Source organism: Bufo bufo, chromosome 2, assembly GCF_905171765.1.
Source record: "Bufo bufo chromosome 2, aBufBuf1.1, whole genome shotgun sequence".
Classification (NCBI taxonomy): Eukaryota; Metazoa; Chordata; class Amphibia; order Anura; family Bufonidae; genus Bufo; species Bufo bufo.
Window position 1 is genome coordinate 629594454 of NC_053390.1, and position 72089 is coordinate 629666542.

Sequence of the window (72089 nt, forward strand, 5' to 3'; positions counted from 1 at the left end):
AAAACCAATAGAGGGCGCTGTTCATAAGTCAATAGCACCATCTATTGGTTTTCATAGTTTTCATATCTTTCCCATAAGCCCATGTCTATGCAAATTAGTTTTTCCATGACAAAACTGTATAGAAAGGTTATTGAATATTATGTTAGGACAATCGGAAAACTTTTTGTTGCCCTAATGATATTGATCTAGGTGTGCAGGTCCACCCAAGCCATCCAACAGATGCAAAATAACTTTGAGGTTTACTGGTTCTCTGTCAGATGACAGCTGGTTTGGAATATTTCATAGTGCACAAAACTGCCATTGTAAGGTATGCTGGCTGTTATCTCTCTCATGGATGGATAGATGGATGGCTTGTACATACCTGGCTTTTGGCATATAGCCTTTGTGTGGTTGTCTATTGTATATCGTACATAATAGGAGTCTAAAATGCATCCAGCTATCCTCTGAATGCTGTTTCCAAACCATTTTGATGGGGTTTCCATCAATTTCTAACCTTTATGAACCAGACACCCTCTACTCTTCTGAGCAGGGGGTGCTTGGTTGTCTCCCACTGACTTACATTATACTCGGGTGCTCGGCTGAGCACACAAATATAGCAATAGTAGTGGGTTGTAGTGGCTCACTCCTTAGTAGTTACAGGGTGGTGCTGCAAGCTCATATAGAGGGAATCACCCCACCCTTTGTTAAAAGGTAAATGTAACAATGGAAAAATGGGCGAGCACTCATACACTTGGCAACTAAATTGACATATGCAGAAAATATTTATTATTAAATCCCCATAAAATTCAAGTAATAAAAATAATAAAAACAGTGTATTATAGCAATGACATACAAAAACTACAATCACATAAACTATAGTAGATATAATAGTATAGTCGATATTGTATTGAATGCTAAAATATATGATAATAAAATATTCGATACTAGTCTATAGTCGATAAATTCACTGATATAAATCACACACCAAAAACTTCAAGTATTGTCCAGGTCTTATATATGCTATTATTGTGAAGGGAGAGGTAATTCCTCTGTGAATCTATCTCAGATTGGGAAAATGAGTGTCACTTTAAATATTGTAGGTGTATTTCCCCTGGGAACGTAATGTATTCATAAAATGTCCACAGGAATCCTGATAATGTTGGAATAAGAAGTCTCTTATGGTATTTCCTTTTAAAGTCGAGGTAAACTTTAAATCGGTATTTGGCTTACCGTCTGGTGTCTGCTGTCTCCCTGTTGCTTGAGTGGAGCTTTAAATGTCTGCCGGCTTATTTGATCGCTCCTTCCAGCAAGCTGGTTCAAATTTCGCGGGAGTTCCAAAGATCGCGGAAGTTGACACTCTGTTCCACAATTTCCTTCTGTACAGCTTTTCGATGATAAAAGTAGTTGTTCCTTTACTGTAAAAAAAATGTCTTTCTCTGTATGGCCATACAGTTTTATCAGAGGCTTCTCAATACAGGTACATCACTTGTTTCACCATACGCGTTTCGGGTAGATTCGCTCTCCCTTCCTCAGTGATCCCATAAGCCCATGTTTATGCAAATGAGTTTTTACATGACAAAACTGTATAGAAAGGTTATTGAATATCATGTTAGGACAATCGGAAAACTTTTTGTTGCCCTAATGATATTGATCTAGGTGTGCAGGTCCACCCAAGCCACCCAACAGATGCAAAATAACTTTGAGGTTTACTGGTTCTCAGTCAGATGAGAGCTGGTTTGGAATATCTCATAGTGCACAAGACTGACATTGTAAGGTATGCTGGCTGTTATCTGTCTCATGGATGGATGGATAGATGGATGGCTTGTACATACCTGGCTTTTGGCATATAGCCTTTGTGTGGTTGTCTATTGTATATCGTACATAATGGGAGTCTAAAATGCATCCAGCTATCCTCAGAATGCTGTTTCCAAACCATTTTGATGGAGTTTCCATCAATTTCTAACCTTTATGAACCAGACACCCTCTTCTCTTCTGAGCAGGGGGTGCTTGGTTGTCTCCCACTGACTTCCATTATACTCGGGTGCTCGGCCGAGCACACAAATATAGCAATGTGTTTGGGCCAAACACCCGAATACTTTGGTGCTCGCTCATCACTACTGATGACCCATCCAGAGGACAGATCATCAGTTAAAAAGTGTCAGAAAGCCCCTTTAAGAACTAGAGATGAGCAAATTGATTCTAAAATTTAGAAAGTCGACATGAATTTTTCAAAACGTTTAGTAATAAATCCGATTATTGTGTGATTTGATTCGGAATGATCAAGAAGAGAGTGAAATAGAAAGGAGGGGAGAGGGAGAGAGACTTTTCCAGGCAATTTGGGTATTTTCAGTTCTGGTCAAATTTACTTCAACCCTAATAAAGTGGCCGATTTGGCTCCAAATGAACTTTTTATGAAAGGACCTTACAGTTTTCACTTTTTTTTTTTTTTTACAGTTTTCTACTAATATGACTTTCTTTTATTAAATTCTATTATGCGCAAAACATTAATAGCCATCAAACATAGTCAAATGTTAATGTGTGTGTTCTCCTTTAAGAAAAAGATCCAGCTCCGTATCCCTCAGTTTTATTCTGTCTTGATCCCTGTGAGCAATATGTATGATGGCAGACTGTGATTAAATCTGGTTCCTACAATTAATGTTTAAATATATATCTTCCAGCAGGTGCATGTTAAACTATTTTGCTTATTGCAGCTCCATACCTTTATAAGAATTACAATGTATTTGCATTGCAAATGTTTTAAATACAATTTAACCTACTTAAAATGCTTTCCATAATATCTGACTTTCATAACGAGAACTTCAAGTACAATCAGAGCCGGAGCTGGATTTGTGCCAGTAAGAGGGAATGTGTTCTGCTGTCATTACCTGCCCCCTGGACACTTTACAACTGCTGGATCAGGATTTAATCAAGTAGTTGGGCAAGGTGAATAAAACTAGATAGTCTTTTTTTTAGTTCTCTTTCTAATTTTCATTTGTTGCTCTAGTGCTTGATCTGTCTTTTCAATTACTCTAGGTGCCATTTCGCTCGGAGGCTCCCTGCAACTAGCACACATCAGCAAGGTTAAAATGCCCGATGGAAGCCAAGAAAGCTTCGAATAATATGTGTCGTGTTTGGTAGCTACCCAGATATGAGTGAATAATTGATTTTAACAAAGAAACACAAGAAATAGATGCCCTCAAGAGCTATTAACATACTTGAAAAACTTTGAATAATAGAGCAAAGGGATTTTAAAAGTACCGTTCCCTATAAAGGCAATTCCTTTTGTATTGAAGATGGTAATGTATTATTTAGTTACTGCAACACATATTTATTGAACTCTTTATTCATTCTATAGATTTTAGGGATAAAGCTGTGCAGGTGGCTTTGGTGCAACTTTGATGAGGCTTAGTCACAGTGTAAAAGTGTACGTTCATCTTGTTGAACCGACCATAGTGTAGTGTGTACCTACAAACATTTTACAGTTTATGGACAGTCCTTATCTGCTATACAATAGGTACAATAAAAAGCAGACTGAGCAGGCAATTTTCGAGAATGAAATATTTGTCCCCGATAATTGCCTGCTCATCTGAGGTGAGAGCTTCATTTCCATGTAGTAATCATCTCATCTCTACGGGAACAAGCAATCACCATATAGAGAATCATTGTTTTTGGGCAGCAGACACACAGCACAATCTGCATCCCCATCAGTGAAGCTTTCCCCTGATAAATGAACGTTTTCTTGTTCATTGGGTGAGCATCCGCAGCACTTTTGATTGATTTTTATGAATGTTAGTTCCCTATAATCTGCATGAAAACCAACCCATATAAACTTTACTACCAAATCCTTGGGATGGTGAGTTGGTTAAAGCTGGCTGCAGTGTTAGGAGGATGTTGAGTGGTATGGGTGTAATGGGTGCTGTAGGAAGGCGCAAGGGACCGTCATTGATGGAAAGTATGTGTCACCGAGATTCCTCGGTGAGGTAAGAGCCAGTAGTTTAAAGTGTCAGCAGCAGCAGCAGCAGCTAGTGTGGACTGACACTGTTTGTTGTTTGTATAGCTGTAATGCCAATCCGGGCCACTCTTACTGGGAGAAGCCAAAGTGCCGGGTGGCTGCTCCCCACGCTCCAGGCCGGTTCTTTTTTGGCCTATATAAATCCAGCCAGCAGTCTCAGCTGGGTGTGGTTTATCCTCCATCTGACAGAGAAGCTGGGGAGTCTCTGTGTTTTGGGACCTGTGAATTTGTGCCTTGAGAGCCGCATGCCGGGAAACAGGCCCCTACAGCCTGCTGTGGACTGAGGGTGGAAAACTGCTAACCAGGTGAAGATTTAGTTCTATGGACATTGCATGGTGTGAACAAACACCAAGACTGCGTACGCTCATTTTAGTTTTTCCTTATGCGTGAATAAACAACAAACTGTTTAGGTTAAAGACTTTGTGGTTGCCTCTATACTGCGTCCGCTAGCCTGTCTACCAGAGCAAAACCCCACAGTGCAAAAATGTTTTACCAAGAGGTGTGTGCCCAATTTATTAGGACTTGCAAGTAATTTGATTTATCATAAATATATAGGGAGATATTTAGTAAGACTGGGGTTTTCCACGCTGGTCAAAGTTATGTAGAGCAGGCCTCTAGATAAGTTTGCTGCTTCCTTTGGTATGCCATGTGACAGACTTAACTCTTTGCCAGCCCCCTTACTGTCTTCATTTTAAACCTTTTTCCAAGGCAAAAAAACAATGTGGAAAATCATAAATTAGCGGGGCTTGCCGAGCCACCGAATTGTCACACCTCCCCCTTCTTTTCTCACCAAGTGATGTGAGCAGGGAAAAGTCACAAATTTTGCTTCATAAATGACGTGCAACAACATCTGCGACTTTACTATACACCCAAAAATTGGTGAATTTCACCCTAAAATGTAAATGACAATTTTTTTTATTATTTTTTTACCGGCCTACTAGGTATAGCAGTGGTACTATACACCCAAAAATTGGTTAATTTCACCCGAAAGTGTAAATGACAATTTTCTTTTTTTTGTTTAACCTGTCTACTAGGTATAGCAGTAGTACTATACACCCAAAAATTTGGTACTATACACCCAAAAATTTGTTAATTTCACCATAAAATGTAACTGACAATTATATATTTTTTTTTTACCGGTCCACTAGGTATAGAAGTGGTACTATACACATCAAAATTGGTGAATTTCCCCCTAAAATGTAAATGACATTTTTTTTTTTTAACCGGCCTACTAGGTATAGCAGTGGTACTATACATCCAAAAATTGGTTAATTTAACCCCAAAAAGTAAATGACAATTTTTCTTTCTTTGTTAAACCTGTCTACTAGGTATAGCAGTGGTACTATAAACCCAAAAATTGGTGAATTTCACCCGAAAATGTAAATGACAAAGTAGTGAAATGATATAAAATAAAACACGTACAAAAAAAAAAAAATGGATTTTTGAGGTGAGTTCCATATGGAGTAGGAGTTTGAGGAGGCGGTGGACATAGCGGAGTAGGTGGAAGCGGCAGTGGAGGAGGACGAAATAGCCAACACAGGTTTTTGATTTTAATTTAATTTAGTAAAATTAAGGTACACTCCAAAAGAGTGTGAAATATCCAAAATGCAAACATGAGCAATTGCACTGCAGTATAACAATGGCTGCTTAGTGCCGGTATACATGTCTATTCTGCACATGGTACGGACAAGTCCTGAGGGATCCATGCCTGGTTCATTTTAATGAACGTGAGCTTGTCCACATTGGCTGTGGACAGGCGGCTGCGCTTGTCTGTGATGACGCCCCCTGCCATGCTAAACACACGTTCAGATAATACACTGGCTGCAGGGCAGGCCAGCACCTCCCAGGCGTAAAGGGCAAGCTCAGGCCATGTGCCCAATTTGGAGACCCAGAAGTTGAAGGGGCAGACCCGTCATTCAGTACGTGTAGGCGTGTGCACACATACTGCTCCACCATGTTGGTGAAATGCTGCCTCCTGCTAAGATGTTCCATATCAGCTGGTGGTGCTGGTTATTGTGGCGTGCTGACAAAGCTTCTCCACATTTTGGCCATGCTAACCCTGCCTTCTAAGGTGCTGGCAGTGCCCCAGCTGCGTTGGCGACCTCTTCCTTATCCTCTGCCTTCGCCTTGTGCTTCCACTGTGCCCCCACTGTCAGGTGGGAATGCCACCAGCAGCGCGTCTACCAGCGTGCGCTTGTACTTGCGCATCTTACGATCACCATCCAGTGACGGAATTAAGGACGGTATGTTGTCCTTGTAACGGGGATCCAGCAGCGTGGCCACCCATTAATCAGCACAAGTTAGAATGTGGGCAACTCGGCAGTCATTGCGGAGACACTGCAGCATGTAATCGCTCATGTGTGCCAGGCTGCCCAGAGAAAATAAAAAGCTGTCCTCTGTGGGAGGTGTATGGTCTGTGTCATCTGTATCCCCCCATCCACGCACCAGTAATGGCCATAAGTTGGTCTGGGTGCCACCCTGCTGTGAACATGGTTCCTCCTCCTGCATCTCCTCCTCCTTATCCTCCACCTCCTCATCCTCCAGAACTGTGCCCTGGCTGGACAATTGTGTACCTTGGGTTTGTGGGTGCACGAACCACTTGGGAATGACTGGCCGGAAACCCTACAAAATGATCCCTCTTCATCCTCCTCCTGTGCCACATCCTCTTCCATCATCGCTAGGAGCGTTTTTTCAAGGAGGCATAGAAGTGGGATAGTAAGGGTGAGAACGACGTTATCGGCACTGGCCATGTTGGTGGAGTACTCAAAACAGCACAGCAAGGAACACAGGTCTCGCATGGAGGCCCAGTCATTGGTGGTTAGGTGGTGCTGTTCCGCCAATCGACTCACCCGGGCGTGCTGCAGCTGAAACTCCACTATCGCCTGCTGCTGCTCGCACAGTCTGGCCAGCATGTGCAAGGTGGAGTTCCACCTTGTGGGCACGTCGCATATGAGGCGGTGAGCGGGAAGGTCGAAGTTACGCTGCAGCGCTGACAGGCGAGCAGCAGCAGGGTGAGAACGCCAAAAGCGTGCACAGACGGCCCACACTTTATGCAGCAGCTCTGACATGTCGGGGTAATTTTTAAGGAATCTCTGCACCACCAAATTCAGCACATGCGCCAGGCAAGGGATGTGCGTCAAACCGGCTAGTCCCAGAGCTGCTACGAGATTTTGCCCATTATCGCACACCACCAGGCCGGGCTTTAGACTGACTGGCACAAACCACTCATCAGTCTGTTGTTCAAGGCCCATCCACAGCTCCTGTGCGGTGTGGGGTTTGTCCCCCAAACAGATACGTTTTAAAACTGCCTGCTGTCGTTTACCCCTGGCTGTGCTGAAGTTGGTGGTGAAGGTGCTACGCTGACCGGATGAGGAGCTGGTAGAGGATGAAGAAGCAGAGTAGGAGGAGGAAGCAACAGGAGGCAAACTGAAGTGCCCTGCAATCCTCGGTGGTGGAAGGACATGCGCCAAACTGCTATCCACCTCAGGCCCAGCTGCCACTGCATTTACCCAGTGTGCTGTTATGGAGATATAACGTCCCTGACCGTGCTTACTGGTCCACGTATCTGTAGTCAGGTGCACCTTGCCACAGATGGCATTGCGCAGTGCACACCTGATTTTGTCCCCCACTTGGTTGTGAAGGGAAGGCTCGCCTTGAAAGTAGTGGCGACTGGGCACGAAGTACTGTGGGACAGCCACCGCCATAAGGCCTTTAAAACTATCCGTCTCCACCAGACGGAATGACAGCATTTCAAAGGCAAGTAATTTAGAAATGCTGGCATTCTGGGCTAGGGATCACGGGTGGGTAGGGGGGTACTTCCTCTCTAGCATTTAGGATATGGAGAGCTGAACGCTTTCGTGGGACATTGTGGAGATGCTTGGTGACCCAAGTGTTGGTGTTGCTGGCAGATCCTCTGTTTGTGGGGTGCCAGGTGTCACTGTCACTCCAGAGGTGGATGAAGAGGCCGCGACTGCAGCAGAAGAGGAAGCAGGAGGAGCCAGAGACCTTTCTTGGTTTTTGAGGTGTCTACTCCACTGCAGCTTGTGCTTTGCACTTAAATGCATGGTCATGCAGGTTGTGCTCAGGTTGAGAACGTTTATGCCTTCCTTCAGGCTCTGATTGCACAGTGTGCAAACCACTTGTGTCTTGTCGCCAGCACATTGTCTGAAGAACTGCCACGCCAGGGAACTCCTTGGAGCTGGCTTTGGTGTGCTCGGTCCCTTGCTGCGGTGGGCAGTAGGAGGCGTACTGTCTAGAGGACGGCCGCTCCGCGTTTGCACCCTGCTCCCTCTTCTGCTGTGCTGGTGGCTCTGTGCGACCACCGCCTCTTCCTCCAAACTACATCGGTCACTCGCATGACCTTGATTCCATGTGGGGTCGAGGACCTCATCGTCCTCCACATCATCTTCCACCCAGTCTTCACCCCTGACTTAGGCTACTTTCACACTAGCGTTCGGGGCTCCGCTTGTGAGTTCCGTTTGAAGGGGCTCACAAGCGGCCCCGAACGGATCCGTCCAGCCCTAATGCATTCTGAATGGATGCGGATCCGCTCAGAATGCATCAGTCTGGCTCCGTTTGTCCTCCGCTCAGCAGGCGGACACCTGAACGCAGCTTGCAGCGTTCAGGTGTCCGCCTGGCCGTGCGGAGGCAAACGGATCCGTCCAGACTTACAATGGAAGTCAATGGGGACGGATCCGTTTGAAGTTGACACAGTATGGCTCAATTTTCAAACGGATCCGTCTCCCATTGACTTTCAATGTAAAGTCAAAACGGATCCGTTTGCATTATCATGAACAAAAAAAATAAAAAATTTTGTTCATGGTAATGCAAACGGATCCGTTCTGAACGGATCTAAACGTTTGCATTAAAGGTGCGGATCCGTCTGGGCACATACCAGACGGATCCGACCTAAACGCAGGTGTGAAAGTAGCCTTACTTGTCGGTCTGCACACTTTCGAAAGCCCCAGCAGTTGGCGCCTGTGTTTCGTCATCATCCGAGACGTGCTGCGATGGTCCTCCCATGTACTCATCTTGAAAAATAAGTAGTTGGGCATCGGTGCACTCAATCTCTTCCACTTCTGGGGCAGGGCTAGGTGGATGGCCCTGGGAAACCCTGCTAACAGAGTCATCAAAAAGCAGAAGAGACTGCTGCATGACTTGGGGCTCAGACTGCTTGGCTGGTTTGCAAGGGGGTGAGGTGAAAGACTGATCGACATCGGCTGCAGGTGCCAACTGTGGTCTTTCAGCCTGAGACTGGGTGGGAGACAATGTGAAGGAACTGGATCCTTTGTCAGCATCCCAATCTACTATTGCCTGCACTTGTTCAGGCCTCACCATTCGTAGAGCAGCATTAGGCCCGACCAAATACCGCTGCAGGTTTTGTCGCCTACTCGCACCTGAGGAAGGGGTTTCACTTGTGCGTGTAGCTGGCACAGTTCGACCACGTCCTCTCCCTGCAACAGGAGCTCCACTAGCAGCACCACGACCTGGGCCACGTCCATTATTTGAAGCTCTCCTCATAATTTTTGAATTTAGGATGGGTGTTTAATTAATAGTAGAAAAGAACGACAGTATGTAAACGGTGTATCTCACACGGCCTGAACCAGACTAGGCCTCAATTAAAGATTTCTTTGCACAAAATGGCTTTATTTCAAATGGCTGTATTTCAGATGGCTGTATTTCAAATGGCTGAATCAAACCCCTGTATGAATAGGGGGGATCACACACGCCCTGAACCAGTGTAGGCCTGAATTAAAGATTTATTTGCACAAAATAGCTGTATTTCAAATGGCTGTATTTCAAATGGCTGAATCAAACCCCTGTATGTATAGGGGGGATCTCACACGCCCTGAATCAGTGTAGGCCTGAATTAAAGATTTATTTGCACAAAATGGCTGTATTTCAAATGGCTGTATTTCAAATGGCTGAATCAGACCCCTGTATGTATAGGGGGGATCACACACGCCCTAAATCAGTGTAGGCCTGAAGTAAATATATCTTTGCACAAAATGGCTGTATTTCAAATGGCTGTATTTCAAATGCCTGATTCAAACCCCTGTATGTAAGGGGGTATCTCCCACTGTCCGAACCACTGTAGGCCTGGAGTAAATATATCTTTGCACAAAATGGCTGTATTTCAAATGGCTGTATTTCAAATGGCTGAATCAAACCCCTGTATGTATAGGGGGGGATCTCACACGCCCTGAATCAGTGTAGGCCTGAATTAAAGATTTATGTGCACAAAATGGCTGTATTTCAAATGGCTGAATCAAACCCCTGTATGTATAGGGGAGATCACACACTCCCTGAATCAGTGTAGTCCTGAAGTAAATATATCTTTGCACAAAATGGCTGTATTTCAAATGCTTGATTCAAACCCCTGTATGTTGGGGGGTATCTTACACGGTCTGAACCACTGTAGGCCTGAAGTAAATATTTCTTTGCCCAAAATGGCTGTATTTTAAATGGCTGTATTTCAAATGCCTGATTCAAACCCCTGTATGTAGGGGGGTATCTCACACGGTCTGAACCACTGTAAGCCTGGAGTAAATATATCTTTGCACAAAATGGCTGTATTTTAAATGGCTGAATCAAACCCCTGTATGTATAGGGGGGATCTCACACACCCTGAATCAGTGTAGGCCTGAATTAAAGATTTCTTTGCACAAAATGGCTGTATTTTAAATGGCTGTATTTCAAAGGGCTGAATCAAACCCCTGTATGTATAGGGGGGATCACACATGCCCTAAATCAGTGTAGGCCTGAATTAAATATATATTTGCACAAAATGGCTGTATTTCAAATGGCTGTATTTCAAATGGATGTATTTCAAATGGCTGAATCAAACCCCTGTATGTACCGTATATACCTGTTTGTGATGATAGTCATATAAGTCTCTCTGAAACTTCCTATGTTTAACTTCAGTTATACTTTCTTCAAGTTGGCGAACGGAAGTGGCAATTTTTTGTTGTAGGGCTTCATGCTCAGGGAGAGATTTGTATTGTTTAAAATTCAATTTACACTCGTCAATTTCTGTTTGCAAGGCTGATAGCTTGAGACCCTCCTGTTCAACAATCAGAGACATCAATTTAAGTGAGCAAACAGAAATTGATGAGTGTAAATCGAATTTTAAACAATACGAATCTCTCCCTGAGCATGAAGCCCTACAACAAAAAATCTCCACTTCCGTTCGCCAACTTGAAGAAAGTATAACTGAAGTTAAACATAGGAAGTTTCAGAGAGACTTATATGACTATCATCACAAACAGGTATTTGAGTGGGGGAGGAGAGAGCAAATGCGCTATACACCAAGACCAATTCTCAAAAAATCAAAAAACAAACACAAGTCTCCGTCTAGAACTCGGACCATCAGTTTTTCTTCAGATTCCTAATATTTGCAATCTAATTCTGAACACGTTGACCCGTCGATGGAACATGAAGCCGACATTCCGCCCAATAAAATTTCGTATTACAAGAAATTGAAAAACAAAGGCAAAGGTGATAGAATTTAAAAAAACTACCCAGAAGAGGGCGCAGCAAACATAGGAAAGCCACATACCATGGCTACGTGGCATCACAAGAAATGAACCCCACTGTGGGGACAGCTAATGATTTTGAAGTTATTAATCTATCAGATGAATTGTTAACTGATAACCATATTGATATACTGAGACTTGGTTTGAATTTTGCTCCGACACATGATTTTGATTTATTTTCAACTCCTATGGATATCAACAAATTTATCAGAGACCTCACGGTCAAGAGAAATTTTCATGGGTCTGAGAATACATCTAACCAACTCTCACATACACAACAATGTTACAAATTTACTAACATGTCTTTTACTGAACAATGGTTTTTGGTCAATTTGATCGAGCTCCAGTCAGACCATGATGGTAGCATTGCGACTTCTGTGGTTTCGGATTTTCGAACCGGGAATACGCGATTCTATCCTCTGAACTCACGTACACCAGGAATGGACCTTTTCCAGGAGGTAGTTGAAAAACGCCTTCTTTCTGTTCAAAAAGAATCTAGCTCCAAACAAAACAATCTGTCTAAATCCCAAATAAATGCTCTTCTTTAACTAAAAGATAAAGAGAACATCATTGTAAAAATGGCAGACAAGGGGGGTGCAGTGGTGATACTAAATAAAATGGTTTATAAGAAAGAAATGATGGACATTGTTCTGGATACCTCCACTTATCAACAATTAAAAAACGATCCAATTGTCGATTTTCAGGCACAATACCTAGCTCTTTTAAATAAGGGCAAGGATTTAGGCTATTTCAGCCATAAACAATTTTTGTACCTACAAGTGGAGTCACCCATAACACCCATCTACATGCCCTACCTAAAATCCACAAGGGGTTAAATCCACCCCCACTGCACCCCATTGTTTCTGGCATAGGCTCCTTGACCGCAAAACTAGGAGAATGGTTAGATGTGATTTTACAGCCCCTTGTCAAACGAGCTCCAGGCTATATTAAATATACTGGAGACGTCTTAAGAAGTTTTTATCAAAAAAGAGTGGTCTCCAAGTTTCACCTGGATTACCAGTGATGTTTCTTCGCTTTACCCTTCTATCCCTCATAACGTGGCTTTATTTGCATTAGAATTTCATTTGCATAAGTACAGTTGCCATGAGTCATATTTCATAGACTACGTCATAGAAGTCACAGATTTTTTTATTGACTCATAATTATTTTTCTTTTGATGGCCTGTTCTTTCTGCAAACACGGGGAGTTTCGATGGGGGCCAAATTTTCCCCCTCCCTAGCGAATCTAACCATGTCGTATTTGGAAGAAAGGTATATATACACCACGGATAATCCTTTTGCAGCAGCATTGGATTGGTAGGCAGGTACATCGACGATTTGCTCAGTATTTGGAGAGGCGATGTGCCTGCCATACCCAATTTTATGCGCTACCTCAACGACAATCCCTACAATCTGAGATTTACTTATTCGCAGGATAGGTTTACGATTAATTTTCTCGATTTGACTCTCACGGGCATTCCCTGTTCGAATATACATACAACTACTTATCGAAAACCAGTCTCTGGGAATGCGATTCTGAGAGCTAACAGCCACCATCCCTTACATACTATTAAGTGTATTCCGGTAGGAAAGATGTTGCGTGCTAGGAGAAACTGCAGTGATGATATGAGCTTCGCATTGGAATGCCGGCTAATCGCTTCACGATTATTAGCAAGGGGTTATCCCACCTGGATAATCAAGAGAGCTGAAAAAATAGCACAGACAAAAAGTCGGTAAGACATTACTTTTTGGGGGAAATGATAGAGAAGGGAAGGAAGGAAACACAGCAGGAGCAAAAGATCGCATTAATCCACCTACTCTGGTTCTTACCTACAGTAATCAATTTCAGCAGGTCAAACGGGTAGTATCGGAATGCATATCGATTCTATATGACGACGACATTTTACATGGTTTACTAGAGGATGGCTACAGGGTGGCAGCCAGACGGTCTCCCACGCTGGCTTCATCCCTGTCTCCTTCATTATTCAAAACAGCTTCGAAAAGAACCCAGACCAATACATGGCTGAAATACACCGGGTTCACACGGTGTGGCAGTCATCCCTGCAAAACTTGTGGTTATGTTGTGCCCACCAAAATCTTCGAGGACTCAGAACATATCTCAACCTTCTCCATTAAATCCTATATAAATTGTAATACCACTGGGGTAATTTATGTTATCAGATGTACTCAGTGTGACCTCCTCTTTGTGGGAAGCACCATAAGAAGGTTGAAGAATAGAATCCGTGAACATTTGAATTATGTCACAAATTCTTCTTATGTTAATATTTCGAATGCTAAACACTTTGTTTCGATGCATAGCAGGAGCTTACAAACTTTTTCTTCCTTTGGAATCGAGCGAGTTTTTCCCTCTATTCGAGGGGGCGATTTCCAAAGGCAATTAATACAAAGGGAGGCCTTTTGGATTCTACGATTAAAAACAAGACATCCGAATGGTTTGAACTTAAGAAAGGAACTCATGTATCTCTATTAGGTTTGGGTCCATTCCTGGTGTACTTCTTCATATACAGTACAGACCAAAAGTTTGGACACACCTTCTCATTCAAAGAGTTTTCTTTATTTTCATGACTATGAAGGCATCAAAACTATGAATTAACAAATGTGGAATTATATACATAACAAACAAGTGTGAAACAACTGAAAATATGTCATATTCTAGGTTCTTCAAAGTAGCCACCTTTTGCTTGGATTACTGCTTTGCGCACTCTTGGCATTCTCTTGATGAGCTTCAAGAGGTAGTCCCCTGAAATGGTTTTCCAACAGTTTTGAAGGAGTTCCCAGAGATGCTTAGTACTTGTTGGCCCCTTTGCCTTCGCTCTGCGGCCCAGCTCACCCCAAACCATCTCGATTGGGCTCAGGTCCGGTGACTGTGGAGACCAGGTCATCTGGCGCAGCACCCCATCACTCTCCTTCATGGTCAAATAGCCCTTACTTTCAAAGTTTTCCCAATTTTTCAGCTGACTGACTAACCTTCATTTTTTAAAGTAATGATGGCCACTCGTTTTTCTTTACTTAGCTGCTTTTTTCTTGCCATAATACAAATTCTAACAGTCTATTCAGTAGGACAATTAGCTGTGTATCCACCTGACTTCCCCTCAACGCAACTGATGGTCCCAACCCCATTTATAAGGCAAGAAATTCCACTTATTAAACCTGACAGGGTACACCTGTGAAGTGAAAACCATTTCAGGGGACTACCTCTTGAAGCTCATCAAGAGAATGCCAAGAGTGTGCAAAGCAGTAATCAAAGCAAAAGGTGGCTACTTTGAAGAACCTAGAATATGACAGATTTTCAGTTGTTTCACACTTGTTTGTTATGTATATAATTCCACATGTGTTAATTTATAGTTTTGATGCCTTCAGTGTGAATCTACAATTTTCATAGTCATGAAAATAAAGAAAACTCTTTGAATGAGAAGGTGTGTCCAAACTTTTGGTCTGTACTGTATATATATATATATATATATATATATATATATTATTCTCATTGTGTTGTTTCATCCAGATCAGCAGTTATGAGGATACTTTCGCCATGCTTGATTTGCATTTCTCTGTTTTTCAGGAATTTGAATATTTTTTTTTTTATTTGTGTTTTCATTAATGTCCCGTCCATCACTTAATTTTTCGGAGACTGGTACATTTTGTTATTCCTGATTTATGAGTCTGAACAGTATATACTTCACGTGCACTCAATTGGTTTTAAAGATGTTAAACTTGCACTAATGTTAATTTCAGTTGTTCCTATTGGCTGTGTTTTGGGTGTGCTGCAATCAGCTCCTTCTAGCTCTCACCTGGAGGTGGGAGGAGAGGTAGCGGCTAGCCTATATAAACATGGCCAGTTGGATATCTGATCGGTCACTACTAAGAACATGTTTGTTCGAAACGCGTAGACTTTCATTTGGAACACTGAGGTGATGCTGTCACTGTATGGATTTGTACTATACTGAATAAAAGGAACCCACGATATTTTCTAACTTCGATGCTGGATCCATCGCTTTATTTCTACTATTGCACGGTCTTATGTACAAAGGTCTCCGTGCATCAAGGAAGTTGATACAAGGGAGAGAGACAACAGGTGAGCTGGACATTGTTTATAATAAATACGTTATCTCCATCTGGACCATTTTTATGATGAAACATCTTTCCCTACGGTTATATCCACTGTTTGATTCATCATTATAATATTCATTTCACTGCTAATTGTTTCCCTTTTTGGGCAGGTATGTTTTGATTCCTGCCATAAATGTTCCTTTTGTTATATGCATAGGGGTTTCTTTAATTAAGTTTTCCCCTTTATTTTAGGTGTGGAAGTGTAGTAGCCGTGGGGTGTATAACTTAATTCTACCCCAACAGCTCCACCTCCCCCTATTTCAGCCGAGTGCAGTACGGGCACAATATATTGAGGTAATCTAGGTAGCTGTACCTGGGTATATTCTTAAAACAGTCTCTCAGCTATCTATCAGCCTGGTGCCCGTTGGTCAGCTTTGGAGGCGTGGTGACGTCTTTACGTCACTGAAGCTGCGTTCTCCATGGGCTGCCCTGGCATTGTTCGGCCACTTGCGCCTGCGCACTGGTCTGGTACGCCGTATCTCCGATAGTCTGGTCACGTGGGTCGGCATCACACTGAGCGCATGCACACAAGCTACCTCTTCCCCTTCCTCTTGTTTAAACACAGCGCGCCTGTGTATGTTTGTCAGGCATGCATAAGTTATGGTGGCAAGGTGAACCTCCATGCCCAGGACCCTCGACGTTTGCAACACGCCACTCCGGAAGGATTGTGAGTACTAGCACTCACTCATCACCCAGTGGACAGTGTGAGCACTTATATTCTAACGGGTCTTCCGTTTTGTTTATTTGTCTTTCAGGTGTATCAATGCCTCACTCTATCATTTTTCTACCTCACATTGAGGGGCTTTGTCATAAGACCCCTTTTTTCTGTAATTGATAACAGGTAGATAAGTAGGAGCCATACAATACCAGGCCCCGTGTCCCCTGATGATTCATGGGGTCCCATGGTTATGAATAGCGGCCTTAGGATATGTTGGGCTGATGAAACGCGTTGGCCAACGCTAACATAGTGCGGGACGCGCAATCAAATTGCGGCTATTTACTATTATAATATTGTCATTACACGCTAACATATTGCGGTAGCTTTAGTTTAGTCTCTGGTCACCCTGTATTAGGGTTATATAGGGACTCCTTATCAGGGCAAGGTTCCGGACGGGGCCACCCCTTGCGGGGCACAGACCCCGTGTTAGGTCACCAGGGCCAAATAGGTCAAGCAGGGTTGTACTAGGGTAAGTTTCTCTTCTTAGGCTACTCTACTACTAGGTCTGACTGAAGTTTCGGATGTTTCCTTTACCCACTGGACATCTGGGAATGACTAGCCTGCTGCACGTTACCAACACATTACACGTTGTAAACAAGTGAGGCTTTTTTTCGAAAAACTGGTAAGACCATTCTGTTTTTAGTGTCTCCATAGTTCCGGTACCCTTTCCTTGGGATCAGGACATAGGGACTTTACGATTTGTCCTCCATATGCCTTTATGACTTAGCTCACAGGCCTAGGGTGGGACGACACCTGACTTGGTGTGTGGACAACTTGTTGTCACACCAATTTAGGTCCCACATATATTTTTTGGGTATATTCATGTTTGTAAGGGGTCTTTTATTCCCTGTTTAGGGAGAATTGTTACATTAAAAGCTAAGTTTTACTTGTTACTGCTCCCCTTCTTCTACAGATGTTGTAGATTGCCAAAAAAGTATTTTTTTGCTAACAGAATATGAAAGCGGTATATATTAAACTTGAATTTAACACTTGCAGATCTGGAAAATACTGTTTTTTATGAAAAAAAAGTGTTTTTCAAACCCCAGAAAATGATTAGTGTATTTCTACCTTAAATTGCACACTGACTAATCTAGATGTTTTAGTTTTCCCCCAAAAAATGGTGATTTGCAATGTCCCAAAAGCTCAGATGCAGTGCTGGTGCACTGCGCATGCATAAAATGGCCGCCGCCACCCACCTAACTAACAGAATTATAAAAGTTATATTTTTTTTTGGTCAATGGCCTCAGGGCAGGGTAAAACAATTGTGTCCTGCACGCATACAACTATTTCTAGGTAGATCGCTGAGTTAGATTCTCTCCTATTCTCTCCCTGAAATCACAAGTCCAGCAGCAACCTCTCCCTACACTTGTAACAGCAGAGTGACGTGCAGGGCTATGTGACTCAAGCTTATATAGAGCCTGGGTCACATGCTGCTCTGGCCAATCACAGCCATGCCATTAGTAGGCATGGCTGTGATAGCCTCTTGGGGCAAGTAGTATGACGCTTGTTGATTGGCTGCTGTGCAGCCTTTCAAAAAGCACCAAAAAAGCACCGAACACTGAACCCGAACCCGAACTTTTACTGAAATGTTCGGGTTCGGGTCCGGGGTCCAAAAATCCTAAAGTTTGGTACGAACCCGAACTTTACAGATTGGGTTCGCTCAACCCTAGTTCTGACTTAATATACTGACAATAAGTGTTATGCTTAATGGCTCCATGTAACAATGGCAATCTGTATAAACTGTGTACTTACGTCAGACTCCTGTCAGACAGCGATCAACTCAACTGCTCAGGCATGTGTGAAGAATCCAGATGAATTTATTCCAAGCTGAAATCTTGTAGTCATGCACCAAAACAGTAGGTGAAAAGATGATAATTTGGCAGAGTTGAGCAGCACATGAAAATACCAGTGCAGATAACATAAAATGGCTACAACTACTGGCAAGAAGGAGGGAGGGGGATGCAAGAATAGGGCAACATACAGCAGGGGAGGGCTGGCAGCCTTAGTCCTGGGGGGCAAATCCAGTCAAGTGGCCCATTTTTAGCTCTGCCCATTATTAAAAGCCCCTCCTACATATAATCGGCCACTCCCAACAAACACTGTACAGCTAAAATTCTATTGTTGAGGCCTGTCACATCATACGGAGAGGGGAGGGCCTGTCCTGGCTGCACTGCCTGCTTCACATTATACAATAAACAGCAGGCTACAGCCAGGAAGCTCCTCTGCATTTCTCCCTCCCCAGATCCTGCTCAAGCCTTGTGGTTCTCCTCACCATCTGCCACCTGCCCATGGCCTGTTGCCCCCTTTGGCCATTCTCACCCAGCTCTGAATCCTCCTTCTGCAAATGGCAGGTGGAGGAGCTGGAGCATCTCCTCTCCTACATAGCACCACATACCTCTTACATCCAGTGATGTCACCTTTCTTGTAGACGTTCTCTTTCTTTATCTTCTCCATTCAGACAAGACCGCCATGATGATTTTTCAGCCATCAGACATTAGTTTCCCACATTTCCATCATCTTCACATCTTCTGAACACCCTTTCCTGCCACCCCCAATACTATACTGCAGAAACAGTCCCCCTGGAAATACAACTACCACACAGATAGTGCCCCCTTCAACAATTATTGGCACACAGTGCTCTAAAAAATAACTGTGCCCAGACACAAATAGTATAAAGATAATTTCCCCCAAAGATAATTGTGCTAAGCTGATACTGTGGCAGGGTGCCCCCCAAAATCCCACCAATAGAAATAATTCTCTGCCAGAGCACACTTAGTAGTAATAATGCCACTATAGTGCCCATACTATTAACCATGTTCCTCATAGCCCCCCAGTAGTAGTAAAGCTTTGCATAATACCTCCTAGTAGTAATAATTCTCCCCCCCAGTAGCCTCTCAGCCCCCAGCAGCCTCTCCATCAGTCCCTAGTAGCTTCTCAGCCCCCAGCAGCCTCTCCATCAGCCCCCAGTGCCTCTCATCTGCCCCCAGAAGTGTCCATCAGCCTCATAAATATATATATATATATGTATATATATATATACATATATATATATATATATATATATATAAACGTATCCTTTCTGTAAAGAATAAATCAAGGCAACTGGCAATCATTTTTTGTAAAGAAAATATCAAGGCAATACCATGACCTAAAAAAATGAGAACCTTCACAAACACTTATCCTTTCTGCTCCTGGACGCCGCCGCTACTCTCCTCTAACGCGATCTGCATTCTCCTGCTGTCGGCTGTGTGAAGGCTGCGCACAGCGTGACATCACAGAGCGCCTTACGCCTGTGCGCAGCCCTGCACAGCTGACAGCCAGGGCTGGTGCAAGGATTTTTGCCAATACAAGCGAAGCTACATTTTGGCGCCACCACCACCAACAGAATTCGGTGGGGGTGATGTAACATGGAGGGAGTGACATGGAGGGGGGAGAAGTGTGACATGGATGGGGGAGAAATGTGACACGGAGAGGGGAGAAATGTGACACGGAGGGGGAGAAATGTGACATGGAGTGGGATGAGAAATGTGACACGGGGTGGGATGAGAAATGTGACACGGGGTGGGATGAGAAATGTGACACGGGGTGGGATGAGAAATGTGACACAGGGTGGGATGAGAAATGTGACATGGGGTGGGATGAGAAATGTGGGGGAGAAATGTGACACGGAGGGGGGAGAAATGTGACACGGAGGGGGGAGAAATGTGACATGGAGGGGGGAGAAATGTGAAACGGAGAGGGGAGAAATGTGACACGGAGGGGGGAGAAATGTGACACGGAGGGGGGAGAAATGTGACACAGAAGGGGGAGAAATGTGACACAGAAGGGGGAGAAATGTGACACAGAAGGGGATAAATGTGACACGGAGGGGGGAGAAATGTGACACAGAAGGGGAGAAATGTGACACAGAAGGGGGAGAAATGTGACACAGAAGGGGGAGAAATGTGACACAGAAGAGGGAGAAATGTGACATAGTGGGGGAGAAATGTGACATTTCTCCCCCTTCATGTCACATCACCCCCTCCTTTTTACCTCACCCCCGTTGTGTCACATATAACCCCCCCATATTACATCATCCCCATGTCACATTTCACCCCATGTCACATTTCTCCCCCTCCATATCACATTTCACCCCCCCATGTCACATTTCACCCCATGTCACATTTCACCCCCTCCATGTCACATGTCTCCCCCTCCATGTCACATTTCTCCCCCTCCATGTCACATTTCTCCCCCTCCATGTCACATTTCACCCCCATGTCACATTTCTCCCCCTCCATGTCACATTTTACCCTCCATGTCACATTTCTCCCCATGTCACATTTCTCCCCCATGTCACATTTCTCCCCCTCCATGTCACATTTCACCCCCTCCATGTCACATTTCAAGCCCCTCCATGTCACATTTCACCCCCTCCATGTCACATTTCGCCCCCTCTATCTCACATTTCACCCCATGTCACATTTCTCCCCTTTCATGTCACATTTCACCCCCTCCATGTCACATTTCTCCCCCTTCATGTCACATTTCACCCCATGTCACATTTCTCCCTCAATGTCACATTTCTCCCCCTTCATGTCACATTTCACCCCATGTGACATTTCACCCCATCCATGTGACATTTCTCCCCCTTCATGTCACATTTTACCCCCATGTCACATTTCTCCCCATATCACATTTCCCCCTCCATGTCACATTTCACCCCCCATGTCACATTTCACCCCCCATGTCACATTTCCCCCGCTTCATGTCACATTTCTCCCCCTTCATGTCTTATTTTACCCCCATGTCACATTTCTCCCCCTCAATGTCCCATTTCACCCCCTCCATGTCACATTTCAAGCCCCTCCATGTCACATTTTACCCCCATGTCACATTTTACCTTCTTCATGTCACATTTCACCCTATGTCACATTTCACCCCTTCCATGTAACATTTCCCCCCATGTCACATTTCTCCCCCATGTCACATTTCTCCCCCATGTCACATTTCTCCCCCTCCATGTCACATTTCACCCCCATGTCACATTTCTCTCCCCATGTCACACTTCTCCCCCTCCATGTCACACTTCTCCCCCTCCATGTCACATTTCACCCCCTCCATGTCACATTTCACCCCCTCCATGTCACATTTCACCCCCATGTCACATTTCTCCCCTCCCATGTCACATTTCTCCCCTCCCATGTCACATTTCTCCTCCCATGTCGCATTTCCCCCCATGTCACATTTCTCTCCTCCCCTTCTATTAATGTTGTGTAAAAAACATTATCCTCACCTGGCCCTGTCTGCAGCAGCTCCCCTTCTCCTCTGTGTGATCCTGGTATCTTCTCTCTGGGCTCCGGACAAGTTGTTGAGGACCTATCCCACTCAGCCAATCAGTGGCCACAGCTGTGTCATGTGTCAGGCCAGTGATTGGCTCAGCAGGAAATCACTGGCGTGACACATGACACAGCTGCAGCCACTGATTGGCTGAGTGAGAAAGGTCCTACTCCTTAACAACTTGTCGGGAGCCCAGAGAGAATATACCAGGAACAGAACGGCAGTGTGCAAGGCATTTCACTGCTTCCTGGTCCTCTGGTGCTCAGCGGGCGGCCGTTTTTAACATACTTTAGGGTGGCCTGGGGGGCAATTGCCTCTCTACCCCCGTCCCAGCCCGCCCCTGACATACAGGGAGACAATGGGGACAAACGTATGTAGCAATACAGTGCAATACAGAAATTACACTAATGATAATGATCCATGAAAACATGGAACATGACAGTTGGACCTAGGCCTACAAAATGAACTAAAAGCAGATAGGATCTAGCTATATTCTTGTAAGAGGACTGAAGACCTATGTAGACTGTCAGTGAAAACCTACTGTATTTAGTTGACAGTTGTCGTGTATATGCAATGTACTACTTCTTTTACTGCATGGATTGTGTGCTGAACTGTGTGAGGCCTGTAACAATGGCAAGTCCTGGTAAGTGGAATACTGTCCGACATACCTGCAGTAGAAAATTCCAAGATACTGTTTGCATATTGATGCAATTGACAAGCATTGTGCCTCTACCCAGAGTTGTCACCACCAAATATAGTGCTCCGTCCAGAGGTGTAACTAGTAAGTATTGTGCTTTGTAATGTATTGTTCTGTTATCATTATGCCCATGTCCTTTGTGAATGAGACACTGTAACTGCCACACTAGTTGCCCCAATACTGCCTGTGAGCGTTGTTGCGTCATCCTGTGACCACATGGTCCATTACAACCTGTAAGGGCTGACCTCCTTACACTCTGCTCTAATTAAAGGGTTTAAACAAGCAAGTAGACATACACATCTGTCTATCTGTATATCTATCTATTATCTATCTATCTTTACTACTCCTCAGAAAAAAGGCTATTGAGTCGTATATCACATCACTGAAATAATACGATTTTTAAATGTATATTAGCCAAAAAATTATATACTTCAATGAAAAATGTATTATGGTTTTGAATTAAGTCTTATTGGTTTTCGGGAAATGTTCATACAAGCCATCCTTGAATAAAATACATTTTGTGTGTCTTAATACCTCATTTCTCAGTGCTTCTATTTTCCTATACCCAAGTCGTAAGGTCTGTTTTCACAGGCTCTCTATTAATAAGAGACCATATGCTGGTGTCTAAAATACAATAAAGCAGAAGGTATGTAAAGGTAATCAATAACTGTTTTTTCGATAAGTATCTATTTCTTTTAACGTTTCTTTTAACATTGATTTCTTTCTACATATATACTCTGCGTGTGACCAATAATCTGACATAATAGGTCACCATTGTGTTAAGCTCTGGACATGTATACCATCTGTCTTATTGGAAAGACCTAAATCTAATAGATATGTGAAGAGCAACTGAGTCACTAAAAGACAATTGATGCTCCTTTGACCCTATTTAAACATTTAAGTACTCATCTTATAAGCTTTGACAAATCAATGTAAAGTGGTCAGAGGATTATATGATTTAGAAAGCGACAATTTACAGTGTCCCCTATGTGGTATGATAATCAAGAAGGTCACGGCCTATCAATGTAGAAGAATGGAAATCATTTACCTGATCATCATTAAAATGTAAGTTAATTGCTTAGTGCTGAGAGACTTTATTCATGAGGCTCAAGATGCGTAAAATATAATATATATAGAGAGAAAGGCAGAAAAAATTCACATTAGAGGCTCATTGACAGTCAGACGGCCCGCACAAATGGTACAGTATGTCTCTATGGGTCTAATTTAAAGAGCTTTCTGCAGAAGCAGCATTAGATGGTGCAGAGATGAAAAAGAGTCTGTATATGCGATCGCTTGTCTCAAAAATGTTGGAAATCTCTATGCTGGAAAACCTTGCTGGCTTACAAAGCTTAAATTAGCCCTAAAAGTTCCAATGTATCAAATGGTATTCAGAAAACTGATGCAGCAAGAGTCTAAACCAGCAAAAGGAACAGACAGATGTGCTCATGTGAATATATTTAGGATCATATTATCCAGCCTCTGCTCACGCAGGCATCTAGTTCTTCCATTTACATGCAGAGCCATATTTCGGAAAACCCAGAGCCAGCTTTCTTGAGTCAGACTCCTGAATTTTGATTTGTTTGCACAGTACTGAAAGTAGCTTTATTACCATTTGTATTACAACCCCCTTAATCTCACTGTACACTGCGCAGCTCCTTCACAAGGAAGAATATGGCAGAGCCGCAGGAAACCTGATGGATTTACATCCACTTCTGCTGCTTTTTAATTTTACTTTGAGCTTCAATATCTTTTGTTCTGTCAGATCTGGACATTGGAAAAAGAGGAAAAATACATGAAAAAAATGCCAGGGACCATAATTTATCTAAAAATAATTAGATAGATAGATAGATAGATAGATAGATATAGAGAAATAGATAGATAGATAGATATAGAGAAATAGATAGATAGATAGATAGATATAGAGAAATAGATAGATAGATAGATAGATAGATATAGAGAAATAGATAAATAGATCTATCTATAGATAGATAGATAGATAGATAGATAGATAGATATAGAGAAATAGATAGATAGATAGATAGATAGATAGATAGATATAGAGAAATAGATAGATAGATAGATAATAGATAGATAATAGATAGATAGATAGATGATAGATATATAGATGGATTAATAGATAGTTTCATAGATAGATAGATAGATATATTAGATAAAGAGATAGTTTAATAGATAAATGATAGATAGATAATAGATAGATAGATAGATAGAAAGATAGATAGATAGATAGATAATATATAGATAGATAGATAGATAGATATATATATTAGATAGAGAGATAGTTTAATAGATAGATAATAGATAGATAGATAGATAGATAGATAGATAGATAGATAATAGATAGATAGATAGATAGATAGCTCGGAAGCTGTCTTACATTTAGAAGCAGCACTGGATGCACCAAAGTTATGGAGAGACCAGAACCTTTTCATCATTTCGGTGAATCCACCACCAGATATAGGGGTTAAAAAACGCTGGTCTTAATAAATGACCCAATATATGTGCCGCTGTACAGACTTGATGACTATCATTTTAGGTGGACAAATGCATATAACTAAAGTGAGTTTTCAAAATTTGGACATTGGAGAGGACTTTATTTTAACTGACTATTAGAGACTTTAGACTGCTAGCCTTCCATGTTAGTAATTTATAAGATATAAGTAAAAGGCTTGTCTGGAATACAAAACAAGACACTTCTGTGATCACTGGTGGTTTTTAGTTCCTGCAGCAGTGATGGGCCGTATGTACATGTGACAGCTGCAACCAAGCGCTGACTTCAGAGGTGTTGCTTGCATGGCCGGTGCTATAATAAGGCAGACCAAGCGGCTGCCTTAGGGCGCAGAGATGGAGGGGCGGGAAAAATTTAACTTTTTTTTCCCTTTAAATACCCTGTATTTTTTGCCCCTGGGTCTTATGGGGCGAATTAGTATCGGAGGACCGGGAAGCGGTGAAGGTTCTGTACTCACCGCTTCCTGGTCCTCCGCTCAGCTGTCTGCTGTAAAGGGCTGCGCATCATGTGACCTCACTGTGCGCAGCCTTCACAGCTGAAAGCCGAGAACCAGGAAGAAGAGAGGTGAGGAGCGGCGGCTCGTGGAGCAGGAGAGGTAAGTTATTAAATTTTTTTTATTTGCGCTGATGGCTGACATGGGGTTGCATAATTGATGGCGGGCATGATGGCTGACTTGGGGGCATGATGGCTGACTTGGGGGGCATGATGGCTGACTTGGGGGGCATGATAGCTGACTTGGGGGGCATGATGCCTGACTTGGGGGCATGATGCCTGACATGGGGGTATGATGGCTGACATGGGGGGCTGATCTGAGGCATTGGGGGTCTGATCTGAGCTCTGATTAACCTTGGGGGTCTGATTGCTGGTCTGACCTGAGGTGCAATGGAAAATATATTTTCTTATTATCCTCCTCTAAAACCTAGGTGCGTCTTACAGGGCGAAAAATACAGTCCTCAAACCAGCTATTGTCTGAAGCAGAGAGAAGATACCAGGACCACACAGAGGAGAAGCCAGCTGCTGCAGACGGGATCAGGACCAGGTGAGCTGCGAGGGGGAGGGGGGGGGGGGGCCCCAAATTGTAGCTTCGCTTGTGTTGGAAAATATCCTTTCACCGGCCCTGGTTGCTTGCATGTAGGGCCAATGACAGCCCCTTTAACTTTTTCAAGACCTAGTTATTCAGATACCTAGATGTCCACAACCCACGGATGAAGCTTTAATGTGGTACTAAAACATAAGCTTTATATGGGGAAAATATAGAGAAAACAAAATCCTAATTACTTTCTTTATGTGATTTCATGTAATTAGTTCAACCAGACTTGTGACAAAATAATTTTCATTTTTGCACTCTCCTATGTGTGGATTTCATATAGCAATAAATAATATATATATCAGGCAGCACTCCTTAATATGCAGCTGTAGCTGTGTGGTGCCCACGGTAGTCCCTCGATGCAGGACGGATAAACAACACAGAAAATCCGCAGCACTCCAATAGATCTCAGTGCGTATTACTGGTACTTTCAATAGAAAGTACCGGTAATACGCACTGAGATCTATTGGAGTGCTGCGGATTTTCTGTGTTGTTATATATATATATATATATATATATATATATACACACTCACCTAAAGAATTATTAGGAACACCATACTAATACGGTGTTGGACCCCCTTTTGCCTTCAGAACTGACCTAATTCTACGTGGCATTGATTCAACAAGGTGCTGATAGCATTCTTTAGAAATGTTGGCCCATATTGATAGGATAGCATCTTGCAGTTGATGGAGATTTGAGGGATGCACATCCAGGGCACGAAGCTCCCATTCCACCACATCCCAAAGATGCTCTATTGGGTTGAGATCTGGTGACTGTGGGGGCCATTTTAGTACAGTGAACTCATTGTCATGTTCAAGAAACCATTTTTCCAGTCTTCAACAGTCCAATTTTGGTGAGCTCGTGCAAATTGTAGCCTCTTTTTCCTATTTGTAGTGGAGATGAGTGGTACCCGGTGGGGTCTTCTGCTGTTGTAGCCCATCCGCCTCAAGGTTGTGGGTGTTGTGGCTTCACAAATGCTTTGCTGCATACCTCGGTTGTAACGAGTGGTTATTTCAGTAAACGTTGCTCTTCTATCAGCTTGAATCAGTTGGCCCATTCTCCTCTGACCTCTAGCATCCACAAGGCATTTTCGCCCACAGGACTGCCGCATACTGTATGTTTTTCCCTTTTCACACCATTCTTTGTAAACCCTAGAAATGGTTGTGCATGAAAATCGCAGTAACTGAGCAGATTGTAAAATACTCAGACCGGCCCGTCTGGCACCAACAACCATGCCACGCTCAAAACTGCTTAAATCACCTTTCTTTCCCATTCTGACATTCAGTTTGGAGTTCAGGAGATTGTCTTGACCAGGACCACCCCCCTAAATGCATTGAAACAACTGCCATGTGATTGGTTGACTAGATAATTGCATTAATGAGAAATAGAACAGGTGTTCCTAATAATTCTTTAGGTGAGTGTGTATATATATATATACTAGACATTAAGCCCGTTATAATAACGGGTGCTAGAACAGTAGTGTATAAACATTAGTAGAAACAGTCTATATTAAATAGTAAGATAATTTAACCACATTGTATTTCTTATTTAATTTTCTTTTGTCAAAAATATTTTGGAAAGAAGTCAAAAGTAAATTAATAATAAAAATAAAAAGAAAACGTATATATCACGATACAGTAAGTATAGTTTGTAACAATCTGCAATATACAATACCTGAATCCGATATTCAGGAAAAAGGTATTTTTTAACCTCTTGAAATTTATTTTTCTATCTGAATTTGACAACAGTTTGCCTTGTTCAGGACCATCTACAACCTTTGGTTGAAGATTTACTTTTCCTTTTGAGCAACACTGTATAAATTTTTGATCAGATGGTCTTTCTCCTTCAAAATGTTTTGCTTGACAAAAATTGCATATCTGATTTAAATCTCCACATGTGTGGGGTATAATGTTACCCTCATTAATATTAACTATATCATTTATCATTGCCATTCTTTCTATTGTTGCCCGGGATTCGTTATTTTCCACTCGTTTACTTCGGGCCAGTATCTGTAATTGTGCTTGCCGCAAACATTGTAATTGTCGTTCTTCTGATGTAAGACTTGCTCTCCTAGCTTTTTCTCTTTCAGCATGTCTCTTACGTTTTTGTCTTTCTCTTATATCATTTATCCTCTCCTGTGTGGCTGTTGATAAATGTGTTGTGTCTGTTTGTAGATCTGTTATCCTGCCTCTTTTTATTGCTTGTTGCTCTCCTAGCTCTGTGTGCTTTCACATTTTTCTGACGCTCATTTTCCTTTTCTTCAATAGATCTATTTGCTCGTCTTTGTCTTTCTCTTAGAGATTGTTTTTTACTTTGATTTTCCTGTTCTTCTATGGATCTAATTGCTCTTCTGAATCTTTCTCTTTTAGCGTTTTTGTGACACTCATTTTCTTTTTCTTGAATTGATCTATTTGCTCGTTTTTTTCTTTGTTTTTCAGCCTTTCTTTTTTTGATTTTTACTTGCTGACTTGACTGTTTCTCCAGGAGAATTTGGTTATGTAGGGTTTCATTGTCTGTGTCTTTTGTCCTACTTGATGTGTCCTTTTTGTGGGTGGAATGTTGTTAGTAAAAAGTCCAAGTAATATAGGCTTGTACTTTTATAATTTTATAATATTTTCTCTTACTGTAATACTGACTTATATGTAGCTGTAATATGCGTCACTGGCACTAACTTTTGGCTGAGACTGCAGGCACTGTGACTGGTGGCTGATATGACTGCCACTGACTGGTAGTGCTGAGACCACTTGCACTGTGACTGGTGACTGATACAGTTGTCACTGACTGGTGGTGCTGAGACCACTGGCACTGTGACTGGCGGCTGATACTGCTGTCACTGACTGGAGGTGCTGAGACCACTGGCACTGTGACTGGTGGCTGATACGGCTGGCACTGACTGGTGGTGCTGAGAGCACTGGCACTGTGACTGGTGGCTGATACTGCTGCCCGGCAGCACCCGATCTCCTACAGGGGGCTGTGATCCGCACAATTAACCCCTCAGGTGCTGCACCTGAGGGGTTAGTTGTGCGGATCTCAGCCCCCTGTAAGAGATCGGGTGCTGCCATGCAGCAGGGGCCAGACCCCCCTCTCTCCCTAGTATTAAAAGAATTGGTGGCCAGTGCGCCCCCCCAGTATTAAAAGCATTGGTGGCAGTGCGGCCCCCCCTAATTACTTTCTTTATGTGATTTCATGTAATTAGTTCAACCAGACTTGTTACTAAATAATTTTCATTTTTGCACTCTCCTATGTGTGGATTTCATATAGCAATAAATAATATATATATATCAGGCAGCACTCCTTAATATGCAGCTGTAGCTGTGTGGTGCCCACGGTAGTCCCTCGATGCAGGACGGATAAACAACACAGAAAATCTGCAGCACTCCAATAGATCTCAGTGCGTATTACTGGTACTTTCAATAGAAAGTACCGGTAATACGCACTGAGATCTATTGGAGTGCTGCGGATTTTCTGTGTTGTTTTATATATATATATATATATATATATATACACTCACCTAAAGAATTATTAGGAACACCATACTAATACGGTGTTGGACCCCCTTTTGCCTTCAGAACTGCCTTAATTCTACGTGGCATTGATTCAACAAGGTGCTGATAGCATTCTTTAGAAATGTTGGCCCATATTGATAGGATAGCATCTTGCAGTTGATGGAGATTTGAGGGATGCACATCCAGGGCACGAAGCTCCCATTCCACCACATCCCAAAAATGCTCTATTGGGTTGAGATCTGGTGACTGTGGGGGCCATTTTAGTACAGTGAACTCATTGTCATGTTCAAGAAACCATTTTTCCAGTCTTCAACAGTCCAATTTTGGTGAGCTCGTGCAAATTGTAGCCTCTTTTTCCTATTTGTAGTGGAGATGAGTGGTACCCGGTGGGGTCTTCTGCTGTTGTAGCCCATCCGCCTCAAGGTTGTGGGTGTTGTGGCTTCACAAATGCTTTGCTGCATACCTCGGTTGTAACGAGTGGTTATTTCAGTAAACGTTGCTCTTCTATCAGCTTGAATCAGTCGGCCCATTCTACTCTGACCTCTAGCATCCACAAGGCATTTTCGCCCACAGGACTGCCGCATACTGTATGTTTTTCCCTTTTCACACCATTCTTTGTAAACCCTAGAAATGGTTGTGCGTGAAAATCGCAGTAACTGAGCAGATTGTGAAATACTCAGACCGGCCCGTCTGGCACCAACAACCATGCCATGCTCAAAATTGCTTAAATCACCTTTCTTTCCCATTCTGACATTCAGTTTGGAGTTCAGGAGATTGTCTTGACCAGGACCACCCCCCTAAATGAATTGAAACAACTGCCATGTGATTGGTTGACTAGATAATTGCATTAATGAGAAATAGAACAGGTGTTCCTAATAATTCTTTAGGTGAGTGTATATATATATACTAGACATTAAGCCCGTTATAATAACGGGTGCTAGAACAGTAGTGTATAAACATTAGTAGAAACAGTCTATATTAAATAGTAAGATAATTTAACCACATTGTATTTCTTATTTAATTTTCTTTTGTCAAAAATATTTTGGAAAGAAGTCAAAAGTAAATTAATAATAAAAATAAAAAGAAAACGTATATATCACGATACAGTAAGTATAGTTTGTAACAATCTGCAATATACAATACCTGAATCAGATATTCAGGAAAAAGGTATTTTTTAACCTCTTGAAATTTATTTTTCTATCTGAATTTGGCAACAGTTTGCCTTGTTCAGGACCATCTACAACCTTTGGTTGAAGATTTACTTTTCCTTTTGAGCAACACTGTGTAAATTTTTGATCAGATGGTCTTTCTCCTTCAAAATGTTTTGCTTGACAAAAATTGCATATCTGATTTAAATCTCCACATGTGTGGGGTATAATGTTACCCTCATTAATATTAACTATATCATTTATCATTGCCATTCTTTCTATTGTTGCCCGGGATTCATTATTTTCCACTCGTTTACTTCGGGCCAGTCTCTGTAATTGTGCTTGCCGCAAACATTGTAATTGTCGTTCTTCTGATGTAAGACTTGCTCTCCTAGCTTTTTCTCTTTCAGCATGTCTCTTACGTTTTTGTCTTTCTCTTATATCATTTATCCTCTCCTGTGTGGCTGTTGATAAATGTGTTGTGTCTGTTTGTAGATCTGTTATCCTGCCTCTTTTTATTGCTTGTTGCTCTCCTAGCTCTGTGTGCTTTCACATTTTTCTGACGCTCATTTTCCTTTTCTTCAATAGATCTATTTGCTCGTCTTTGTCTTTCTCTTAGAGATTGTTTTTTTACTCTGATTTTCCTGTTCTTCTATAGATCTAATTGCTCTTCTGAATCTTTCTCTTTTAGCGTTTTTGTGACACTCATTTTCTTTTTCTTGAATTGATCTATTTGCTCGTTTTTTTCTTTGTTTTTCAGCCTTTCTTTTTTTGATTTTTACTTGCTGACTTGACTGTTTCTACAGCAGAATTTGGTTATGTAGGGTTTCATTGTCTGTGTCTTTTGTCCTACTTGATGTGTCCTTTTTGTGGGTGGAATGTTGTTAGTAAAAAGTCCAAGTAATATAGGCTTGTACTTTTATAATTTTATAATATTTTCTCTTACTGTAATACTGACTTATATGTAGCTGTAATATGCGTCACTGGCACTAACTTTTGGCTGAGACTGCAGGCACTGTGACTGGTGGCTGATATGACTGCCACTGACTGGTAGTGCTGAGACCACTTGCACTGTGACTGGTGACTGATACAGCTGTCACTGACTGGTGGTGCTGAGACCACTGGCACTGTGACTGGCGGCTGATACTGCTGTCACTGACTTGAGGTGCTGAGACGACTGGCACTGTGACTGGTGGCTGATACGGCTGGCACTGACTGGTGGTGCTGAGAGCACTGGCACTGTGACTGGTGGCTGATACTGCTGCCCGGCAGCACCCGATCTCCTACAGGGGGCTGTGATCCGCACAATTAACCCCTCAGGTTCCGCACCTGAGCGGTTAATTGTGCGGATCTCAGCCCCCTGTAAGAGATCGGGTGCTGCCATGCAGCAGGGGCCAGACCCCCCTCTCTCCCCAATATTAAAAGAATTGGTGGCCAGTGCGCCCCCCCAGTATTAAAAGCATTGGTGGCAGTGCGGCCCCCCCTCCCTCCCCAGTTTTAAAAGCATTGGTGGCCAGTGCGGCCCCCCCCCTCCGTGGTATTAAAAGCATTGGTGGCCAGTGCGGCCCCTCCTCCCTCCCCAGTATTAAAAGCATTGGTGGCCAGTGCGGCCCCCCCTCCCTCCCTCTCCAGTATTAAAAGCATTGGTGGCCAGTGCGGCCCCCCCCTCCCTCCCTCTCCAGTATTAAAAGCATTGGTGGCAGTGCGGCCCCCCCTCCCTCCCCCCCAAGTATTAAAAGCATTGGTGGCCAGTGCGGCCCCCCCCTCCCTCCCTTCCCAGTATTAAAAGCATTGGTGGCCAGTGTGGCACCTGAGGGGTTAATTGTGCGGATCACAGCCCCCTGTAAGAGATCGGGTGCTGCCAGGCAGCAGGGGGCCGTTATGTCCACAGTTCTCAGTATATTCTAACTTGAAGCGTCCCCATCACTATGGGAACGCCTCTGTGTTAGAATATACTGTCGGATCTGAGTTTTCACGATCTAACTCAAATCCGATGGTATATTCTAACATAGAGGCGTTCCCATGGTGATGGGGACGCTTCAAGTTAAAATATACCATCGGATTGGAGAAAACTCTGATCCGAAGGAGTGTGTGCTGATTGGTTTGTGTGCCGCGCATGTGCACTTCACTAATCGGCACACACGCATGGACAACAGCCCTGAGCATGTACACAGGGCTTTTATTAGTATATATATATATATATATATATATATATATATGGATTGGGAGAGATCTTATTTATTTTTAATTAACAAGCTTTTTATTTGTATTTTATCTTTGTTATTATTATTATTATTACTACCACTTTTTTTTTCCTGAGACTGGCAACATCCTATCACATTAACAGTAATCTGCATGCAGGAAAGTGCTAGAAGGACACAGATCATGTCCTTTAGGCATGATCCTCTGCCCCATATGATAGCTGGACACCTGTGATGTCATCACGATGTACTGGGTTTTCATTGCAACAGCTGGAATGCAGGAAGGATGCTTAATGCATTTGGGTTCCAGTGCTAATCATAAACCTTCCTTTGTGCGCAGTGTTTGGTACTTTTTGTAACATAAAGCTGATCATGGCGGGTTCCTATCAGTTTCGGAGGATCAAGCTGACACAGTGTCAGCCCAGTCCTCTAATGGCAGATCACTATGCATTCAGTTCAGTTTTCCGTTTTCGCACCATCTGAAATAGTAGTGTCCCACATGGAATGATCATCAGCAAATATATGACATGGGTTACAATTCCTCCACCAATACGTCTTCAGCTGACTAGTTTGACATGTTGTTAACATCTGATAGGATGAATATGGTTGTTCCTCACTTTTATAGTAAAATGTATTCTAGACCAGAATACTGTACAAGAAAGGAAAATCAATATTTAAGTATACATTGAATTTTTGCGCTAGTTATGTAGTCATTTTTTTTCCTCTTGCATTTTTTTTCTCCTGTGGTATTCCCAATAGATTTTGACAGCTGTAATTTAAAATTCTCCAGCAAAATGAAGATGTTTTCAGAGACAGGGAGACATTTTGACAGATGAAAAATGGCTGGCAGAGAGTATTTGCTGAGAAACTAAATGACTTGTATCCAAACTGACAATTTATTAAAATAAAAATGCATTCTATATAGAGCTAGAGATAGATAGATAGATAGATAGATAGATAGATAGATAGATAGATAGATAGATAGATAGATAGATAGATAGATAGATAGATAGATAGATAATAGAAAAACATGTTAGCATAAGAAATAGACTTTTCCTGCATCCACACCGGAATAAGAACAAGCGCAGAATTCAAAGTTTTGTTACTTTCTGTAAAAGGCATTCTATCACTGTCTGCCTTTGGGACAAAGTGACAGCAGATTTCCATTTCTGAGACTGCTATTGGCAAGCCTCTGCAAACCATAGCTATTCATGTTGTTTGGAAGATGGATTGGGTTCCAACAGGCTGCCCTGAACAGCTGGGAGGTGTAACTCACTGTCCTCTAGGGAGATTCGCCCATCTTCCCTCTGCCTCTAATTAATTAATCATTACCCACAGATTACCAATTAGATAAAGGGATTTAAGTGATTTCTAACCACACTAGAAGTGCCGGAAATACAATAAGCAATTATTGTTTATTACACCTGGATAACAGATAAGCGCATGTATTCAGTGGAGTGCAGCTATTACTCATCCACTCACTTCAGGCTGTTTTTGCAGCAATTTTACACGAAAATAATCAGTCCTATCTGTACTAACAGCCTAAAACAAAAGTAGTAAATACTGACAGGCTATACCCATCTTATTTTACAGTAGAGATGAAGCTAAGGAGTTCATTTCCTACTAAATTAATTGAAAATGTTTAACTTCTTAAAAGGGAATGTGTCATCAGAAAATGACCTATTGTTTAAATTATGTTTTTTATGTTTAACATATTTTTTAAGAATTTTTGATGATGTTATTTTAAATTGCCCATGTCACTATCTGTATTTAAACAAAAAACATAAAATCTTGCAGTTTTCACACTGGCCACTAAGAATAATAATAGGCACCACTTCTTGGTCTGCGCAGCTTTACTGCAGTTATCTGCTTATCTGTCATTCTGATCTGCCTCTAATGATATCACCTTTGTGTATAGATGTCAGGATTCAATATTCACATTAGGGCTGCAATGATTAATCGACTTTATCGATAATATTCGATAACTGGATTCGTTATCAATTTATAGCAATCAATTTATAGCAATCAATTTATAGCGCTGATTTAAAGTTTAAGTAAAAGTTACTGCAGGGTAACGGTTAAGGAATACTCTCTATATTGCTGTGAGCGGCAGGGCCGGTGTATTGGGACTCGGGAGACACTGTTATGGGGGAGATCTGTGGATGACACATATAGCATAAGATGCTATATAGTGTCCTCCACAGATTCCCCTCCCCATAACAGTGCCATCCACAGATCCCCCTCCCATAGCAGTGCACAGATCCCCCCTTCACATAGCAGTGCCATCCACAGATCCCCTCCATAACAGCACCATCCACAGATCCCCTATAATAGTGTCATCCACAGATCCCCCATAAAAGTGTGTCATCCACAGATCCCCCATAAAAGTGTGTCATCCACAGATCCCCCATAAAAGTGTGTCATCCACAGATCCCCCATAACAGCTAGCCTCAGCCCTGACCATGTGGACATGTTGTCTTTTTTACATTGTTAGGCCTCATGCACACGACCGTTGTGTGCATCCGTGGCCGTTGTTCCGTTTTCCGTGATTTTCTGCGGACCCATTGACTTTCAATGGGTCCGTTGAAAACTCGGCAAATGCACCGTTGTTCATCCGCGGACGTGATCCGTGTGATGGGGGATTCGGAACGTGATTTTAACAAGGGGCGGGAGATGTGAGGCCGCACTGGCCACCAATGATGGGGGATTCGGAACGTGATTTTAACTGGGGGGGGGGGGAGAGGGGAGGCCGCACTGGCCACCAATGAATATAATATTGGGGAGGGAGGGGGTCTGCCCCCTCCTGCCTGGCAGCACCTGATCTCTTACAGGTGCGGCACCTGAGGGGTTAATTGTGCGGATCACAGCCCCCTGTAAAAGATCGGGTGCTGACAGGCAGCAGGGGGCAGTCATGTACACAGTTCGTAAGATATTCTAACTTGAAGTGTCCCCATCACTATGGGAACGCCTCTGTGTTAGAATATACTGTCGGATATGAGTTTCACGATCTAACTCAAATCCGATGGTATATTCTAACATAGAGGCGTTCCCATGGTGATGGGGACTCTTCAAGTTAAAATATACCATCGGATTGGAGAAAACTCTGATCCTATGGTATGTTAACTCCTGACTTTACATTTAAAGTCAATGGGGGACGGATCCGTTTGCAATTGCACCATATTGTGTCAAAGTCAAATGGATCCGTCCCCATTGACTTGCATTGTAATTCAGGACGGATCCGTTTGGCTCCGCACGGCCAGGCGGACACCAAAACGACTTTTTTTTCATGTCCGTGGATCCTCCAAAAATCGAGACCCACGGACGAAAAAACGGTCATGGATCACGGACCAACGGAACCGTGAAAAAATACTGTCGTGTGCATGAGGCCTTATCCAAAAATTTTTTAATTATGTAACTCCTAAATTTGTTTTAATATGGCCTTTGAACATTATTTTTCAAGTAAAATCATATAAACCCCTTTCTTGTCATTTTGGTGTTTTTTCCCGATTAATCGATCAATCGATGAAATTATTGACAACTAATCGATTATTCAAATAATCGTTAGCTGCAGCCCTAATTCACATTAGGGGATTGTCAAAGCTTATATATTCTTTCCTTGCACGGGTCACAGAGCATGTCAAGAAAACTTTCCCACAGAAGTCAATGAAGTCCCCTCTTGACTAGGGATGAGCAAACCCAAACTGCAAAGTTCGGGTTCGTACCGAACTTTGCGAGTTAGGGTAACCGGACCTGAACCCGGACTTTTTCATTAAAGTCCGGGTTCTGTTTCTGCGTTCGGGTGTTTTTTTAAATACTTTATTATTTTCCATTATAACATGGTTATATTGGAAAATAATGGCATTCTTAAGACGGAAAGAAAAGGGACACCTTTAGAGGCATTTCGTTTTGCATTCCTTCATAATAGGGGTCTATGGGCACCTAAAGGCCCGCAGAGTGAATATCGCACAAATTGTCCTGCATGCGAGCAAAAAAATAGAACGAGAATCCTGTAATGTAATAAGTATGAAACTTTCCAAGACGAACGACAAATCACTTGTTTCTCGTCCATCGTGATCTTTCTGCATGCTAAAAAATTATTGTTCCTTATTAATAGATCTGTTTGTATAACATGGAGTCGTGTACTCACAAATGATCTCATGCATGCTTTTTGACTAAGCATCTGCCCCCATTTTTACATGTAATAACAAGGAACAATTTAAAAGTGAACGAGTAACGGCTGCAAGTATGAACGATTATCTATGTGTATAATAAGCAAAAAGTGGCTCAGTGGTTAGCACTAGTGCCTTGCAACACTCGTGTCCTAAAGTAGGTTCAAATCCGACCAAAGACAACATCTACATGGAGTTTGTATGCTTGCGTGGGTTTCCTCTGGGTGCTCCGGTTTGCTCTCACACTCCAAAGGCATACTGATAGGGAACTTAGATTGTGAGCCCCATTGGGGACAGCTTGATGCTAATGTCTGTAAAGCACTGCAGAATATAGTAGCGCTATATAAGTGCATAAAATAATAATAATCTTTGATCATTTACTGTGATCTGTATGACATTTGCTGGTGTAATAGTACCTTAAGCCTCCAGCTTCAGCAAATCTTTTTGTAATCTTATGTTATCCTTCTCTGTGTGGATTAATTTACAAAGCTTAAAGGGAACCTGTCACCTCCAACAAACATCCCAAGCCGGCAGCAGTACCTGAGAGTAGCCAGCAGCGTGTTTGTAACAATCATTTTCTTCCTGCCGGCAGATGAAGCAAAAGCTGTAAAAACTTTCTTTAATCCCCTGCCTGGCGCGCTTCTCTAGTCAGGCTTGAAGTCATGGAGGCAGAGCTTCAATATACAGCGGCCTCCTTGCTTCAAGTCACGGTAACCACGCCCCCTTCCCTGCCCCTTCACTGTGACTGATAGCCGGCAGTTCGGCAAGGCCAGCCAAACTGTAGTGCATAAGCGCTGTCAATCACAGCGAAGGGGCAGGGAAGGGGGCGTGGTTACCGTCACTTGAAGCAAGGAGGCTGCTGTATATTGAAGCTCTGCCTCTGTATGGTCATTAACAAACATATTAAAATGAGATCCCAGTACTAACTTCTGTGGTACCCCATTGGCAACTTTGACCGGTTAATAAATACCCCGTTTCATCTTGGAATCTTCATTCTATTACCTACATTATATGTGACCTATTTCACTATAAATGCATTAGAAATGTGATTATGTAGTGTATGGTGTTTTATGTATGTCTCTTAAGAGCACAGCACAATGATAGTTGATCAGCCATAGCATTGCAACGTTCAATATGAGGAAACATAAGGTGTTGTTTGTGCATAACTAGAAATGGTTAACATGGCCATAGTTTATTGGACCATCTTTTTCTTCTTGTCAGATCATATGAGCATAACATTCTAGATGTTGTACCAACAAACAATATAAACTACTTTCAGAAAAGATTGTTGTCAAGATGTTTCTAGGACTAGTGATGGACGAACATCGGCTGGGACGTTTCGCGTTCGCGGCGTGCCCCATTGACTTTAATGGCAGGTGACCCTGAAAAACCTTCAAGTCATATTTGAAGCCACCAAATACTTACTAAAAGAGCACAAATAGTCCCACAGCATTGACAGTGACATACCAGAGGGGGATCACACAAAAAATATATATTTTAATCAGGGGCCATTTTTATGCGTCTTAAAGGAAAACTCTCAAAAATGTGCCCTGCTATTGCCTATTTTTTCATTTTATTTTAGGCCACAGGAGTACAGGCCCCAAAAATTAGGCATTCACCTGACAGAAAAGAACTTGTGATGTTGTGGCTGGAGGTACATTTGGTGGTCACTGGATAAAAATTTTACTGTAGGCCACTGGAGTACAGGCCCCAAAAATTAGGCATTCACCTGACAGAAAAGAACTTGTGATTATGTGGCTGGAGGTACATTAGGTGGTCACTAGCTAAAAATTTTACTGTAGGCCACTGAAGTACAGGCCCCACAAATTAGGCATTCACCTGACAAAAAATAAATTGTGATGATGTGGCTGGAGGTACATTAGGCAGTCACTGGATACAAATTTTACTGTAGGCCAATACAGGCCCCAAAAATTAGGCATTCACCTGACAGAAAAGAACTTGTGATGATGTGGCTGGAGGTACATTAGGTGGTCACTTGATAAAAAATTTACTGTAGGCCACTGAAAATAACCCTACCTCTGTATTTCTAGAAAAATAAGACAATACTCCTACAAGCCTTTGAAGATAATATCATCTCTAGGGATGAAATCAAATTCCTTACACCTAAATGTCCTCAGGTCCCCACTTTTTATGCATTGCCTAAGGTCCATAAGGGCTTTCCCCCTCTTAGAGGTCGACCTATAGTATCAGGTATTGACTCTATTACCCAAAATATTAGTACATACATTGATGAAATCCTCCGGCCGTTTGTTGTCTCCCTTCCATCATACTTTAGAGACACTACTGAACTGATGTTGAAAATTGACAATATTTCGATCGACGATAATGTGTATCTGGCCTCCATTGACGTGGAAGCTTTATATACAAGCATACCACATGATAGTGGTCTCTGTGTGATTGCACATTTCTTGAAGTCAAGGGGCAATCAGTTTCAGGCACACAATTCATTTGTTGTGGAAGCCCTACAATTTATACTAACACACAACTATTTTATGTTTGAATCCCGATACTACCACCAGCTCAGGGGCAAAGAGATGGGGAGCACCTGTGCCCCCAGTTATGCCAACCTGCTCCTGGGCTGTTGGGAGGATACGCTGGTATTCTCAGATGAGACTAGTGAATTCACATTGCATATTGTCTTTTGGGGTTGTTATATCGACTACATCCTGATTCTCTGGGATGGTAGCGTGGATCTCTTTAAAACCTTTGTCCGATGTCTAAATAGAAACTCCATTGGTCTTAATTTAACATTTGAAAATGAACCACAAAATATTGCCTTTATTGATATCCATATATCTAAAGCCAATGGGGAACTACATACCACCACATATCGTAAACCCACTTCTACAAATAGTCTTTTACGGTGGGACAGCTACCATCCCAGGAGTCTAAGGAACGGGATCCCCAAAAGACAATATCTGAGGACACGGAGGAACTGTTCTTCTATAGAATCATTTAGGGAGCAGTCTAAGGATATGCAGAACAGATTAATCCAACGGGGCTATCCCTCTGAGGTCCTAAAGGAGGCTTTTCAATTCTCCCTCCATAGGGATAGACAATCCTTACTGTCCCCATGTGAACAGTCCACCCCTGAGACAAACATTATGAGAATCATTGGCACATATGATGTCCAGAAACATAAAATTATGGGGATCTTGAGCAGATTTTGGGGTATTTTACTATCTGACTCGGATTTAAAGGAGTCTTTGCCCCCAAGACCAATGATAACATATAGAAGGGGTAGATCACTTAGGGATAGGTTAATTCATAGCCACTACAAATCACCACCTCAGAGCGGTAATTAGCTCAGTCGGAAAGTCTGTGGAACTTTTGGATGTGGAAATGACTGTATTTGTTGTCCACTCATCTTGAAGTCTAAAAACTTCTGCAGCGTCTCCACCGGAACAAGTTATGTTATGAGAGACTTTGCCAACTGCAAAACTGAGGGAGTTGTCTATCTATGTACCTGCCCCTGCCCACTTAATTATGTGGGTAAAACAAAAAAGGAACTGAGAAGATGGATGGGAGACCATATTGGAGATGTAAAACATCGGAGAGACAAACCAGTAGCTAGGCACGTCCTGGAATACCATTCTGGTGATGCTAGTGCCCTACGGTTTCAGGTTATTGAGGTGGTACGAAAATTCCCCAGAGGCGGGGATTGGGATAAAATGATACTTCGCAAAGAGGCCCAGTGGATTCACCGGTTAAAAACTGTGAATCCAATGGGTCTAAATGAACAGATGTCCTACTCCTGCTTCCTGTAGCCTATACGGTCTTAATAACAGTGTCTTGATTATATATAAAAAAGTATCAGGGCACCAAGTCAGTGTACAGACTAAAATACTGCTAGTATTCCATAGCCAAAAAAATGGCCAACTAAATGTACAATATTATATAGCGACACCTTGGATCACCTTATCTATGGTGTGATAAACCAGGAATTTCATTAATATAGTTTGTCCCTTTCCACATTCCCCAATGGGCACCATAAGTTAGCCTGCCAGTGATTGATTCCTTTGAATTTAGGAGCTGTTTAGTGGGAAGAATTATCATAGCACAAGAGTAGCGTCATGTAAATATGGCAGCACTCTGCGGCATCTGCACTGCTCTAAAGAGGCATATCCGTCTCTAGGTATCTCACTTCCGGTTTTTGGAACGCATCGTGCGTTCCACCGCATGTCGACGCTTCCCTGATGCGCTCCTATAGCGCTTGAGTGACGTGTTTCCGCGCAGACCGGCTTGTATTATAAAGCATATGCGATTAGAACTACCAGTTGCATCGATAGTCTTATGAATCCAAGTATGTATGACTTCAAACAGTGAATTACAATTATACTATAGATCATTGTGAATTTCTGTCTGATCACAAGACCGGCAGTGACGTCAGACGCGTGGCTTTTAAAAGGAAACATTCTCAATCACTGGTGCGGTCCTTTTCATCTTGGTGCCCTTATCACATGTGTCTGATTTGCAGCTACTTTGTATCAACAAAACGCTGTCCCCTGATGAACCATTTGGATATCTCCACTTGGGGAAACGCGTCGGGAAGACTTTTCATTGAGCAGGGATATCCAGGGCGTCTGAGGTTTTAGCCACCGAGAAGTGGGGTCGCCCCTTTCGGGGCGTGTGCTCTGCTTTTAGGCAGGGATAGCCGGCAGGGACTACTCAGGGAAAGAAGATCTTCCCATCCCCATGTTCTTGGCTGTAGACCCACAGACAACCTGGTGATGTGTAACCATGAGTCTCCTAAAATCATGAGATCAGCTGTATCCAAGTAACTGTGAGTCTTTATCAAACAACTGCTGGTTATTTTGTATATATTTATAGGGTTTATCAGAGATGCAGATGTGAGGCTGGTTACGCTTTCCCTTGCTGTGATTTTATTATTTCACTGTACTGATACTGTATCCTCAGTACAGACATCAGATATAGGTCATCATACCTACATATAAGATATAAGCTTGGGGTTGATTATTTTTATCCGCATATTAATAAAAGTAATATTTTAGTTTTTTTTTTGTTCAGTGATAGCTGTAGGCCACTGAAGTACAGGCCCCAAAAATTAGGCATTCAACTGACAAAAAAGAACTTGTGATGATGTGGCTGGAGGTACATTAGGCGGTCACTAGTGTTGAGCGCAAATATTTGAATAGCAAATTTTTATCGCGAATATCGCCACTTCGAAAATTGGCGAATATTTAGAATATAGTGCTATATATTCGTTATATCGAATATTCAGCATTTTTTAATATCTGAACACATGATTCCTCTCTGCTTCTTGCTTGTGGACCGATGAGAAGGAAGAAATATCAAGTTCACAACAATACTAAGTGCGCCAATCAGTAATCTGTAGTCAGACCTGCTAAAATGTGAAGTTGCGTGTAGTGCGAAAAAATATTCTAATCACTACCGATTAGCGCAATCTTGACTCTATCTGCATATAAAGCTATTGTAATGTTCTGCCGTGCCAAACATTTTCTCCAATCTCAGGAGAAACTCATGAAACTTCAAGCAGCTTGAAAAATGTAGCCAAAGTGACCCACGCCTGTATTTTGCTTTACGAATTCGCATTACGCAATTTTAACATTCCATAAAATAATCTTGAATTCTGGAATTTGCGAATATATGACGAATATTCTACAAAATATTTGTGAAATATTGCAAATTCAAATATAGCCCCTTCCGCTCATCACTAGCGGTCACTGGATACAAATTTTAATGTAGGCCAGTACAGGCCCCAACAATTAGGCATTTACCTGACAGAAAAGAACTTGTGATGATGTGGCTGGAGGTACATTATGTGGTCACTGGATACAATTTTACTGTAGGCCACTGGAGTACAGGACCCAAAAATTAGGCATTCACCTGACAGAAAAGAACTTATGATTATGTGGCTGAAGGTACATTAGGTGGTCACTGGCTAAAAATTTTACTGTAGGCCAGTACAGGCCCCAAAACTTTGGCATTAACCTGACAGAAAAGAACTTGTGATGATGTGGCTGGAGGTACATTAGGTGGTCACTGGATAAAATTTTTACTGTAGGCCACTGGAGTACAGGATCCAAAAATTAGGCATTCACCTGACAGAAAAGAACTTCTGATTTATGTGGCTGGAGGTACATTAAGCGGTCACTGAATACAAATTTTCCAATACAGGCCCCAAAAATTAGGCATTCATCTGACAGAAAAGAACTTGTGATGATGTGGCTGGAGGTACATTAGGCGGTCACTGGATACAAATTTTACTGTAGGCCAGTACAGGCCCCAAAAATTATGCATTCTACTGACAGAAAAGGCCTTTTATGCCGCTGAATATGCATAAGACAAGGACCATTCTTTGTTCTAGGTGGTGGCGGATATTTGTGGGCTGGCATCAGGAAATTCTATTAAACGTGGTCGTCACAGGTGTTGAATTCCTCTGAGATCCATGCCTCATTTATTTTTAGGCATGGATCTCTCGCCGAGGGGCAAGGACAGGACACTCGACGAGAGGCAAGCCAAGAGTTCCATGGCAAATTTTGCCAGCTCTGGCCACAGGTCAAGCATGGACACCCAGTAGTCGTGGGGTTCCTCATTCTTAGAGCGTCCACATTGACCGTTAACCCGATGTAGTTGGACTCCTGTCGGTCTAGGAGTTCCCTGAAGCTGGATCTGGAGAGCGGCTGTCGATTGGTTGGTTGCAAGTAATGAGGGGAATTCTCTGAAATGTGCCCTGTTGGAGCCTACAAAATTTTTATTTTAGGCCACAGGAGTACGGGCCTTAAAAATTAGGCATTCACCTGACATAAAATAAATTGTGATTATGTAGCTCGAGGTACAAATACACTTTTTTTGGGGGGGCAACTGGTACACCAGTAGAAATTATTTGTTCCAAAGTCATTTGTCACTATTGTCACTATCTGTAGCTGAGGTAACGCAGCAAAACCGCAAACAAATGCTGCACTACCTAAATGCACTATATAGAAAGTATATTTTTGGTATATAACTCCCCTGCATCAATCAGTTTTTTTGGGGGCAACTGGTATATCACACCAGTAGAAATGATTTGTTCCAATAGCGTTTGGCACTCTGTGTAGCTGCAGACTCGCAACAGAACCGCGCACAAATGCTGCACAGTACAAATGCACTATAATATACTTTATATGTTAGAAAGTATATTATACCCCTCAGTAAGTCACACCTTTCGATAGCACACCTATACCAGTCCTTAAAAGAACTTTTGTGGCTCTATTAGCTAGCGTTTGGTGTCCCTAACAGTCTGTTCCTGCTCCACATAGCAACCTCTCCCTACACTGGCAAAAGACTGAATGTAAAATGGCGGCTAGTTCAGGTTTATTTATAAGGTAGGGGGTATGTCCATGTGCTGAAACATCTCAATTGGCTGTCCTGTACCACCTGATAGAGGTGACATAAGTTAAAGTTCTTCACAATGTAAAAGAATATGGCGCCGGCGGACATCGCAATATGTTCGCCCGTTCGGCAAACCACGAACGAGCAAAGTTTGCTGCGAAACGACCGCCGGGCGAACCGCAAAGCCATCTCTAGCTGCAAGAATGATCTCATACCTGAAGTGACCAACCATCTTCAAACCGCCCTCTTCTTGCAGGCGGGGTAGGATTGGTACCTGCACCTGTTTTGCTGTGGGCGGAAATTCCTCTGCCAGCGCCCGCAACATCAGAATGCAGCATCTCTCTCAGCAAGGACTGGAAATGCTGCATTCTGCCAGCCCTCTGTGATGCTGGTAACATATCTGCCATTTTTTGTTTGTACCGGGGGTCTAAGTACGTTGCCACCCAGTACTGGTCGTTGCTCTTTATGCTTTTTATACAGGGGTCCCTCTTCAAACACTGGAGCATGAAGGCCCCCATTTGCACTAAATTGGAAGCGGTTGAGCGGCCTGGCTCCTGCTCATCGCCCAGGAGAATGTCGTCCTCGGTCTCCTCCCCCCAGCCACGGACAACACCAGGGATCCCAGAAAAGTTTAAAGCCTGATCTTCTTGCTCCTCCTCCTCCTCCTCCTCCTCTTCCCCTCAGGCACCATCCTCCTTTGACCTCTCTTCAGACTCCTGCTGACTTGTCTTAGATGGAGTAGCCTTCCTGGGAATTCATTAAGCATTGCGACTTCATCATCCTTCTGCTCCTGCTCCTCGACGGCTTGATCAATGACACAACGCAATGTACACTCCAGAAAGAAGGCATAAGGTACGATGTCACTGATGGTGCCCTGGCTGCAAATGACAAGTTTGGTGATCTCATCAAATGGCCGGAGAAGTCTGCATGCGTCGCGCATGAGCAGCCACTGGTGCGGTGAAAAGAAACCAAGCTCCCCAGAACCTGTCCTGCTGCAGAGTTTGTACAGGTAGTCTTTAACGGCACATTGCTGCTGGAGCAGCCTATCAAGCATATGCAAGGTTCATATGGAGTTCCAGCGCGTTGGGCTGTCACAAATCAGACATCTGACAGGCAAGTGGTGTCGCCGCTGAACGTCAGCAGGGTGAGCCATGGCCTTGTAAGATCTTCTAAAATAGCCAGAGATTTTCCTGGCCTATTGCAAGACGTCCTGGACCCCAGGGTATTTGCCAGCAAATCGCTGAATGACTAAGTTCAGGACGTGTTCCATGCACAGCACGTGTGTCATTTTTACCTGTTTCAGCGTGTGACCGCAGAGCTGAAAGGAGTGCAGGACCGGTGTGACTCTTGGCTTTCAGGCACAACAGCCGCAGCACAGCATGGCAACGTCTCGCCTGGCACGTAGAATAAGTTATGGGAAACTTGGGAGGCGCAGCAGAACAGGCGGTAGCAGTGGAAAAGGAGGAGTGAGCCAAGGAAGAGACGGAGGATGGAGTAAGAGAAGGAGAAGAAGAGGCAGGCCTGGGATAAATATTTCCTTGCAGGGACCTTCCATTGCGGTGTGCCAATGGTAGTAGTTGGTGGGCAAGCAGAACCGACAAGTCAGCGGTCAGCCATTGGGCAAGAGGGTTATCCGGCGTCATCAACTTTTTACACTCGAACATTTGGGCCATGGAACCTTCTGCCAAATGAACGCGACGATGGCACGGTGGAAGGTGGAGTGGAGGACAAATGGAAGGAGAAGGAGAAGAGGTAGGACGTGGAGCGCCGGGAGTGTGGCTTTGTGGGTTCTGACGGCATTGCTCCCACTGGGCTTAGTGATGGGAGGCCAGGTGCCTTTTTAAGGCAATCTTCCCTAGGGGAGTGTTGGGCTTACCGCGACTTTTGCATTGACAGCACAGGCTGCAGATGGCAACACTATTGTCATTAGCTGACACGTTAAAAAAAAAAAGCACATTGCGGAGCCATGTGCCGGCGTCCTGGGAGCACCAGAAGTGACAGTGCATGGTGGATGGCTTGCTGCAGATACATTTGCAGTCTGCTGTTTGCCTCCTGTGCCCTGTGAGCCGTTCCTGCTTCTTCTTCTTCTCTTCCCTCTCAGCTGCTCTGCCTCTCCCTCTGAACTCCACTCCTCTTCCTCTCTTGTGGGCACCCACGTGACTTCCATCGACACGTCATCATCGTCACCTTAACCACCACTGACATTAGAGATCTCGGAGTAAGCAGCAACAGCGGGGACCTCCCTCCTTGGGCTGATCTGGGTACTGTCGTCAGACCACAGGGTGGTGGCCTTTGCTACCTCCTCTTCCTCATCCGATGTCAAGAATGGTTGTGTATCGGTAAGGTCTGGGAATGGATGCAAAAATAATTCCTCTCTCTTGAGTGGAGGGGCTATGGTTATGGTAGTGGTGTCTTTGGGGGTGCCCAGAGCAGAGAGTGAGGAGGGTGCAGTTACAGTGGATGAGGAGGGTGCAGAAGCAGATTGGTTAGTGAGCCACTTAACCAACTCTGGTGCGCCCTTTGAAGTAATCGCACGTGCCTTCTCCAACTTCCAATTTAGGCTCTGGCCTGGTGCACCTGCCCAACCCCTGCTCCGGCCTGCCTCTTCCTCTGCCTGTCATTTTTAAAATTACCCTGTGCCTAAGTCCCTAGAGAAGAGCAGTATTTGTGGAAGCTGGTATATCGCAGCCCTCAATCAGTATTTTGTGGAAGGAGGTATATCAACCCCATTAATCAGTATTTTGTTGAAGCAGGTATATCTCAGCCCTCAATCAATATTTGATGGAAGCAGGTATATCAAACCCCTTAATCAGTATTTTTTGGAAGCAGGTATATCACACCCCTCAATTTTTTTATTTGCCTCAACAGTTATATCACACCATCCTGTTTATTTGGGGCTACAGGTATATTGTAGTGCTCAATCAGTATTTTGTGGAAGAAGGTATATCACACCCCTCAATCAGTTTTTTGGGGGCAACAGGTACAGTATATCACACCCGTTGCAAATAGTTGTTCCAATAACACTTGTCCCTCTATATAGATGCGGTATCACAGCAGAACCGCACACAACTGCTGCACAATACAAATGCACTATCATAAAATGTCAATGTTAGAAAGTATATTATAAGTACATCACATCACTCAGTATATCACACCTATCGATAGAACACCTATACCAGTCTTTAAAAGGACTTTTGTGGCCCTATTAGCTAGCATTTGGTGTCCCTAACAGTCTGTCCCTGCTCCACAAAGCAACCTCTCCCTACACTGGCAAAACACAGAATATAAAATGGCTGCCAGATCGAGTTCTTTGATAGAGTGGGGGTGTGTCCACGTGTTGAAACATCTCAATTGGCTGTCCTGTCCCACCTGATGGATGTCTCATGGGTCAACGTTCGGTGCAATACAAAAGAATATGGCGCTGGCGGACATCGCCATATGTTTTCAAAGTTCACTGCAAAACGACCAAGTCCATCTCTATCTAGGACATCACTAGATAAAACTGCATGGGGTTACTAGAATTTGTTTCTTTTTTATGGAGCAAAACATGCTTGTTCAATTCATTCCACATTTAGTTAAGGAATACATTGTTTGATACAGGATTTTCAAGCACTTTGGTTAGATAAGATAATAAAAGTAGAGCAGTGCCACCAGAGGATACTGCATTACAGACGTAGGAGAAAATAAGGTTGACATTGACACATTGTAGTAAAAGTGATGATTATTGTAAGTGACATAGAAAGGACACGTATAGTGATATCTGCCGGATCCTGGCTTATTGCCTGCTGTTAGGATGGTCTATGTTCTACTTTCTACCTTTACTAATTATCAAATTAGTTGTGGACATTCCGCTGTAGGGAAAATAATTAACGTCATATCAATGATGCTACTGATATGTTATAAGACCGTCAGAAAAAAAAGCTGGTTCCATTGGAGCTTCTGAAATAAAAGATATCTAATAAAAAGTATAAAAACAATCTTCAAATTGGATAAAAGCATTTTCAGAATGGGTTCCATTCCTTCCTCAGATACAATTCAAATGGAGAAGACTAAGGACTCTTTCACACGGGCGTTACGGATTGGGGCCTGATAGGATGCGGGTGCGTGGTGGGGAAATCGTGCAAGTGAGCACACAATTTCAGTCAGTTTTGACTGCGATTGCGTTGCGTGGTTCCGTTTTTTCCGCGCGAGTGCAATACTGAATGTGGTACCCAGACCCGAACTTCTTCAATGAAGTTTGGGTTTGGGTTAGTTGTAGTGTAGATTTTATTATTTTGCCTTATAACATGCTGATCAGCTGATCCAAATTTTAGGACCACATGCCTTTAAAAGGCCAAATCTGTGCAAAGATGTGGATTCATTGTCATTTTCTGTCAGGTAGTCACACGTTGTGATTGCAAAGGCAAAGAAACTCTCCCTTTTTGAACGTGGTCGGGTTGTTGAACTGCATAAGCAGGGTCTCTCACCGCGCGCCATCGCTGCTGAGGTGGGACGCAGTAAGACAGTCATTTGGAATTTCTTGAATGATCCTGAGGGTTATGGAAGACCCCAAAAAATTTAATCAGCACTGAGCAGGAGGATCCAATTGGCTGTCCGTCAAGACACTGGACGATCCTCGACCCAAATTAAGGCCCTGAGACTGAAGGGCTTCAAAAACAAAAAACGTCTTCAAAGACCTCGTCTCCTTGAACGCCACAGAACTGCTCATTTGGACTTTGCAAGAGAGCACCAAACATGGGACATTCAAAGGTGGAAGAAAGTTTTATTCTCTAATGAGAATTTTTTTTACCTTGATGGTCCTGATGGTATCTAACGTTACTGGCATGACAAGCAGATCCCACCTGAGATGTTTTCTACGCGCCACAGTGGAGGGGGCGCCATAATCGTCTGGGGGGCTTTTTCCTCCAGTGGAACAATGGAGCTTCAGGAAGTGCAGGGGCGTCAAACGGCCGCTGGCTATGTCCAGATGTTGCAGAGAGCATTCCTCATGACTGAGGGCCCTCGTCTGTGTGGTAACGACTGGGTTTTTTAACAGGACAACGCTACAGTACACAATGCCCGCAGGATTTTTTGAAGTGTTAAACAATAACGGCGGAGCTGTTCATGTTTGGAAGTTGGATTTCTGTTTTGGGCGGGTTTATTTTTTTTTGGAGGTGTGGTCCTAAACTTTTGATCAGCTGAAAAACAGCCTGTTTCAGTTTATTCGTTGTTTTCATTAAATTGAATGCTCAAAAAAAGTTTTGTCTCACTCCCATTTCTTCTTGTTGCAGATCTAACCATGCTAGATATGATTTTTCAAGTGGTCTTAAACTTTTGATCAGGACTGTACTAGTACCACACAGAGCCCCCCATATTAAATACCTCTTATTTGTGGCCTCAGTAGAACCCCGAATAGTGCCCCATAATAATGTGCCAGTAACAAGTGCCCCCCATAGATGCCCCCCAATCATGTGCCAGTTGTCACAGATGGTGTACAGGAAACAAGACAATGCAATATAATCAATTACTCACTGGATCCACAACTAAGGAACAAAAAGGGAGACCCCTGCATGAGACCTGCCACTCTCCCTGACTGCTCAGCCTATGCGAACACCCCAAAGGTGGATGGGCGCATATCCACGTACCTCGGCTATCTAATACCTGAAGACCCTACAATAGTGAGGGGACACGATCACCGGCTCCCTACACTAGACACGGAGGGAGTCAGGGTCTCCTGAAATCCAGCAGACAGAAAATCACAAATAAAGGAACAGCACTTATCTTGCAGAGGACTGGGAAATAGGAACAGCATGCACACACACTCCAGGAAGTTGTATAAGCCGCACACTACTGCCTAATGGGGAGGAACTTAAAGGGAAGCAATCAGTCCAACTGCATGACAGCTGAGATAGACTAACGAGATAAGGAACTGAAACCAAAACAAAGAAACTCAAGGAGGAGGATCTGGAAGGCTCCTGTCAGAGCTTGTCTCAGCTGTCTGGTTGTGACAGTACCCCTCCCTCTACGAGTGGACTCCGGACACTCAGAGCCCACCTTCTCAGGATGGGACCTATGGAAAGCCCTGATGAGACGAGTGGCCTTAATGTCCGTCACTGGGACCCACATCCTCTCCTCAGGACCATAACCCTCCCAATGAACGAGGTACTGGAGGGAACCGCGGACAAGACGAAAATCCACAATCCTAGAGACCTGAAATTCAAGATTTCCATCAACCATAATCGGAGGAGGAGGCAAAGGCGAGGGTACAATAGGTTGAACATAAGGTTTCAATAAGGACTTATGGAAAACATTATGGATCTGCCAAGTCTGAGGAAGATCAAGACGGTAGGCAACAGGATTGATGACAGACAGGATCTTATAAGGCCCAATAAACCTAGGACCCAACTTCCAGGAGGGAACCTTCAATTTGATATTTTTGGTAGACAACCACACCAGATCACCAACATTCAGGTCCGGACCAGGTACACGTCTCTTATCTGCCACACGCTTATATCTCTCACTCATGCTCTTTAGATTATCCTGAATCTTTTGCAAAATCGATGACAAAGACGAGGAGAATCTGTCCTCATCAGGTAAACCAGAAGACCCCTCTCCCGAGAAAGTCCCAAACTGCGGATGAAACCCATATGCACCAAAAAATGGTGACTTATCAGAGGACTCCTGACGACGGATATTTAAAGCAAACTCAGCAAGGGACAAAAAAGAACACCAATCCTCCTGATTCTCCGCCACAAAACAGCGCAGATATGTCACCAGATTCTGATTGACGCGCTCTGTCTGGCCATTCGACTGCGGGTGGAAAGCAGAAGAGAATGTCAACCGAACCCCCAAGCGAGAACAGAAAGCCTTCCATAATCTGGAAACAAACTGAGTGCCCCTATCAGAGACTATGTCTGAAGGAATCCCATGCAATTTGACAATGTGGTCAATAAATGCCTGCGCCAGCGTCTTAGCATTGGGCAAACCAGGAAAAGGGATGAAATGCACCATTTTGCTAAAACGGTCCACCACCACCAGAATCACAGTCTTCCCCGAGGAACGAGGCAAGTCCGTTATGAAGTCCATGGACAGATGTGTCCAAGGACGGGAAGGAATGGGTAAGGGAAGGAGAGGACCTGATGGCCGTGAATGAGGGACTTTAGCACGAGCGCAAGTCTCGCAAGCTGCCACAAAACCCTCAACCGACTTACGAAGCGCAGGCCACCAGAATCTCCGAGCGATGAGATCCAGTGTGGCTCTTGCCCCCGGGTGCCCAGCAAGGACCGTATCGTGGTGTTCCTTAAAAATTTTGTGTCTCAAAGCGAGAGGCACAAACAACCTCCCAGGAGGACAAAGATTAGGAGCTTCTGACTGGGCTGCCTGCACCTCTGCCTCCAATTCAGGAAAAAGAGCAGAGTCCACCATACCTTCAGCCAAAATGGGACCCGGGTCTTCAAAATTCCCACCTCCCGGAAAACAACGTGACAGGGCATCTGCCTTCACATTCTTAACCCCAGGGCAGAACGTGACAACAAAATTAAACCTTGAAAAGAACAAAGACCATCTGGCCTGTCTCGGGTTCAGACGCTTGGCTGACTCCAAGTAGGCCAGATTTTTATGGTCAGTAAACACGGTAATAGGGTGTCTGGCTCCCTCTAGCCAATGGCACCATTCCTCAAAAGCCAACTTGATGGCCAACAATTCCCTATCTCCCACATCATAATTTCTCTCTGCGGAGGAGAGTTTCTTTGAGAAAAAGGCACATGGTTGCCATTTGGCAGGAGAGGAACCCTGAGACAAGACCGCACCCACCCCTACCTCAGAATCATCAACCTCAACTATGAAGGGTAACGAAATATCAGGTTGTACCAGGATGGGAGCGGAAGCAAAACTCTTCTTGATATTAGAAAAGGCCTTACGCGCCTCTACCGACCAGGAATTAAAATCTACCCCCTTTCTGGTCATATCAGTGAGTGGTTTAACAACAGAGGAATAATTCAAAATAAATTTCCGGTAATAACTGGCAAAGCCCAAAAAACGCATCAGCGCCTTCTGATTCTCAGGAAGCTCCCACTCAAGCACAGCGCGGACCTTCTCGGGGTCCATGCGAAAGCCAGAAGCGGAGAGAAGAAACCCCAGAAATTGAATTTCTGGAACCGCAAACACACATTTTTCCAGTTTCGCGTATAATTTATTCTTCCGCAGGATGAGCAAGACCTGACGTAAGTGTTCCTTATGAGTCTTGAAATCAGGAGAAAAAATCTAAATGTCATCCAAATACACTAATACAAATTTTCCCATTAAATGATAAAAAATGCTGTTCACGAAATGCTGAAAAACGACTGGGGCATTCATCAAACCAAAAGGCATAACCAAATTCTCAAAATGGCCCTCAGGGGTATTGAAAGCCGTCTTCCATTTGTCTCCTTCTCTGACCCTGACCAAGTTGTATGCCCCTCTTAGGTCTAATTTGGAAAAGACTTTAGCCCCAACAACCTGGTTAAACAGATCCGGGATCAGAGGAAGCGGATAAGGGTCACGAATAGTGATACTGTTCAGCTCCCTGAAATCCAGACAAGGTCTTAAAGAACCATCTTTTTTCTTAACAAAGAAAAAACCAGCGGCAACAGGTGACTTCGAGGGTCGTATGTGTCCTTTTCTCAGACTCTCAGAGATATACAGTAGGTGAACCCGATTTTGTGTCAATCTCGCTGTATTTCTCGGCGAGATTGAGCACATACGAGCCCCATCGCGGGAGCCAGCGCCGAGCTGGCTTGCCGCGATGGAGAGCAAGCGCGTCATAGAAGCGACGGGAGATCCGACTTGGATTCCCGCCAATTCTACACGTGTGCGGCGTTTGTTATGAATCCTGAGGGGGAAGTCCCCGCCGGATTTTAAATAAAAATCCGGCCTGGGTCCCGCCCTCAGGAGCATACCGGGCCCTTAGGTCTGTTATGGGTTGTAAGGAGAGCCCCCCCTACGCCGAAAAAAACGGCGTAGGGGGTCCCCCTACAATCCATACCAGACCCGTATCCAAAGCACGCTACCCGGCCAGCCAGGAAGGGAGTGGGGACGAGCGAGCGCCCCCCCCCCCCCCCCCCCCCCCTCCTGAGCCGTACCAGGCTGCATGCCCTCAACATGGGGGGTTGGGTGCTCTGGGGCAGGGGGCGCACTGCGGCCCCCCCACCTCAGAGCACCCTGTCCCCATGTTGATGAGGACAGGGCCCCTTCCCGACAACCCTGGCCGTTGGTTGTCGGGGTATGTGGGCAGGAGGCTTATCGGAATCTGGGAGCCCCCTTTAATAAGGGGGCCCCCAGATACCGGCCCCCCACCCTAAGTGAATGAGTATGGGGTACATCGTACCCCTACCCATTCACCTGCAAGAAAAGTGGTAAAAACACAAATAAACCACACAGTGTATTAAAATATTTTATTTTTCTGCTCCGGAGGCCGCCCCCTGTCTTCTTTATTAGCTCTTTTACCAGGGGGGGGCTCTTCTTCTTCCGATATCCCGACGGGTCTTCTCCGCTATCCGGGGGGGTCTTCTCAACTCTCCGGGGTTCTCCTTCTGTCTTCTCCTTCTGTCTTGTTGTCTCCTTCTGTCTTCTGTCTCCGGGGGGGGCTCTTCTTCTTCCGATATCCCGACGGGTCTTCTCCGCTATCCGGGGGGGTCTTCTCAACTCTCCGGGGTTCTCCTTCTGTCTTCTCCTTCTGTCTTCTCCTTCTGTCTTGTTGTCTCGGCGCACCCCGATTCTTCGTCTTCTCTTCTTGTTTTCGCCTCTCTCTGTTGTTGACTCGGCGCACCCCGGTTCTTCGTCTCGCGAGACTCGGCGCACCCCGATTCTTCGTCTCGCGAGACGAAGAACCGGGGTGCGCCGAGTCAACAACAGAGAGAGGCGAAAACAAGAAGAGAAGACGAAGAATCGGGGTGCGCCGAGACAACAAGACAGAAGGAGAAGACAGAAGGAGAAGACAGAAGGAGAACCCCGGAGAGTTGAGAAGACCCCCCCGGATAGCGGAGAAGACCCGTCGGGATATCGGAAGAAGAAGAGCCCCCCCCGGAGACAGAAGACAGAAGGAGACAACAAGACAGAAGGAGAAGACAGAAGGAGAACCCCGGAGAGTTGAGAAGACCCCCCCGGATAGCGGAGAAGACCCGTCGGGATATCGGAAGAAGAAGAGCCCCCCCCTGGTAAAAGAGCTAATAAAGAAGACAGGGGGCGGCCTCCGGAGCAGAAAAATAAAATATTTTAATACACTGTGTGGTTTATTTGTGTTTTTACCACTTTTCTTGCAGGTGAATGGGTAGGGGTACGATGTACCCCATACTCATTCACTTAGGGTGGGGGGCCGGTATCTGGGGGCCCCCTTATTAAAGGGGGCTCCCAGATTCCGATAAGCCTCCTGCCCGCATACCCCGACAACCAACGGCCAGGGTTGTCGGGAAGGGGCCCTGTCCTCATCAACATGGGGACAGGGTGCTCTGAGGTGGGGGGGCCGCAGTGCGCCCCCTGCCCCAGAGCACCCAACCCCCCATGTTGAGGGCATGCAGCCTGGTACGGCTCAGGAGGGGGGTGGGCGCTCGCTCGTCCCCACTCCCTTCCTGGCTGGCCGGGTAGCGTGCTTTGGATACGGGTCTGGTATGGATTGTAGGGGGACCCCCTACGCCGTTTTTTTCGGCGTAGGGGGGGCTCTCCTTACAACCCATAACAGACCTAAGGGCCCGGTATGCTCCTGAGGGCGGGACCCAGGTCGGATTTTTATTTAAAATCCGGCGGGGACTTCCCCCTCAGGATTCATAACAAACGCCGCACACGTGTAGAATTGGCGGGAATCCAAGTCGGATCTCCTGTCGCTTCTATGACGCGCTTGCTGGGATGTGCTGTCGCTATCCCAGTGAGTGCGAGATCTCGGCACCACGTCGCCGAGTATCAGCGCGACGCTGTCGTGCTGAAAACACAATCTCACAAACACCTACTGTAAGCACGCATAGCGACCCTCTCAGGTTGGGAAAGATTGTATAAACGAGATTTAGGCAGCTTGGCGCCTGGGATGAGATTAATAGGGCAATCGTACTCCCTGTGCGGAGGCAAATCCTGAACTCCACTCTCAGAGAAGACATCCGAAAATTCAGAGAGGAAAGGTGGTACAGTCTTAGTAGAAACCTCAGAAACAGATGTCATGAGGCAATTCTCTCTGCAAAAGTCACTCCAACCATTTATTTGCTTCGCTTGCCAATCAATGGTGGGGTTATGTTTAGTGAGCCAGGGTAGCCCCAACACTAGAGGAGTAGGCAAACCGCTAAGGACGAAACATGACACATCCTCAACATGAGCATCACTCACAATTAAACGGATATTGTGAACTATGCCCTTTAATGATTTCTGAGAAAGTGGAGCGAAATCAATAGCAAAAACAGGAATATCCTTTCCCATAGTGCATACCTGGAAACCATGAGTTATTGCAAATTGATTATCAATGAGATTGACAGCTGCTCCACTATCCACAAAAATCTCACAAAAAATGTTCTCGCTCTCTAGCGCCACCCTAGCAGGCAGGACAAAACGGGAACTACAAGCAAACGGAAAACCTTCAATTTCCGCCTCAACCCTGCCAATAGTAACAGACTGAACATTTTTAAAAGATTTTTTCCTTTTTGTTTCTTTATTACTCCCAGAAGACTGCCTGAATCTCCTAGAGGGACAAACATTTGCCAAATGATTTATACCTCCACAACAAAAACAAACCCTCCCATGCGGGCTGAATCCTCTATTGTCAGAGGCAATCAACCTAGCTGCATGGGCTCCTGCTCAGAAGGGGCTGACAGCGACTGAGACCCCTGCGCACAAAATGAGACCGCTGCACTGTCCCCGGACTGAGTATGACAGGAAGGAGAGATCTCTCCTCTCTCTCTCAGACGCCTGTCAATACGAACGGCCTGAGACATAGCAGAATCCCTCTGAAAGACCATGGCAAAATTGACTTCGGAGTGCAGCATCATTTCAACCAGTATCAGCTGCCCATCTCCGAAATTCTGAGCAGTATATCTCTGCGGATTGTTTACCCTGGCATAACAGACGTAGTCTAGACTCAGCCAGAGCAATACGATCCGGATCATTAAATATCTGACCCAGGGCTAAAAAGAATTCATCAACTGAACGGAGGGGCCGTGCCCCCTCCGGCAGCGAAAAGGCCCAGGACTGAGCGTTACCCCTGAGCAGCGATATAATGATCCCCACCCTCCGTTCCTCATCACCAGAGGAATGGGGAAGAAGGCGAAAATGGAGTTTGCAAGCCTCTCTAAAACGCACAAAATACTCACTACCCCCGGAGAACGTATCCGGGAGCGAGATCTTAGGCTCAGAACAAACTCCATGAACGCAAGCTGAACCGGTCACTTGAAACTGAGAAAAAGTCTTACGGAGATCAGCTACCTCCAATGAAAGACCCTGGAAGCGTTCAGCAAAAAGTGAAACCGGATCCATGCTTGAGACGGTTTTGGCGGCTTATAATGTCACGGATGGTGTACAGGAAACAAGACAATGCAATATAATCAATGACTCACTGGAACCACAACTACGGAACAAAAAGGGAGACTCCTGCATGAGACCTGCCACTCTCCCTGACTGCTCAGCCTATGCGAACACCCCAAAGGTGGATGGGCGCATATCCACGTACCTCGGCTATCTAATACCTGAAGACCCTACAATAGTGAGGGGACACGACCACTGGCTCCCTACACTAGACACGGAGGGAGTCAGGGTCTCCTGAAATCCAGCAGACAGAAAATCACAAATAAAGGAACAGCACTTATCTTGCAGAGGACTGGGAAATAGGAACAGCATGCACACACACTCCAGGAAGTTGTATAAGCCGCACACTACTGCATAATGGGGAGGAACTTAAAGGGAAGCAATCAGTCCAACTGCATGACAGCTGAGATAGACTAACGAGATGAGGAACTGAAACCAAAACAAAGAAACTCAAGGAGGAGGATCTGGAAGGCTCCTGTCAGAGCTTCTCAGCTGTATGGTTGTGACACCAGTACTAAGTGCCTCTCCATGTCATCCCATGTGCCAGTAACAAGTGCCTATCTTACCCCATGTGCCAGTAACAAGTGCCTCTCTCCCCCCATATGCCAGTAACAAGTGCCTCTCCCCCCATGTGCCAATAACAAGTGCCTCTCCCCATGTGCCAGTAACAAGTGCCTATCCCCCCATGTGCCAGTAAAAGGTTCCTCCCCTCCATATGCCAGTAACAAGTGCCTCCCCCCATGTGCCAGTAACAAGTGCCTCCCCCCATATGCCAGTAACAAATGCCTATCCCCCATGTGGCAGTAACAAGTGCCTCTCCCCCCATGCCATGTGCCAGTAACAAGTGCCTCTCTTCCCCCCATGTGCCAGTAACAAGTGCCTCCCCCCATGTGCCACTAACAAGTGCCTCTCTCCCCAATATGCCAGTAACAAGTGCCTCCCCCATGTGCCAGTAACAAGTGCCTCTCTCCTTCCCCCCATGTGCCAGTAACAAGTGCCTCACTCCTTCCCCCATGTGCCAGTAACAAGTGCCTCTCTCCCCCCCCCGCATGTGCCAGTAACAAGTGCCTCTCTCCTTCCCCCCATGTGCCAGTAGCAAGTGCCTCTCTCCTTCCCCCCCATGTGCCAGTAACAAGTGCCTCTCCCTCCCCCCATGTGCCAGTAACAAGTGCCTCTCTCCTCCCCCCCCCTCATGTGCCAGTAACAGATAGTCCGGTATAAAAAAAGAAACACTTTTACTTACCTACGCTGCGATGCAGGCCTCTTCCAGCCTGTGTCCCGTGCTGTATGGCTCAGGCGGCGTGATGACATCATCGCGCCGACTGCACCGGCCTCTAACAGGCTGCGGGCCTTTTGCCGGCAGCCTATCAGAGGAACAGGGAAGGGAGACGACCTCTCCCTCCCCTGCCCCACAGCACAGCCATCTGTATCGCTGTCCTGAGGCTACAGGTAAAGACAAAAGAAAAGAATAACAGAAAGAGAAGAAATTGGGAAAAAGCAAGCTGCTCAGCAGAACCTTCCAACACTACTACGGCCAAAAGCCACATACGAAGCTACACAGTGTGAACCCTGTCCAACTTAAATAAATCTAACAAAATACTATAAAACAGATGTAATATCACTTTCCCCAGATACCACCATTCATCAAAACTGTATTGTTCTAAAATTATTAGCCTACCATTGCACCCTGTTGAAAATCAGTTTTGATTTTTAGTTGCTGTTGGTTATGTCCTATAGTGGAGCTTTGTATTACAGGACGCACATGCTCACAGAGCTTCTGTTCATTACCATCAATAACCATTTTTCTATGTGCAGTGCCAGTTTCACGTTAGTTGCACTATCAGTTATGGATGGATGGATTGATAGACAGATGATAGATTGATATATAAATAGATAGATAGACAGATAGACATAAGGAGGGATTTTGCTCCAACAAATGATGAGCAACCATAAGCTGCCTCCTAGAGCACCACCCTGCTACCCATAATGGGGAGGCCTATTTAACTAACTAGCACTGAAGCGTTCATTTATATGAGAAGCCCAGGGAGTGGTGAGAATGGTTCTCCTAGTCGTAGCACTGGTATTACTCACTGATCGCTGGTCTTCATCTCCAGGTGCCCACACTACACTAGGTCCTGTCATAGTGTCAGGACATACTGTGCGTAGGAGTGCACTATGACCTGATTCTGTGTGAAGTCAGCTTGTCACAGGGTTCTGAAGGTGCACTCGGTCCCCCATTGCCCGCAGAACTGTTGCTTAGCTTTTGGAATGAGGTTCTGTGTTTGACCTCATTCCCAGGGCGGCTTTACTAGCTGGGTGGCTCCCTGCTCCTAGTCTGCCTTGAGCGCCGAGCTGATCACTCAGTGCTCGACTGGTTGGTCTGTCGGTCATGTGACGCTGGCCACGTCACATGACCCTCACTCCCCACTATAAATACAGGCAGCTTGCTGGCTACAGGTTGCCTGTTAATTTCTAGGTTCCTGGCTATTTGTTGGACTGCTGAATACTTACCTGATCCTGTTCCCTGACCATCCTTTTGCCTGCTCCTCCTGTACTGTGCATCCGTCCTGGTATTGTGACCTCGACTCCCACCTGACTACTCTCTTAGGACTCCTCTTGTACTTCTCTGCTCTCCTGGTATTTATGACCCCGGCTTCTCCTGACAATTCTCTGCTTGCTCCATTTGTACTTTGCAGCTTTCCTGGTATTGACTCGGTCCGTTCACGTCCTGTTGTTTGTCTGTCTGTCATCCCTGCACTTATTCCAAGTTAGGGATTGCCGTCCAGTTGTCCCCTGTCATTAGGACTCGCGAGGCAAGTAGGCAGGGCCAGGGGTAAGGGTGGAGCGCAGTGGTCACTTCCCTCCCCCCTGTGTGTGTGTGTACGCGACCGTTACAGATTAACAGGCCCAATAACCACTGTATTATGAATCCTCTGGTGACCCTGACTGACCATGTCTCTAATCTGACGCAGAGGGTGCAGGAGTTAGGGGAAAAACTCAGTTCTTTTGAGTTAGGGCAAGGTTCTTCCACTCCTCAGGCCTCCAGTCCGCATTTTGAGCCCCAGATTAAGCTCCCAGAACCCTTTTCTGGAGACCGGAGGAAGTTTCTCTCTTTTAAGGAGAGTTGCAAACTTTACTTCCGTTTGCGCCCCGTGTCCTCTGGCCCCGAGAGTCAATGCGTGGGCATTATCATTTCCCGATTACAGGGTGATCCCCAGGACTGGGCGTTCTCTTTACCTGCTGGCACCAGTTGTTTATATTCTGTGGAGGGGTTCTTTCAGGCCTTGGGTACCCTCTATGATGAACCAGACAGGGCTCTAGTAGCCGAGACGGCTCTAAAGGCACTGGTTTAGGGCAATTTACCAGCGGAGGATTATTGCACCCAATTTAGAAGGTGGTGTGTCCCCTCAGGATGGAACGAACCAGCCCTGAAGAGTCAGTTCAGGTCAGGTCTGTCTGATAAATTAAAGGATCTTCTGGTCAGTTATCAACTTCCAGAGATCTTAGAGGAAAAGATGACCCTTGTTGTCTGACTCGACCGACGGGTTAGAGAGAGACGACAGGAACAACAGTTCTCTTCCCAGACGGTGGTCTAGCCAGAGGCCTATTCCAGAGACAATGCTGAGGTCTCCACCTAGGAACCCATGCAGGTTGGCATGACCCGAGGGAATCTTCGCCGCAGACGTGGAGAATGCTTTTACTGTGGAGATCCTGACCATTGGATCAACCAGTGTCCTAAGAAGGTCCTCTCTGTCAAGTCTCCTAAGACAAGGCAACCTAAAGACCAGGTACACCCTGAATTTTCTAAATGTAAGCCTTCGGTACCCATTACGATTTCTCTGGGAGTAGAGTTGATTCTGGCTCAGCGGCTAGCTTTATTGACTGAGTATGCTGTAAGATTGGGTATTCCTATGTTTGCCTTACCAACTCCTATCCATGTCATGGCTATTGATGCTACTCCTCTTATTGGTGGTACGGTGAGCTTATGTACCTCGGAGTTTTCTCTAACCGTGGGTGTGTGCCACTCAGAGAGATGTTCGCTTCTAGTCCTGGAGAACCTACCTGCTGAGGTGGTACTAGGGTTGCCTTGGCTCCGACTACATAACCCCACTATAGATTGGTCCAATGGGGAGTTGGTGAGATGGGGGCCTAAGTGTGACTCGTGCTTGTCCGTGGTACAGGCTGGGGTCTCAGTAAAGTCTGATACTTTACCCTCTGTTGTTAGAGAATATTCTGATGTATTCTCATCACCAACCCCGGAGGTTCTACCCCCCCATAGACCTTATGATTGTACCATAGAGCTAGTAGAGGGGGCCAAGTTTCCTAAAGGACAAATTTATAATCTTTCTATGCCCGAACGCAAGGCCATGGAAGATAATATTAAGGAGAGCCTTGGTAAAGGGCATATTAGACCTTCTGTCTCTCCTATGGGGGCGGGGTTTTTCTTCGTTAAGAAAAAAGATGGTGGTCTTAGGCCATATATCGATTACCGGAGATTAAATAAAATCACTGTCCAGAATAGATACTCCATCCCATTGATTTCGGATTTATTTAACCAGGTTCTGGGGGCAACCTGGTTTTCCAAAATTGACCTGAAAGGGGCATACAATCTAATCCGAATCAAGGAGGGAGACGAATAGAAGACGGCGTTCAATACTCCGGTAGGACACTTTGAATATCAAGTGATGCCTTTTGGACTCAGCAATGCCCCAGCTGTGTTCCAAAACTTCATGAATGACATTTTTAGGGAGTACTTAGGTAAATTTGTTATTGTCTATCTTGACGACATTTTGATATTCTCTCCTGACTTCGAATCCCATGTGTCTCATGTTAAACAAGTATTAGAGGTGTTGAGGGAGAATCAGCTATCCGCTAAACAAGAGAAATGTGTCTTTGGTGTACAGGAGATTCTGTTTCTAGGGCATGTTCTGACTCCTCACGCCTTCAAGATGGATCCTGGAAAGGTACTAGCAATTAAGGAATGGGTAAGACCTTCATCCTTAAAGGCCTTACAACGGTTCTTAGGTTTCGCCAATTACTATCGTAAATTTATTATGAATTTTTCCGTAATTGCTAAACCGTTGACCGACCTTACTAAGAAAGGGGCGGATTTGGAGAATTGGTCTACTGAGGCCATTTCTTCATTTGAAAAATTAAAAAAGGCATTCAGTAGCGCTCCCATTCTGATCCAGCCTGATCAGGAGAAACCTTTTATTGTGGAGGTGGATGTGTCCGAGGACGGCGTAGGAGCAGTCCTTTCACAAGGTCCTGCTAGCCACACTAATCTGAGACCATGTGCCTTCTTCTCCAGGAAATTCTCTCCCACAGAGAGAAACTACGACATAGGGAATAGGGAGCTGCTGGCCATTAAATGGGCATTTGAGGAGTGGAGGCATTTCCTGGAGGGGGCAAGACATTGTGTAACTGTTGTCACTGACCATAAAAACCTTATGTTTCTCGAGTCTGCTAAGAGGTTGAATCCCCGTCAAGCCAAATGGGCTCTGTTTTTTACTCGTTTTGGTTTTTCCATCACGTTCAGGCCGGGAAGTAAAAATGTGAAGGCGGACGCATTATCTCGGAGCTTCTAGGCTTTTCAACCTACTGAGGTACCACCTGAATCCATCCTACCAGCAAAAATCTTCTTAGCAGCTCTTACCCAGGATATCTCGGCTTGCATTAGGTCTGAACAACATCTGGCACCGGTATCCACCCCAACAGATAAGTTGTTTGTTCCCGTACAATTTTGTCTCCAGCTGTTGGGTGAGTGTCACGATTCTGCCTTTTGTGGACATCCAGGTGTTGAGGGCACTAAGGATCTGGTTTCTAGATCTTATTGGTGGCCCACTCTAACTAGGGATGTCAAGTCCTACGTGTCAGCCTGTGAGGTTTGTGCCAGGTCCAAGACACCTAGGACTCGCCCTGATGGTAACCTACGACCCCTACCCATTCCCAGTAGATCCTGGTCCCATATCTCGATGGACTTTATAACTGACCTACCGCTGGCGGAGGGTAAGACTGTGGTTTGGGTAGTGGTCGATAGGTTTAGCAAGATAGTTCATTTCATTCCCCTGTCTAAACTTCCGAATGCTAAAACCCTGGCGTCTATTTTTGTGAGAGAGATTGTTCGTTTACATGGCATCCCGGAAAATATTGTTTCTGACAGGGGTGTGCAGTTTGTGTCCAAATTCTGGAGGGCCTTCTGTCAAAGATGTAAAATTTCATTGTCTTTTTCTTCCGCCTACCATCCCGAGAGTAATGGGCAGACTGAACGCCTTAATCAGTCTGTGGAACAATTCTTGAGGTTGTATGTTGCTGATGACCAGCAATTATGGGTCAAATTCCTTCCGTTGGCTGAATTTGCTTTGAATAACCGTGTCAATTCTTCTGCTGGGGTCTCCCCTTTCTTTTATAACCATGGTTTTCATCCCCGTTTTCATTCTGGGTCGTCCGTCTCCTCCTCTAACCCTGAAGCGTATAAACTCTCCTCCGAACTGTGCACAGTTTGGGCCCGGGTTCAATCGAACCTAGAAAAGGCTCAATGTTCTCAAAAACTCAAGGCCGATAGGAGACGTTCAAGGGGGGTAAACTTTCAGGTTGGGGATAAAGTATGGTTGTCCTCCAAGAATCTATCTCTCAAGGTAACTTCTAAAAAATTTGCTCCTCGTTTTATTGGACCATATAAGATCACGGAAGTGATTAACCCAGTATCTTTTAGGTTGGAGCTGTCTGAGTCATTCCACATTCATAATGTGTTCCATAAATCTCTGCTTAAAAAATATTTTGAACCGGTAGTACCATCAAAAGCCTCGCCTCCGCCGGTTCTTGTTAATGATGCTGTCGAGTATGTGGTGTCTAAAATAGTGAATGTCAGGAAGGTGCGTAATTCCTTGCAGTACCTGATTCACTGGAAGGGGTATGGACCTGAAGAGAGATCTTGGGTACCTGCCAGGGAGGTTCATGCTCCTAGACTAGTAAATTTCATTTAGAACACCCTGAAAAGCCATCGCCTGAAGTCTTGGGTCCGGTGGCCCCTCGTAAAAGGGGGGGTACTGTCACGGGGTTCCGAAGGTACACTTGGTCACCCATTGCCCACAGAACTGTTGCTTAGCTTTTGGAATGAGGTTCTGTGTTTGACCTCATTCCCAGGGCGGCTTTACTAGCTGGGTGGCTCCCTGCTCCTAGTCTGCCTTGAGCGCCGAGCTGATCACTCAGTGCTCGACTGGTTGGTCTGTCGGTCATGTGACGCTGGCCACGTCACATGACCCTCACTCCCCACTATAAATACAGGCAGCCTGCTGGCTACAGGTTGCCTGTTAATTTCTAGGTTCCTGGCTATTTGTTGGACTGCTGAATACTTACCTGATCCTGTTCCCTGACCATCCTTTTGCCTGCTCCTCCTGTACTGCGCATCCGTCCTGGTATTGTGACCTCGGCTCCCACCTGACTACTCTCTTAGGACTCCTCTTGTACTTCTCTGCTCTCCTGGTATTTATGACCCCGGCTTCTCCTGACAATTCTCTGCTTGCTCCATTTGTACTTTGCAGCTTTCCTGGTATTGACTCGGTCCGTTCACGTCCTGTTGTTTGTCTGTCTGTCATCCCTGCACTTATTCCAAGTTAGGGATTGCCGTCCAGTTGTCCCCTGTCATTAGGACTCATGAGGCAAGTAGGCAGGGCCAGGGGTAAGGGTGGAGCGCAGTGGTCACTTCCCTCCCCCCTGTGTGTGTGTACGCGACCGTTACACAGCTCATATTATAGTGTGGGCGCCCAAACAAAGTGCTGCGCAAAGAGCAATGGCACCCAGAGAGGAGAGGAGAAGAGAGGTGAGTATTTTTATTGGTATGGTCTAAGGTCTGCATTTAGGGACCCACAAGGAGTGAGGTGAGGGTTGTAGGGGTTTGATCTTGGGTTTGTATAAATTAGGGATCTGCTTAAACTTGGGGTCTGGGGTCTGTAAAAATTTGGGGTCTAATCTGGGGTCTGTATAAATTTGTGGGCTGATCTGGGTTCTATATAAATTTGGGGCCTGATCTGGGGTCTGCCTAAATTTGGCGGCTTATACGGGAGTCTGCATAAATTTGATGACTGGTGTCTGTATAAATTTGGGGGCTAATCTGTCATCTGTATAAATTTGGTCGCTGATCTGGCGTTGGTATAAATAATGTGGCTGATTTGCATAATCTGTAACAGTTCCCCATCTACCATATTTCGTATAGTAATGCTGATGTCTTCTTATGTGGCAGAGAGGGCTGCATACCCCTAACCCAAGACATCTGCCCATGATGGTCTGCAGCAAATGGAGACGAAAAGGAAAGTGAACTCAAATCCATGGAGAAATCACTTGTACATTACTAGATCTGTCCTTGACAGAGATGGCCTTGCAATTCGCCCACGGTGAACTTTGCTCGTTCACTGAACGAGCAAATATATGGCGATGTCTGTCAACATGTATTTCTAACAGCAAAGGTGAATAAAATAAGAAAATGAGATACAAACTTCATTCTTTGTCCAGCACCTTTACTGGAATGTGTAGCATAAAATATTTAAAAAATGCACCTCCTAAATAAACCGCATCAAAAAACGCATTAAAACGCATGTGATATTTTATGATATTTTATGATATTTTATAACAATATATAATGTTTACAATGTATATCTATGACATTCCATCGATTATGAGAAAATTGGATATTAACAATCATTCAAGTTACCCATCCCATACTCCACTCCACATTTTATAGCAAGTCCTAAATCTAGGTATATAAAAGCAGGAAGGATTTTAGTCCCATTCATGGCCACTGAGGAAGAGGTAGCACACCTCAAAACGCATCTGGCGGTATTGGATGGGACCCTCTATTTGGATTACTACAAGTTCAGCTATTTATTCATCCAGTAAAATCGAGGACTTTGGAAATCAAACATAATTTAAATCAACACCGTGTTGGAACGAACCATTGCGATTTTATCCTCATCTCACTTCAAGGTCGGGGACTCGTTACTGGGAGACAATCGAAATAATCAAAATATTCCATCATAAATAATCGGAATCTCACGAATATACACAATAAAATCGCAAGGATTAAAAGCAAAACGTGACATGCCGAGTGAACACGTGAGCACTCTTAAGTCACATGAGACGCCGACATTGTAGCGAGGTGAGCTACACAAAAACTTCCACACAGAGCAACATAGAAACGACGCAGACACACCAGGATGGGTGAGTGGCTGTGTAACGGGTGGGACGCCCCCGATTCCAGCCGAAACTAAACAAGCCTTCTGTAAGTAGAGACATTATTTATAAAATATACCCTCCAAGTGTTATATATATAGAAGTCGGCAGGGAATAGAGACATTACATACCTATATCCCTTAAACGTGAATTCTGCAACAATTTGTCGACAGCAAAGATGGTTTCACCCTTTTGAACTTATAAGTGCAAGTCAACAACAGTATTTATGACTAAAGACATCAAGACACTCAATATTATCACCAATATTAGATTTCCAGAAAGACCCTAACAAGTACGGACATTTGATATTCATTATCTGGAACATTGCAACCTTTTTCCTCAACCTTTTATCTTCTTCCTTTTTCATTTTTTCCCAACAAATATGCACTTTAATAGATGGATACGTCTTTAAATAACTATACCAACCCTCAATGACTATGCGAAGACATACATCCTGCACCGGAATTTTATGAACATTTCTTTGCACCACATTTTTTGCACTTTTGCACAATTATCCACATATTAAGAGACACAGTTTCTTTTACCAATTAACAATTTTATATGAATTTTTTATGCATTTATCCGTCTATCAGTGAATTGTTGCTACCAATATCAACTGCATTTTTGAAGTATTTATAGTTTTATATCGCCAATATAGATATCTATCTACAACTTTTAAATATTTAAATATAATAAATATTGCTTTATACTTTACCATTGGTCTCATATGGTGAGTGCTTGTATTGCTTTTTACTGTTGTCTGTCAATGCCATATTCTTTTACATTGTGAAGAACTTTGACCCATGACACATCCATCAGGTGGTACAGGACAGCCAATTGAGACATTTCAGCACATGGACATACCCCCTACCTTATAAATAAACCCGATCTGTCATCCATTTTACATTCAGTCTTTTGCCAGTGTAGGGAGAGGTTGCTGTGTGGAGCAGGGACAGACTGTTAGGGACACCAAACGCTAGCTAATAGGGCCACAAAAGTCCTTTTACGGACTCGTATAGGTGTGCTATCGATAGGTGTGACTTACAGAGGGGTGTGATATATTTATAATATACTTTCTAACATATAAAGTATATTATAGTGCATTTGTATTGTGCAGCAGTTGTGTGCATTTCTGCTACGATACTGCAGCTATACAGAAGGGTAAACGCTCTTGGAACAAATAATTTCAACTGGTGTGATATACCAGTTGCCCCCCAAAAAAATTGATTGAGGCAGGGGTGTGATATACCAATAATATACTTTTTATATAGTGCATTAGAGTAGTGCAGCATTCATTTGCAGTTCTGCTGCTTTTACCGCAGCTACACAGAGTGACAAACACTATTGGAACAAATAATTTCAACAGGTGTGATATACCAGCTGCCCCCCAAAAAATATTGATTGAGGCAAGGGTGTGATAACACAATAATATACTTTCTATATAGTGCATTTGGGTAGTGCAGAATTTATTTGTGGTTCTTTTGCGTTACCGCAGCAACACAGAGTGACAAACACTATTGGAACAAATAATTTCAACTAGTGTGATATACCAATCACATACTTTGGGTAGTGCAGCATTTGTTTTCGGTTCTGCTGCATTACCGCAGCTACACAGAGTGACAAACGCTATTGGAACAAATAATTTCAACTGGTGTGATATACCAGTTGCCCCCCAAAAAAACTGATTGAAGCAGGGGTGTTATAGACCAATAATATATTTTCTATATAGTGCATTTGGGTAGTGCAGCATTTGTTTGTGGTTCTTTTGCGTTACCGCAGCTACACAGAGTGACAAACACTATTGGAACAAATAATGTCAACTAGTGTGATATACCAATCACATACTTTGGGTAGTGCAGCATTTGTTTTCGGTTCTGCTGCATTACCGCAGCTACACAGAGTGACAAACGCTATTGGAACAAATAATTTCAACTGGTGTGATATACCAGTTGCCCCCCCAAAAAACTGATTGAAGCAGGGGTGTTATATACCAATAATATATTTTCTATATAGTGCATTTGGGTAGTGCAGCATTTGTTTGTGGTTCTTTTGCGTTACCGCAGCTACACAGAGTGACAAACTCTATTGGAACAAATAATTTCAACTGGTGTGATATACCAGTTGCCCCCCAAAAAAACTGATTGAGGCAGGGGTGTGATATACCTTCTTCCACAAATACTGCTCTTCTATAGGGACTTTTGTCACAGAACCCGTCAAAACCCACAAAGCCACACTCCCGGCACTCCACGTCCTGCCTCTTCTCCTTCTCCTCTCTCCTCCCATTTGTCCTCCACTCCACATTCCGTCGTCACATTCATCTGACAAAAGGCAGGCTTCCGTGGCCTAAATGTTCGAGCGTAAAAAGATGATGACGCCGGATAACCCTCTTGCCCAAAGGCTGACTGTTGGCTTGTCGGAACTGCTAGCCCGCCAACTACTGCCAAATAAACTGGTGGACACAGAGGCCTTTAGAAAATTTGTGGCCATTGGCACACCGTAATGGAAGGTCCCTGAAAGGAAATATTTCTCCCAGAAGGGCATCCCAGAGCTATATGGCTACGTTCAGCGGCAAGTGAATATACTGTATCTCTGGCACACAGAGTCGGTGCCAAGATACATCTGACCACAGACACATGGTCTAGCAAACAATGGCAGGGAAGGTACATAACTTTTACTGCCCACTGGGTGAACCTTCTGACGGCTGTCAAGCATGCAACCCGTGGCACCCATGTGGATTTGGTGTTACCGCCACGGATTGTATGCAGGCCTGCCTCTTCTTCTCCTCCTCCTACTCCATCCTCCCTTTTTTCCTCGGCTGACTCCTCTTTTTCCACTGCTACCGCCTCTTCCTCTGCACCCCCTAAGCTCCCCAGAACCTATTAGACGTGCTAAGTAAAATGTTGCCATGCTGTGCTGCAGCTGTTGTGCCTGGAAGCCAAGATCCACATGGATCCTGAACTCCTTTTAGCTTTGCAGTCCAGTGCCGATCAGTGTCTAACCCTGCTCAATTTGACAGTTGGAAAACTGGTGAGCGACAACGGTGCCAATCTGCTGAGCGTGCTGAAACAGGGCAAAATGACACATGTGCCATGCATGGCACACGTCCCGAACTTAGTCGTGCAGTGATTCGTTGCCAAATACCCCGGGGTCCAGGACGTCTTGCAGCAGGCCAGGAAAATCTCTTCCCATTTTAGAATATCTTACACGGCCATGGCTCGCCTTGCTGACTTTCAGCGGCGACACCACCTGCCCATCAGATGTCTGATTTGTGACTGGCCCGATGTGCTAGAACTCCACCTTGTATATGCTTGATAGGCTGCTCCAGCAGAAACTTACAGTTAACGACTACCTGTACGAACAGGACTGGTTCTGGGGAGCTTGTTTTTTTTTCACCGCGCCAGTGGCTTCTCATGCGCGACGCATGCAGACTTCTGCAGCCATTTGATGAGATCACCAAACTGGTCAGTCGCAGCAAGGGTGCCATCAGTGACATCGTACCTTATGCCTTTTTTCTGGAGCATGCATTGCGTTGTGTCATTGATCAAGCCGTCGAGTTGCAGGAGCAGAAAGATGAGGAAGTCGCAATGCTGAATTATTATTATTATTATTATTATTTATTATTTATTATTAATAATGCTGAATGAATTCCCAGGGGGGCTACTCCATCTGAGACAAGTCAACAGGAGTTTGAAGAGGAATCAGAGGAGGATGGTGTCGGGGCGGAGGAGGAGCAAGAAGAGCAGGCTTTAAACTTTTCTAGGATCTCTGGTGTTGTCCGTGGCTGGGGGGAGGAGACCGAGAACAACATTATCCTGGACGATGAGCAGGAGCCAGGCTGCTCCACCGCTTCCAATTTAGAGCAAATGGGGGCCTTCATGCTCCAGTGTTTGAAGAGGGACCCCCGTATAAAAAGAATAAAGGGCAAGGACCAGTACTGGGTGGCAACGTACTTAGACCCCCGGTACAAACACAAAATGGCGGACATGTTACCACCATCATAGAGGGCTGTCAGAATGCAGCACTTCCAGGCCTTGCTTCGAGAAATGCTGCATTCTGCTTTTCGGGTGCTGGCAGAGGAATTTCCACTCACAGGGACTCAGTTGCGGGTACCTATCCAACACTGCATGTAAGAAGAGGGCGGTTTGAAGATGTGTTGGTCACTTCGGATATGAGATCATTCTTGCAGCCAACCCATCGACAGCCGCCCACCAGATCCAGCCTCAGGGAACGCCTAGAACGACAGGTGTCCGGCTACATCGGGTTAACGGCCGATGTGAACGCTATGAGAAGTGAGGAACCCTTGGACTACTGGGTGTGCAGGCTTGGCCTGTGGCCAGAGCTGGCACAATTTGACATGTAACTCTTGGATTGCCCCTCTTCGAGTGTTCTGTCCGAAAGAACGTTCAATGCAGCAGGGGGGATCGTGACCGATAAGCGCATTCGCCTAGCTCACGACAGTGTGGACTACTTCACATTTCTAAAAATGAATGAGGCATGGATCTCGGAGGAATTCAACACCTGTGACGACGACGTTTAATTGAATTTCCATATGCCAGCCCACACATATCCTACAACACCAAGAACAAAGAATGGTCCCTGTCTTATTTAAATAATGAGGCATCAAAGGCCTTTTCTGTCCGTTGAATGCCTAATGTTTTGGGCCTCGGATGAATTCAACACCTATGACGACCACGTGTTTTAACTATTATCATTAGGGTTTTTTTTCAAGAGGGGGGATTTTGTTAGCCATGTTTTTTTATCAAATTTTTTATTTTATGCACAGTGAATGCATAATTTTTGGGGCCTGTAATCCATTGTTCTGCTATAAAATTGATATTCAATGACCGTGTAATCTTCTCCAGCCACATACTTTCTTGTTCTTAACTGTCCGGTGAATTAATAATTTTTGGGGCCTGTAGTCCATTGGCCTGCTATAAAATTGATATCCAATGACAGTTCAATCTACCTCCAGCCACATACTTACTTGTTCTTTTCTGTCCACTAAATGCATAATTTTTGGGGCCTGTAGTCCATTGGCCTGCTGTAAAATTGATATCCAATGACTGTGCAATCTACCTCCAGCCACGTACTTACTTGTTCTTTTCTGTTTGCTTAATATATAATTTCTGGGGCCTGTAGTCTACTGGCCTGCTGTAAAATTGATATCCAATGACCGTGCAATCTGACTCCAGCCACATACTTACTTGTTCTTTTATATACGCTGAATGCATAATTTTTGGGGCCTGTAGTCCACTGGCCTGCTTTAAAATTTATATCCAATGACCGCGTAATCTACCTCCAGCCACATACTTATTTGTTCTTTTCTGTACAGTGAATGAATAATTGTTGGGCCCTCGGAGGAATTCAACACCAGTGATGACCACGTGTTATCAAATTTCAACTATTATCATTAGGGTTTTTTTCAGGAGGGGGGATTTCGTTAGCCATGCTTTAAATTAAATTTAATATTTTTTGTTCTTTTAAACATATATATTTGACCTGTATTTGCACTGGCCTGCAGTAAAATTGATATCCATAGACTGTGTAATATACCTCCGGTCACATAATCACTTGATCTTTTCTGTCCGGTGAATGCCTAATGTTTGGGGCCTGTAGTCCAGCGGCCTACAGTAAAATTTTTATCCATTGACCGCATAATGTACCTCGAGCCACATAATCAGAATTTCTTTTATGTAAGATGAATGCCAAATTTTTAAGGCCCATACTCCCGTGGCCTAAAATAAAAAAATTCTAGACTCCAACAGGGCACATTTCAGAGAATTTCCCTTTAAAATGCAAAAAAATGTCCCCTGATTAAGATACATATTTTTTGTTGGAATTTGTGTCATTGATCCCCCTCTAGTATGTCACTGTCCATGTTGTGGAACTATTTGTGCATTTCTACTATTTGTGTATTTGGTGGCTGCAAATATGAGCTGAAGGTTT